At 46.9% G+C, this 72,089-nt stretch overlaps 1 long non-coding RNA gene across 4 annotated transcripts; it reads right to left on the reverse strand.

The window, feature by feature from the left end:
* Positions 1–23,474: 23,474 nt before the first annotated feature.
* Positions 23,475–36,476, reverse strand: LOC144134666 (uncharacterized). Of its 4 annotated transcripts, none has more exons than XR_013315202.1 (5): positions 36,304–36,476; positions 35,288–35,367; positions 31,385–31,462; positions 24,120–24,221; positions 23,475–23,598 (listed from the first exon to the last, which is right to left on the reverse strand). It is a non-coding gene; the product is annotated as an uncharacterized LOC144134666 (long non-coding RNA). The 4 variants fall into 4 exon arrangements; XR_013315203.1 differs by having other exon boundaries at positions 23,493–23,598; positions 24,109–24,221; XR_013315204.1 differs by lacking the exon at positions 24,120–24,221.
* Between the last annotated feature and the right edge of the window lie 35,613 nt (positions 36,477–72,089).

Consider the following 72,089-nt stretch of genomic DNA (forward strand, 5'->3'; position numbering starts at 1 on the left):
GAGTTCCGGATGGGACCTGCAGTCAATGATAAGGAGCTGCAAAAGCAGCTCCCGGTTTACGCATGCTCTACTGTTACATAGCAGTATCTACATATCCGAGTCCTAACATCCTTCGTACGATTGAACCTGCTACTACGCGTATGCAATGACACCTGCAACCTTTTCTGGTGACAGCAGCCGAGTAGATGAGGTCCTATTGTTTGCACTTATATATTTGGCTGACAGTGAAGCCATAGAGTATGCCTAGCGGCGCAGCTGTTTGCTTGATCCGAGTCAACCCCGCTAATTTTTCCAGACATTTCAACAACGCGTAGCTATATTTGGGCAAGGCGTAAATTACGCTTCTTAAAACGCGTTATAATCGTCACAATAACTTACTCCACTCTGTAGAACGTAACGAGAGGTGTTATAAAGCATACGCAATGTACAGAAGCTTTGCAAACATGAGCATATTACTCACCTTGGTCGGGGACCGCCGCAGAAGAAGCTGTGAAAATAAAAACTCAGTTAAGCGAAAGCAGCGGATCGTTATACACAATATAACTTTTGCTTATAAATGAATGAATGAGCTGTTTATTCAGAAAGGGAGGCTCAAGGTGGTTTCTTGGGGAATTGGGTTGTTAAAAAGGAAAAAGTAGGGGTCTATTCGTACATGAAGGGACGGCATGCGTCGTCTAGCCACGCTTTAGTCTGGTTTGTAGAGGCCACTTATCTTGGCATATTTGCCAATATCTTCCCGGACACCGTCCGCTCCGGCTCTAGTCAATGCAAGAAATTCCTCGTCATCGGTGGGAAAACAATGCTTGGCGACGAGGTCGTCACTTTGCTTGCGGAACTCCGAACAATGCCAAACTAGGTGATACAGATCAGAATGACAAGTACAGCCACAGTACGGGCACTTCATGACGTCTATATTGCCCCCTTGATGCGAGCAAGGGCCGGTAAGCCATTTACGGATGATGTTTGACGTTCAGGCGGCATCGGCGATGGCCTTATTAATGAAGATCTGCTGATTCCGTGCTTGAGTAGCTGAAGCAGCAAGGTGAACAGGAGATGTAACGGGCGTAATTCGAGCACGGCTCCTCTGTTTGGCACGCTCTAGTCTGCCCGTTAGGAAGGCAAAGTTGTTGGACATATCAGCAGTGTCTTCGGTAACGCCAGGGCATGCCAGCGGAGCAAGGAACAAGATGCTCTCCAGAAGCGCGTTGTGAGCGGACTGGTTCCCGTCGTCATCGCTCGTGTGTCCAGGGACCCACGCGAGGCGGATGCGTACGTTGCGTGTCAAGAGGGCTCTGATTACACAAGTAAAGCACTGTGCAATTGGATGGGTCGAGAATGGTTTGTGGAGCTCATGCACAGCTTCATATGAATCAACGATTATTCGGATTTTGCGCGACATGTCACTTTGTAGCATTGGATTGCCTACCAGGACGTTTTGCACCTGCAGTAGAGCGCCATATTGTCACGTGGTGGTGACGTTGAAGAACACAGTAGCAATACTGTGAAGGACAAAACTAACTTTTATAGGGCGAACCTGTGCCCACAAAAGAGGCTACACTTACAGCACAACGGTAGCGGCGAGCACGGTCGGCGATCGTCGAAAATCTGATCCGCGGGTCAAGCGCGTCGGCTGTTATATAGCAGTCGTCGAATGTTCCAGACTAATCGTTGGGACCCGCGTGCCTTCCACAAAGTTCTACACCATTCGCGTCAGGCGATGAACTCAGATAACATAAGGTTCGGCTACAACAGACAGCGAATAGAAGCATCGATGACTTGCCAGAAACTTCGGATAGATGCAGGCGCGTCCCGCGCTGTGCGATCACACTTGTTAGGCGGCGAAACGTGGTCGTTCGATAAAGATAAATGACACGTGTCAATATATAGCGAGCAACTCCCCTTCCTTTATGCACCCATCGGGTGCACGAATAGTACGGCAGCCATTGTAATTGAGATTTTCACGGCTGCGCCAACGCATTGATAAGGCGCCATCTTTCAGGGATGCATCTACGTATATGTCCTCGTGATTTTGTTTTCTATCAGCGGCCGTGTGCCGAGTTAGGTAGAGCCGTACCGCCGTATGCGCTCTGGATGGAGCTTACGTCTGTAGCGGTCGAGGTGATGATGATTATGATGATGATGATGATGGATTTTTATGGCGCAAGGGCATCTATGGCCAAAGAGCGCCATGGCACAAGGTATTTTTCAAATTCTCAAGGTGGGGTCGAAGACCCATTTCCCAAGTATTTCACCCTAAATAAGCCGAGCACCAGACCAGGGGAAAGCTTGTACCCATTGTATCACCGGTGGGTACCCGGCGGCACTGGGGATCGAACCCCGCACCTCCCGCATGCGAGGCGGTCGAGGTGTGGACGAAGCCAGGGCGGTGCCGGCCGGCCTTCATAATCAACCGGTGCGGATAGTTGGTGGTCCCAGCGTTCCAAAGCTCATTCCTGTTTGGTGCAAGTTCTGCGTGTGTCGAGCCGAGTTACAGTTACTTCAATGATTTTGTATGTAGGAGGAAGTGCCACCGCTTCGTCTAGAGCCGTTGCGTGTCGTGGTAGACCGGTTATGGTGAGTAACATGGAACTGTGCAGATGAGTTAGGTCTTCATGGATTTTGTGGTCAGTTCGTACGCCGGGGAGCCGTACAAAATCTTGCCAACTGCTACAACGCGAGTCAGCGTCTGACAAGGTTCCTGCCTTGCACCACCGTACTTGTTTAACATAAGAGCAATGAGATGTATGGTACTCTTATAGGTGCTATTGAGGCGTTTGATTCAAGTACGAGGAGCGTTCCAGCTGCTGACGGGCAGACCGAGAGGCTTGAATGATCCGTTAGGAGATGTGAGCACCTCGCCTGCCATGAGAAGATGCATCTGCTGGGACGGGTTAGTACGTGTCCTGCCATCAATGCTGAGAAATTCAGTCTTGTCAGGTGCTAGTTCGAGGCCCAGCTCTGCTAGTGAGGTCTCCAGGTTATGCACCGCTGCCTGCAGCTCGGCTTGCATGTGATCGGCGGGCTCAAAATCATTGGCTCTGACCCACATTGTTCCGTCATCCGCGTAGATCACAAATTTTGCTGCACTGCTTCTTCTAGGCATCTTGCTGCCTTCGCCATTGCCTAGTTAAACAGGAAATGACCGAGGATTGAGGCCCGAGGAACTCCCCTGTTGAGGTAATATGTGCGTCGGGTTCATTCTTGGCTTCGACAGTTGTGACGTACGGGTCTCCTTTCGAGAAAGTGCCGTATTCAGTTCAGCGCCCGTTGACTGGGGTAGGCCTGTGCAAGCTCCGCAAGGACGACGTTCTGATCGACGTTGTCCAAAGGTTTTTTCATGTCGACTGCGAGGATGTAACCAGGCTAGAGGTGTCGGGAAGTTCGATTAATGACTCGCCGAAGCTGCCATAAGCAATTATGTGCACTAAAATTGTGTTCAAAGCTGGTTTGCGCAGGAAGGTATCAAGTCGTGGCGTTTTCCAGGTAATATTGAATCCTGTTGTTGATTGATCGCTCAATCAATTTACAGACGGTGGAAGTGAGAGAAATAGGTCTGAGGTTGGAAATGATATAGGGATCTTATCCAGGCTTTGGTATGGGGTTAAACAGTGTTAGCTTGAACTGCCCTGGCACATGCCATCTCCCATAAGCGGTTTACTGTTTCCAGGAGCTGCGCTTAAGCGTCCATTGCTAACATTCCTATGCCTCGGCCAGGTGATGCTGTCGTGCGCTGGGGTCGAGTGGCTCTTTCATTGAGCGAGCTCCGCCGAAAAGTTCCCCTATTGTGAACGGCTGTCAAGTTCGTGATTTAGCGTCGACACAGTAACGGGAAGGTTATCAGGAGGTTGGCCTGCAGCGTGCAGAAAAAAGGTCCGGATGAGTTGCTCCTCTACCTAGGGCATCAGTTGTTGTAAAGAGACCTCTGCGAAAATGGAAGTCCGCTTTTTCCCTTTTCCAGCCATGGTTCTGTAAATAGCCCATAGTTTACGGAACCGTTTCTCCTGCCCTATCTAAGCGCAGATGTGATGCCAATTTTCTCCGTCTAAACGAAGTGTGCAGTCGCGTATGGTTTTGTAGTGGCGACGGAGTTTTAGAAGATCCCTGCAACGATTGTCGCGTGTACGGTAGCGGTTCGTGAGAACAGTGGCACGTTTCCCCACCTTGACTGAGTGATGGTCGAGAAGAGTGATTGTGTAGCTACATTCTATTTCTCTTGTCGCCATTTCTTTGGCTGTGGTAAACTCATGGACAAATTGTTGAAAGGTATGGCATTTAAGATGTTACGACAATTGAAGAAAGCGCTGAAAGTCAAGTGAGGGCAACGTATTTTTGGCTCGAACCCGTTAGTTGTTGACACGATTAGCAATGGGCAAGTGATCACTGTCCCACGTAGTAAATAAAATTTTCTAATGTTTCACCGCACCAGAGGTTGCGAGAGTAAGGTCCGGTGTAGTTTCTGTTTATCTAGCGAGTAGGCCGACACGGATGGGAACATGTGTGGCTCGTTTGCAAAGGCATAAGTTAGAAATCTTCATGGTTTCTTCGAGATGACGCCCCCTGCAGTCGATCGTGGAGTGAACCCTTTTGTTTTATATGTGACGATAACTCTCAGAGACAGCACTCTGTTCCTTAGGATGAATGTGACGGCAGTCAAGTGTGATAGACACTATCCCTTTGGCGCCGATTGAGTTTTCGGTACAGAACGAAAACGTCTAACAGAGAAACCTTTCAGAATTTGGTTGCAAGTTTCAGGGCCTTAAAACGTACGAGTGGCAAACTGAGGAACTGCGGAAAGCATTCTCGCTGAAAGTTAGTTTTTAGAAAACTCAAAACAGCCAGGAAGCGAGAGTATGCCAACCAGGGTGACACAGGGCAGGCCAACCCTCCCCATTGTTGTATGGTATTCGCAAATGAAGGCCCGCTACCAACTTTGCGCTGTCAACTGTTAAGAGGAAAATGAGGCTACCATAAAAATGAAAATTTCACCTTAAAAATAGACATAGAAATAGCCTTATAGTTGCGTAGATGTGCTTGCGTCACAACTTTTGGCACTAGCCCAACAAAAATGCAGCATTCCGAGTAGCTCTTTGTATTCTGTTCTATGCATTGCAGTAGTAGTAGGCAGCACCGAATAGTGAATTAATTTTCAGAGCTGGAGCTTCTTGTGGCTTTGTCTCGAGGTAATAACTATTTTGTGCAGTGTGGTGATTATTTTCCAGTGTCTGAATTTTCAAGATTCATGCCCCCTAGTAACCAATCTACTTTCTTTCTTGAGGCCGTTAGCGAAGAACAAGTTCGGTCTGTTTTTATGTCTCTTCAAAAAGCTCTAGTTGTGACGTTGAAGGTATGCAAATTCGACCGCTTAAACATATTATGGATCTTATCGCACCGACTCTTACCCATATATTTAATCTTTGTTTTTCAAGTGCCGTTTTCCCACAAAGAATGCAGGTGGCTAAGGTTACGGTATTGTTCAAGAAAGGTGATCGAAATGACATCAAGAATTATCGCCCTATCTCAGTGTTGCCAATATTTTCAAAGGGTTTAGAAAAGATTATTCATGAGCACCTTTCAATTTTTTTTTCAGAAATATGACCTTTTAACCCCAGCTCAATTTGGATTTAGAATGCATAGGTCCACGGAACTAGCCTTGATAGAACAAAAAGAGTTTATTTTATCACAGTTTTCAAGTAAGATGGTTGTACTGGGCCTGTACATTGATTTCACGAAAGCATTTGACTGCGTTGTTCATTCCATTTTACTCAAAAAACTTGAATTGTATGGAGTGCGTGGCCATTGCTGGAATATTATAAAATCTTACCTTGGTTATCGGCGGCAGTATGTTCAAATAGGTGAGCACTGTTCCGACCAAAAATCGATTGCAAGAGGAGTGCCTCAAGGCAGCATTCTTGGACCTTTTCTTTTTAATATCTACATAAATGATCTGGTAAATACATGCGCTGAAGCCAAATATATATTGTACGCCGACGATGCCAGCATATTTTTTTCCGCTACAGACAGTGAGCAAATCAGCTATATAGCAAACTCCGCCCTTGTAAAACTTCTGGAATGGTCTGTAGCAAATCAGAAGTTAACACCAACAAAACTAAGGCTGTGCTATTTAGACCGAAATCAAAGCAGGTAAATATGAACGTAGATCTTATCTATGGCACCAGAAAAATAGAAATAGTAAGTAGTATTAAAATTCTTGGGGTCACGTTTTCGCAAAATATGCTGTGGGATATTCATGTAGATTCTGTTTGCACTAAATTGTCAAGTGTCGTTGGTATTTTATCCAGATGTAGGTCTATATTACCTTTCAGCGTAAAAAAGCTGATATATAATTCTCTTTTTTACTCTCACCTCTCTTACTGCTTTTTGGTATGGGGATCTACCACAGTAACAAACTTAACAAAGGTGTACGTCCTACAAAAAAAGATAATTAGGCTTATTTTTGATGTCCCCTACAATTCTCATACACATGCTCTGTTCATTAAAGCAGATATAATGCCTGTCTGGAAATTGTTTAGCTATAGACTAATTGTTGCCTTTAAGTACGAATTAAAAGAAAATCGAAATTTCTTTCGCAACCTAGCCAAGCTAGAAATAAAGCCTACATCCTACACTGTACGTCAGTCTGAATACTGGAGGGTGGTCACTCCCCGTGCTATTCTATGGGTACACTATCGTACATTTTGCCTAAACTTCTTAATGATCTGAATAAATGGGGAATTGATTTAGGTCGCACTACAGTTCGTGAACTGCGCCACGTGATACGTGATGTTTTTGAACAATTCTAATATTGATTTCCTTGTGATACATTAAATCGAATCAATTTTGCGTTTCTGTATGTTTGTATTCCTGTATGTTTCATGTATGCTCCTGTACTGCCTTGTAGAGGGGACCGTGGGCTCTAGTCAAGCTGTTCAGCAGCTTTTACCCACGGCCCCTCCATCGTTTTGATGGAAATAAAGATATTATTATTATTATTATTATTATTATTATTATTATTATTATTATTATTATTATTATTATTATTATTATTATTATTATTAACGCTGACATCATCGGTCGTTGAGGTTGCTAATCCTTGAATAAAAGCAAAAAAAGAATAGTAAAGATTGGTTTGAGGTATGGGGGTTTAACATCCGAAAGCGACTCAGGCTGTGAGGGACGCCGTAGTGAAGGGCTCCAGAAAGTTCGACCACCTGGGGTTCTTTAACGTGCATCAACATCACGCAGTACACGGACCTCTAGAATTTCGCCTCCATCAAAATCAACCGCCACGGCGGGGATCAAACCGGCGTTTTTAGGGACAGCAGCCGAGCGCCATAACCACTGAGCCACCACGGCGTCAAAAAGAAAATTAACACCATAAAAGTTGAAAGCTGGACTATTTTTTTAATGAGCTCGTAAAAGCTGCAAGGTGGAGAAAATGTACCTGAGTAGGCACACGCCAAGTATCAAAAATAACACCGCGGAAGGCTCAACTAATTAGGTGGAGTCAGTTAAGGTATTTGGGGCTCGATTCGTACTCTCTTCAGGGAGAAAAAATTGTCAAGTCTATTGATGTTTCAAATTTAGACACGATATGGGTTCGCTATAGAAGTACTGCGGACGAAAAGCATGCGCGGAGCAACATGCAAGCCATTAGGAATGAAAGACTTGTTAGGCCTGGCGTAGAAGCTCTAGCCAGTTAGGGCAATTTATGTGCGACAGTTGACAAAGAGTACAAATTAATGACAGAAAAGAAATTATTACAACCCCGGTAAATTCGCCGTACTGTACGCTTCTACAAACCCATTGCGAGGCACTGGTCCTCCTGGAGCCAATTTTACAAGCACATAATTTCTACTAGCCGGAGGCGGGCGCACGAACTGCGCTCACGCCGCAGAAAAACAAGGCCAGATTGCTCAAGAAGCCGTTTTGAACTATGCGGAAACCCATTGTGAAGCTACTGAAGCTGACCCATATTCCCTACGCCCCCCTTCCCGCAACCTATATGGATTCCACCGCGGACTAACAGCTGACGCCCCAGAGCGAGCGCTGTCGAATCAACGATTCGGTCTTTGTGCAGTCGGCTGAGTGGGCTGGTGGTGGTCTCGCTACTCAGACTCGCGTAGATAAATGAACATGAATCGCAGAACTCACTCATGGTAGAAGCGGCTTCTGGGAGACAGCTCAAGACGAAACGCAGTAGAGCAGGGAGCAGAACAGGCGGCATGCGCGTTCCTTCCCGTGAAAGTCCTCTTTTTCTTCTGGCGCGTGTGGTAGTAAACGTTTTCGTCTTCTTAGTCTGCTGCCGCTGGTCTTCGCCATTTTCTGAGCCACGAGATGGCGAGGGAGAAGACCGAGCAGATCAAGAACTCTAGAAGCAGATATGGTTGTTCAGCAGTATGTGAATGCTGGGACCACAAAGACGAGGTGCAGCTTTACGCCGCTCAAAGAACTCACTCTTAGTAATGTCCTCGTTAATGTCGTGGATATAAGAAGCACTCCCCGGAGGGCAGCTTAAAGTCGTGCTTAGAAGCCGCTACGAGCGAAAAACTAAGTGCACCAACGCAGCGCTGCCTAACGCTCGTCCTGTAAACGGCCCTTCTGTCGACCACGGCGTGGTTGCGCAAGCCCTGGGTTTGTCGGCGCTATGTTCTCCTTGGGCTGCGTAGAGGAGAAGGAGGCAAGGCACCACACTCTTCCCTTCCTCCTCTCCTTCGGTGCAACCGTCAAAGGGCATGCCATTAGGCAGGTGTGTCAGCTTCTTCACAAGTATATTATTGAAACCGGAAGATTTTTGCGTTGACTTCTCGATGCCTTTAATTTTCTCCCAAAATTATTTACTTTTAGATTAATTCTTTAAAATTTAGTTATTCCACCCACACAGCTTTGTTTCCTGGATTTTAATTCCGGTTTCCTCACAATATCTCAAAAAACCGGATTTTTTCTCTGAGATTCCTCTATATTTATGAGCCGCTAGAGATAAACCTGGATGAGTTTTTTCCTCTTTGAATCTGCACCAAACCCTGGCCAGCCCCCCATCGTGGGTATGTGCCATCGTTTTTGAGGCAACAACAACAACTACAACTGGTGGCCAGAGATCTGTGGATGTGCGCTCGGCGTCGACGCTCTTTCCCTCTCTCTGTTGTGATCAGCACACCGACAGACTTTTTTTTGTGTACGCACAAGGATAATACACTTGGCTCAGTGGTTAGGGCGCTCGTCTACTGAGCTCAAATGTCCGGGTTCGAACCTAACCGCGGCGGCCGCGTTTCGATGGAGCCGGAACGGAAAAGGAACCCGCATTCTGTGCAGTGTCAGTGGACGTTAAAGGTCGCCAAGTAGTCGAAATGATTGTGGAGCCCTGCACTACGGGACCTCATTCTCTTCTTCCATTCTCAAGTAGTACAATTCCAAGAAAAAAATGAGACATGGAGAAGCTTTCGAACCGTTCTAGTGTTGGCCGACAAAAGTGCGCGTAGAGTGAATAGCCCTCTTCACACAGACACTGCTGAGTGCTTTCTTCATGCATTCAAATTTACTCACCAGCACGTAGTTGTATATTTGCGAGAGCCAAAGCCGTACATAGAAAATTGCCTCCGAAAGTCACACACGTTAGTGAAATTACAGCAATATCACGCTTTTATTTCGCAGAAAGTCGGATACAGTTTTCGTAATCTGCCCGGATGGCCCATTGCCTTCCATTATCTGTGCGACAATGGCAGAGCGCCCTGAAAGCAAGTACACAGGGAACGTGTTACTGAACATAAATAGAGCGCCATGAGAGCGCCGGGAAACCGCAGCGCATGCTAACATTCAAACTGCGTTCCCCTCTAAAGAAAACTGGAAGTTTCGCGCCCAGACACCTGGTGCGCTACCGTCAGTTTGGCCGCTTGGCGGCAGGCGATGCCATGTTCATTCCAAAAATTCTCATGACCAAGTAAAGAAGACAGTATAAAAGCCAGTAAAAAATTACTTAATTATCAGCAGTGCGCATGGTGAGAGAATCTCGTAATTGTAGTCTAAATTAAATAATTTTTTTGTAGAAATTACACTGTTCTTGTTTGACCGCTTGAAAAGTAGCCGTAAACTTCCATGTGTACGCACTAATGTAGCAACCAGAAGTGCCGATGAAAACGGCATCATTCGCAACTAGTATGTAGTATAAAGTGCTCCACTAATAAAAAGTTTTGTATAAACACTATCTGTTTTGATAGGAAGCTGATTCTGACGACGTTGCATGTCTTTCACCGTGAGGAATTGGGATGTGATTGCGCATTTCTCGAATGAGTACTGCCAAAAGGCAGTAAAGTGAAGGCCATTAAGCCGGCGCATTCATACTTAAGACAGTCAACATCTAATGCATTAAATTTGGCTTTGTGTCAGGGGTATTAAACAAGGTCTCTGAGTTAATGGTAGCTTTCAATACTAATTGCCTTGCTGCCTGAAGTTCTTGTCCGTCTCGCCTGCAACTGCTTAAAAAGCAAGGGGACGGCTTAACTTTAGACAATATACGCCCCATTTCCTTAACATCGAACCTAGTGAAATTGGTGGAAAGGGTCCTTTTCAGCCGTGTCATGTCAATCATTTCAGAAAATGCTATATTGAATCCATGTCAAATTGGTTTCAGGCCGGGTTGTTCAATTTGGTGTGCTCATACTGACCTAGAGAGTCGTATTAAATTAGCTCGCAATAGAAAACAGTTTGCTGCGCTTGTCACATTGGATGTCAGTAAAGCATACGACAGCGTTGAGCACTCGACTCTATTACTAAGATTACAGGAACTGAACTTCCCAAGCTATATTGTAGCCTGGATTTCTGCTTTTTTGCAAAATAGAGAACTTTACTGCTGCCAAAATGTTTCCTCAAGGAGATTTCCACAGACAAGAGGTGTACCGCAAGGATCAGTTCTCTCACCTGTTCTTTTTAACATTTCTCTAAGCTCAATTCCATGCATCCAAAATGTGAAAACTTATGTGTACGCCGACGATATTGCATTTTTTGCAACAGCAGGTGACATTCACGCTCTGTATCGAACCCTGCAAAATTACCTCAATGTCCTTGATAACTGGTTAGAAAGAATTCATCTGTCCCTTAATGTGATGAAATGCGCATTGTTAGTATTTCCATTTTCTTTCCCTGTAAATATCTGCCTGGTCTATAGAAATAACATAATACCTCAAGTTCAGACGGTGAAGTATCTCGGAGTAATATACGACTCCATCCTGGGGGCCACACATTGAGCAAGTTTCTGGAAAAGGAGTTCGGGCCATTGGCATCCTATGCAGGCTTTGTAGTGCTAGCTCAGGCATGAGAAGGCATACACTTCTGATGATTTTTAAAATGTACGTCCGCCCAATTTTGGAGTTCGGGTGTGTCTTATTCTCAGGAGCTCCTGCCTATAAACTTCGACCTCTTGTGCTGTTGGAGCGTGAGGCGTTGCGCCTTTGTCTTGGCCTTCCTAAATATGTCGCCAATGCTGTTCTGCACCTTGAGGCGCGAATGCCATCGTTATCAGCTAGGTTTCGCCTTTTAACAGCTCAAACATTTTTAAAATTGTGCGACTCACCTCTTCACGCTTCCAGTATAATATTTCTTAGTCAACCTTCCGCCTTTTTTAGTGCTGCCTGGTCTCGATTTCATACCACGCAGATATGTTACGTGCAGTCCCTCCTTGATCGCATAAATATTCATTTCACAGATGTCTGCCAATTGTATAACAACTCATCATCTGTCCAGATTGAATTCGATGACATTTTCCCATCGAATTCAAAGCTGCAGGCCTTCCCGCTTCTTCAGGGTCTGTTGCAGGACCACCTAAGGTCCTTTCCCTCTCATGTTCTTATTGCTACCGATGCCTCGCAGGATCGCGAGAAGGCAGGTGTGAGAATTTTTTCGTCTTCACTGCATTGGTCTTTTTCTCTCCGTCTTCCTGACTTCACTCCCATTTTTCAGGCTGAATTATTAGCAGTAATCTTAGCCTTACGAAAATTAGAAACTACCGTTTCCCATGTTGTGGTTATGAAAGACTCTGTGTCCATTCGCTCTTCCTTATCCTCACCCACTGCGTCTCGGGCATTACGCCTCTTTAAGTTTCTGATTCCGCTCCATCTAAATTCGGTAAGCTTGCTTTGGGTATCAGGTCACATGGGTTTTCATTTAAATGAGGTTGCAGATTCCTTAGCAAGAGCCTCTCTGCGGCCCAATTGTTGCTATCCTGCCAAAGTGTGCATATACAGCTGCGGTGAGGTTTCGCAGCTACACAATATTTCTGGAATTTGCTGCCTCGTCTCTTACATCATCTCCCGAATATCAGCATCTTCTGCATCCTTGGAGTAGCAAAGACTGGCGTTCACGCAGACTAGAGGTCTCTTTCACGCGCTTGCGTTGCCGGGTTCCCCTTCTAAAATTCTACCTTCACGGATCTGGCCTAGCGGCTTCCCCATTGTGCCCTTTCTGTGCCGAACCTGAGACAATAGATTACTTCCTGCTGTTCTGCCGCCGCTTCTCTCATTTGAGGAAGCGTCTTTTGCAAATTCCATTTCATCAACTGGGCTTGCCTGTGTCCTCCGAGGTTGTTATTTCCATTGGCGCTTCTTTGCTTGGACGAAGCGACAGGAGTGTGCGCTCTGCTGTGCAAAATTTTCTTCAAGAAACGCAGCGCCTTCCATTCTAATTTCTTCTTCCCGCTCTCAGTCAGTACGACATTGAAACATTACAGGCATTGCAAACTATTATGCACATTAAGCCATTGCCCCGTCTTCGATCTCCAAGTTAACAGGACCCCTGTCCTTCCGTCTTCCAATCTATCAGACTACATCCTATTGAAAGAGTGGCAGATCGGGCTAGTTGGTAATTTTCCATAATGCGATACAGCGCGAATAAAGACGGGGGCGAAGCGAGACAGCGCTGTGGTGTCTTGTCTCGCTTCGTCCCCGTCTTCATTCGCGCTGTGTCGCATTATACATCCTATTATCACTCCTTTTCCTGTCAAAAAATTCCTGTATCCAGCAATTAACCGCCTGTGTCTTGGCCACTCCACCGTAGTGGGTATGTGCCAGCAACGTCTGAGGCCTTCCTTCCCTCCTTTGCCTGCAACGAAGCTGACATCGTGACCGCCGCACATCAACTACCTGCCAGCGATCTGCCCCTTGGGTTGGAGTACGTGCGTGCGGTCATCCACGACCATCTCCGAAAGCAGAACCCCGACCCATGCATCACAGCAGGTGAGCGCATCGACAGCATCACCGGCTGTCGCGCATTTGCGCGGTCACAACGTGTTATGGTCCTCCGCGCGCGCATTGGGTGCGTGTGGCCCAGTGAACGACGGGAGCGTCGCGGAATCGCGACGAGTGATGTGTGTGAGGATTGCGGTGCAGTGGTAACACTAGAGCACCTGCTCCTTCACTGTGCTGTGTTTGCCGATGCTCGTCGCGATATGCTTGCGACCTATAGGGCGCTTGGCATACTACGGTATTGCGGCCGCAGGGCAATGCGCGCATCCGTCAGCGGACCTTGGTGAGCCTCGTATTCCTCCTGCATTCCTCGAACAGACGAGATTGACGTCCCGTCTGTTCTCCGCCAGGTAGTTGTTACACGCAGTGACCGAACGTTGCGCGTGTTCTACCTTGCAGGATTAACAACTGGACGCCCTACTCCAGATGTAGTCAGCATAGTGCTGTGCGCGTGTATCTTTTATTGCTCCATCTTGAACTAATCACGAACGCAACCTGGACATATTGAATACTTTGTGTATATTACCTCTCCCCCTATCCTCTCTTCCTGTCCCCTCAACTCTTACGTTTCATTTCTCCATTCTGCCTGGTATCCTTTAATTCCGCTGCCCCAGCTCAGGTGCTTCAGTATCGACGGCAGATGCTGGGGCTAGGAAAAAAAAAATTCCCTTTCTCTTCATTATTAACTTAATAAAAACCACTTACTACTACTACTACTTTACCGTCAACTGACATCGCACAGCACACAGGCGCCCTCTGCTCCTCGGCCCCATCTAAACGCTGCCGCCGTGGTCGGGTTCGAGCCCGGGAACTCCGGATCAGTAGCCGACCGCCCTAACCGCTGAGCCACCGCTCCGGGTATATTCGGGAACACTGAAACCACATTGAGGCCAACCAGTGATCCCATCGCTGGGATTTCGAATGTCCCTGCGATATATTTCTAAAACCAGCCTCGTCGCTTCGGCGCACGCGCTTTTTCCCGCCGCGCGTCTTTTTCAATCATTCCTCCTGTCTTGTATCCGGGTAGCAGAGATTGTCTGACCGGTTGTAGTTCTGGACACGAATCCAGACCATTGACTTTGTAGAAAAACTTACGAACGGCTGAATATGAGCTTTTTTTGCATAGGTCAATGAATATCGGTGGATTAATAAATGAATACAAAGAGCGGACACTTAAGCTCCGCCTTAAGGGTAGGAGGCGATAGCGTAATTATTTCCCATGTATGCAGAAGGGCATTCCTTCTTTACGTTCCCTGGGAGTCTTCATACCCCTCCTGACCAAGCGCGGTGCAGCGCTTAAGCGATACGCCACTGGCAGGTGCTCCCAGCTGTGGGTCTTGTGCTCCCGAGGTTGCTCTTCCCGAGCCACCAGTCGTTAACTACCATCTGCCCCGATGAACAGTTTGAACAATATCCGGTGAGCAGGTTGTGACGACTCCGTAAGGTCACGCGACCTAGGTGGCCCACCTGCCTCCATTATTAAACATTAAACATTATTAACATTAACATTAAAATGTTTTATTCAACACCATTAAACAACATTTAACATAATAGAATTGACATAAACCACGCTCTCATCTCTGAAATGTGAGCAAGCGTCGGGCAGATGAAAGTGAGTCACACTGCCTGCAAAACAATTTCCTAGTTTCTTATGAAAACAATTGACCATATTGTCACCGAAAAAAGGTTAACGTACGCAGGACAGGGTTACTCAAACCTGCTGGTATGCGCCAGACAGCAGGGAGCTCTAGAGCGTGCTCTAGAGAGGAAGACAACAAAGCTCAAGCCCCTAAAAAGCCCGAGGTTTGCCAAGTGCCAGACAATACTTTTCGGCCGCGATACGGCCCCACTAGATTTGTTAGTAGTGCGGAATTACTCCCCCTCTCTGAAGCAGAACGACTCGGGGCCGCAGCAATGGGAAGCAGGATGACAAGGGACGTCGAAAGTGTCTCTGTTTACCGCACTTAGTTTGCGGAGCACCTCGTAGGGGCTAAAGAATCGGCTAAAGAAGAAAGGAAGAGAGAGGTGCCGTAGTGGAGGGCTCCGGTATAATTTAGACCACCTGGGGATCTTTAACGTGCACTGACATCGAACACTACATGGGCGCCTTAGCGTTTCTCCTCCATAAAAACGCAGCCGCCGCGGTCGGATTCGAAGCCGTGATCTCCGGATCAGTAGTCGAGCGCCATAACCTCTCAGCCACCGCGGCGGTTTGCTTGCCGGTGGCGGATCCGCTGTGGAGCGAGTTGGCATGCGGCCTCGATGTGACGAACAAATTGTTCAGCATCCGCTACAGAGAAACTAGCACAATCTGGAAGCAGCATAGCGTTCAGCATGGTTGTGGCTTGGCGTCTGTATTGCCTCCTGCAGCCTTCCCAACACAAAAGTTCAGTGGCAATTCAAGTTCTGCCATTATGGTCGTCCCACCCTTCCCCCTTCCAGTGCTGAGCTACTTACTTCCTTTAAACATAGTGTCTAGTGCGCTGCTTTGAAATTGGCTATGCTTTTATTGTTATCGAAATATATTTTATTCTGAAAAAGGCTTGTCAAAACAACGGCGAATAAGACGCTAGCAGCCAGCTTTGGCCGGCCTCTGCAAGTTTGGTCAACTCGTGGACTGCATTGCGTGCGGCTTCTCGCCATTCATCAGTGTTAATTTCAGGTGCTAGGCCACTTTTGGTTCAAAAGTTTCGTTCTCTTCGACTAATTCTGCGCATTTTGTTTCCCACAGCAGCCGCACTTATAGTCGTTGGTGTTGGCGTTGGTGTCCTGTGGAGGACGATGTGGTTTGATATGAAGATCTCAGCTCACATGAAGAACTGAGAACTGCTTCGTTGGAATCACAGTGCGACGGTATGGTAATAGGGCGACTTTCGCACAGTGGTCTACAGTTCTCACTGGATGCCTTAATAACACCTTTGAGAGAGTTGTCACATTTGGCTTTCAGATGCTTACTTGGTTGTTTTGCGTGACGGGGCGTGTTCCATTGTGAGTTCAATACATATACTGGAACCTAGAATAAGACTGAATGATTATGCGTTGTGTTAATTGTGCGGAGTAATATACAACTTGAGGAATGTTTGAGTTCACGGTGTAGAAACGCAACCATGAACGTGCGTTTGGAAATGCTTTAATGAGTAAAACTTACTGCACAGGTGTCGCGAGGCACAGCAATTCGGTGCTTTGATGTTCTAAATATGCTTTATATGAATCAAAGTATTGAAAAGCGGTTTGAAGAAACCTATGGCCCTGAGCGCGCAAACGCGAAGGGGACTCTGTCTTGAACGTCCATGCTACTTAGGTGCCCCTGAGCTCTGGAAATAACAGACTCAAAAAGGTTTTGCTCACGACGAGTTTTGTACTGATCTCATTGTCGTTTTACTGCCGTTTCCACTGCTTTATTGTCTTGGAATACAGAAGAGCGTATTTTGTGTGACGTTCATGGTCTCCTCCAGTGCGACGTTTTCGATGCAGAGTTGCTGTCTTTACCTGTGCGTTAAGATTAGAGTCTTTAAGTACAACACCTCTTTCGACGAAATCTTACTGGATAATCTAATGAAGGAAGATCTTCCTTGAATGTTCCCTATTATTGCAAGCTCACGATTCTTAATTGCTTATTGTCCCTCACCTTCTCTTACTTCCTCATTGTGTGAGCGCTTGGTTGCAGGATTCATATTATCTGCATAGCTTTTTATCTTGTTAATGTTGAGGTTGGTCCTTTATACTTCTAACACGCAAGCCCAATTATTTATAGAAAAGTTGCGTAATATATGCACCGCACGCATTTAGCTCTTCATATTACGTGACGGCCACCCGATGAAGAATGAACGTGATGGATGGCGATGGCATGATTTATTGGCTGCTGGCCTAGCTGGAGCGTTTCTGCCCACCCCGCTGCCCGCTTCGTCGAGTCCGTGACAATATTCTGCACCTTAAAGTTTCAAAACCTGTATCGTGGGTTAGTTCTGCAGCCTTCTTTTCCACCACTACTTTTAGGCTCAGTTGTGCATTCAGTTTGAGAGCTATAAGTCATTCTTCAAAAATATAGTTTTGCTTCTTTTTATCTCAGCAAGTCTCGATGAACAGAATTCTAACGCCGCTCATTGACCTCGAGTGCTCGAAATCAGCCCCCAACTAGGTAGTCATTCTTCTAGAAGTGTACCCCTTGGCGATTAAGACAAATAGCCGAAGCAGTTGGTTCTTTATTAACTTCAAATGGGAGCAATGTAGAGCTACAAACGCTTCCGAGCTCAGACATGGAGGATCAGCGAATGCTGATTATCGGGGCCCTCGAAGGAAGGCAAGCTACCGGCTTCTTTAATTGAGGATGCCGAACACCTGTCTCCGGCAGAAATACAGAGAGAACTTCAGACGTCTCTCTTGCGTGGTTTTTATTTACATTAGTTTTTCACTTTTTCTTCTTTCCCAACCACACATCTAATAATTAGCATACAGTCGGAAGACAACGCGTACACTAGGTTCACCTTTGTTCGCAAAAGAAGGAACGTGGTTTTGTGGCGTGGGTGTTGCGAGCTCGCCACTGATTCTGAAGATCCTTGGTTAATTGCTTCGCACCTTCAGAAGAGACGTTACTTTTTTAATACCGCCGTGACGTCATCTGGCATTCTTTCCTTGAGACCACGGCTGCTGGCCAACGCCGGCGCCGGGTTTCGGTGCCAATGAGCCAGGTGATGCCTTCGCATTGAAAAGGAGAAATCGCTATTAATTTGCGACACAAACGCCAGTGCAGTGAAAAAGACCTATTAGTATATTGTCACAAGCGAAAGAGGGAGCTCGCAGTTCGTTCACAAGAAAACAGCGGCGGGCTTCGGTGACCGTCTTGACCACAGCTCCAGATCGCTGTCACTTTCACTTCCTCTTTTTGAGGAGGCGCGTGCTTCACGTCAGCGCTAAGGGAACATGCGGAAAGCACTGTGTCACTGGCTCCCCGGGGAGAAAGAGCATCGTCCTGATGCGTAGCCTGTGTGTTCTAGCGCTGGTATTATGGCTTGAGAAGAACAACGTGGATCGCCTCAGGGTGCAGGGATCGCCGGGACTTCTGAAAGTCATCAGGAACGACCTCATAGTTGAGGTCTCCAAATGGTCTGATCTCTTTGTAGGGTCCAATATACCGACAGAGGAGCTTTTCGCTAATGCCGCATCAGCGAATGGGAAACCAGATCCACACACGATCTCCTGATGAGTACCGAGCACCACGGCGTCGCAGGTTACGTTGGGTATCTCGGCATTGTTTGTCGACAATCCGCGCTCTGGTCAGCAGACGAGTCTCTTCAGCGAGATGCAGGAAGGTGTGAAGATCCGCATTCGGGTTCATGTCGTCCGCATGCGGTAACATGGAGTCCAGCATCGTGATCACGTCACGGCCGTAAACGAAACGGAATGGTGGCATGTTTGTCGTTTCGTGTACGGCCGTATTGTACGCGAAAGGGACGTATGGGAACACTTCGTTCGAAGTTCAGTGCTGAACGTCGGCATACATTGAGAACATGTCATCTCGCGTTTTGTTTATTGTTCCGTTAAACAGTTCGTTTGTTGGTGGTAGGATGTCGTCTTTCGTTGGTTTGCATGACTGTGGCGTAAAATCTGCTGTAACAGGTCAGCCATGATTGCTGTATCCCTGTCTGCGATTAGGATCTCCTCTGCACCGTAACGCAAAACGATCTGGTGGATGAAAAATTTTGTCACATCGAGGGCTCTGGCACTTGGCAGAGCTGATGTTTCCGCGTATCGTGTCAGGTAGTCAGTTGGCACGATGACCCATTTGTTTCCCGAATGAGAAAGAGGGAATGGCCCTAGCGTGTCCATCCCGATCTGCTGGAAAGGCCGCGATGGTGGTACTATAGGCTTCAAGAATACAGCTGGCTTTGTTGAGAGCACTTTGGCACTTTGTAACGCTGAGAGCCTTGGCACGTTCTGAAGGTGTGTGCAAGGTCTGACTGAAGACGGGGCAAGTAATACTTCTCTTTGATCCTTGCAAGTGTGCGGGCTACTCCAAAATGTTCAGAAGTCGGTTCTTCGTGTGAAGCATGAAGAATATACTTATTTTTTATTATTATTTCTCACATACCATGCACCAAATACGGTTCAAGAAGGAGAGGCACAGTACAAGACAGTGGAGTACAAAACTTCGACCTTGAAAGAAAAAAACATACATGACGAAGAATCAAATACTAAAAAAGGCCAGCCAACACTTATAAAATGCTACATAGGCGCAGGATTAAGGAAGCAATACGCAGTGTCAACAACACAGCACGTCAAAGGCAGCGCCAACCGGCGGTTGAAATTACTCAGGGCAGGCAAGCAATGAATCGTGAGGCAGTGCGTTCCAATAAGTAATTGTATTAGGAAAAAAATGAATACTTATAGGCATTCGTGCGGGAAAAATTGGGTCCAGTGTAATGTTTATGCTTATGACGAGATTTCTTAGATCACTGTTATTTAATCCTGGGGGTCTATGCCTAGTTTTGAAAAATGCAAACGACCAAGAAATTTAATTAAAGCCGTCTTTTTCGTTCTCTTAAGCATTCAAGCTTTGCTTCATGCAACATAGCAGATGTGGAGCCCGTGCAGCAGTTGTATATAAGACGCGCGGCTAGCCTCTGAATTTTTTCAATTTTTCTACACCTAGCTTTGTGTGAGTGTAACATATATTAAGGAGCCTAAATTAAATTTTAAAGAAAATAGGTGTGAAGAAGACGAAGTGGATTAATCGAGGAATAAAGAGGAAGAAGCATTCGGTGAGGTGGAGAGAGATGATTGGCGGAGAAGCATTCGGTGAGGTGGAGAGAGATGATTGGTGGAGAAGAGAAGACGACGACGACAAGGCTTACGTGGACTAACACCGAGGCTATAAAAGGGCGAGTGAGAGCGAGGCGGGGAGGAACAGCAGAGAAGCGGAGGCTCCGGCGGGTCAGGGACACTTTGGCTGGAAGAGAGCGACGCCGGATACTGCTCCGGTGAGCTCGAGTTCTACGGCATCGCATCGTGGACTCCTGCCGTGCCTGAGCCCGTTCCGGCGAGTCAACGGAGGACGCTACCACCTGCTACGGCCAGGGGTGTCTCCAGCGCTGTTGCCACCCATCCGGGTGGTGCCCCCAACGCCAACAACTCCGGCATCACCTCCACGGGCCCTTGGACCTGGAGCGTACACGACGCAGCCAGCGACGCCAGCCCAAGCGCGTCGAACGCCACCTCGACGCCGGATACGGGATCCATACAACGCCGCAGCCGCACCGAACCAACCGTGAGCACGAACGCCGACCGCTAATAGTAGAACGCTAGTAGTAGACGCTGGTAGCAGTGTGCCCGGGTCGTGTGTATTTATAGTCCCTGTGTTTTCTGTTATTTTGTTAGTTTTGTTTTCTAGTGTGTGTGTCACGTAGGGCGTATTAAATGTGCGTTTGTGTGGGTACACCTGTCGCCTAGTCCATTCTTTCGGCCCGAGTGTTGTCCGCGGAGATCCGTGACAAAGATAAGTGGCGAGCTTGTGCCAGGATTCATTTCCTTTTTTCTTTTTGCTTTGTCTCAAATCTTTCCGATCTCTTGATGGCAGAAAGTATGGATTTGGCAAAAACGTTCGAACTGGCGCTCAAGCTGGGGTTAAGCAACGAGGCGATGTGTCTCTATGACGAGGAGGCAAAGAGCAGAGAGAGGAGGCAGATATGCAGAGAGGAGAAAGGGCGCTAGCACGCGCAGACGCTCGCGAAACAGAAGAGCGCAAGGCGAAAAGAGCTCGCGAGGTAGAAGCGCGAGAAGAGAAAAGAGCTCGCGAGGCAGAAGAGCGAGAAGCTAGAAGAGCCGGCGAGCCAGAACGACAGGAGAAAAAAAGGATAGAACGGGAGAAGGAGTCTATTTTGTGGAAACAGGCGCATGTCGCGGGAGTATATGACGACATCACGGACAATAATCAGCGTTCCTTAGCGGGTACAGAATCTCCTAGACCGGGCAGAGTTTGCCCAAGAAAGCTGATGGCCTCTTTCGATGACAAGATAGATGATTTGTATGCATATCTGCAACGATTCGAGCGGATAGTTTTGTGGCAATGCTGGGAGCGCAGTGAATGGGCCACGGCATTGAGCATGTGTTTAGTCGGAGAGGCTCTGAATGTTTTTGGAACGATGCCTGCTGATGATTCCATCGACTACGAGAAAGTCAAAAAGGCACTCCTTCAAAGATTCAGGCGCCTGGATATGTCAAACACAGAAAAGAGTTTTGAAAGTGTGCGTGACTAGCTGGTCACAGAGCAATATTTAGCGTGTTGCAGCTCGAATTTGTGGCTATTCCTTGAAGAACGAAAGTTGCGTTCGTTGGAAGAGTTTGCCGACACTGCAGAACAATTCCTCGAGGCTCAAGGGCTAAGAAATTTGAGTAAGGCAAAGGAGGAAACCCAAAAGAGCCTAGAGAGAGATGCGGCAAAACCAAGACCATATGGCGGTGCTTCTAATGCGCCCGTAAGGTGTTTTCTCACCGGCAAGGTGGGACACCGTGCAGCTGACATTCGAACTAGTAGCACTGCTCAAAAAACACAGGTTGTGTGTCAAGGTTGTAAGAATAGAGGTCATACTCTGGATAAGTGCCGATACAGAACTCAGGACTGAGCTGCATGCGTTGTCGAGTCTAGAGTAGAACTTGTCAAGCCACCCGAAGTTGCACTACTGAAAGGAGAACAAACACCGCTGGAAAATGAGGCAGTGAGTGGAAGACCCAAGTCGAAAAGCAGCAATGCCGGTGGTGCTTGGGCAAACAGGGAACCTTCCTATATTGGTGCTTAGAGACAGCGGAGCCAACAGTCTTGGTTCGGAGAAGCCTGGTGAAGGATGAGGATCTTACAGGGGAAGCGTCGGCCGTCACTCTTGTAGATAGCACAGTTAGGTACCTTCATTAAGCCAGGATTGTAGTGTCCACGCCATATTATACTGGGCAGGTAGTGGCAAAATGCGTAGACCAACCCATCTACGATCTCATCTTGGGAAACATTACGGGTGCAAGAAGTGTCGAAGACCCCGATCCCGAGTGGAGAATGCTCTACGTAGAAGAACATCCAAGGAGGAAGGGCCCGCGACAGGTCAGACGGGTACAGTCAGTTTCTCGTCGGCAGTGGAGACAAGAGCTCAAGCGACAGCCCGAGCAACGCAGCGTCCGCTCTCTACTCCTGTTACGATGTGCCTGAGCGTAATACCGGGCGAAATTGCAATTACGCAAAAAGAAGACCCAAGCTTGAATGCTTGCTTCGAAAGAGTCGGGGAAAGAGTGAAAAGAAAGAAGAGTCGGACGTCATTCGAGTATCAATTGGTAAATGGTCTTCTGCACAGGGATTGCATATTTAGTTCAGGAAGCCGGGTCCAACAGCTGGTGTTACCGAGAGATATGCGAGAGACAGTGCTACGCTTAGGACATGACGCCATTATGGCCGGACACAAGGGTGTTCAAAAACGGTGTCTAGGATCAACGAGTTCTTTTGGCCTGGTGTTCACCCTATCGGAAAAATACACTCTACTGGGCAAGTTGGAACCCGGCACCCGACATGATGGTGGATTATGGTGATGGGCAATGGCGGGTGCCCACCATACTGTTGGGAAGTGGGTGCCCACCATATTGCTGGGTGTTGGGTATCATCGTGGGTGCCCAGCATAGTGTTGGGTACTGGTGGGTGCCCGGTAACGCACTGTTGACTGCCCAGCATAGTGGCGGGTGCTCGTGTATGGCGGGTAACATGTCGGGCACTGTTGAGTGGCCAGCATAGTGCCAGGTACTGGTAGGTGCCAGGTATTGTGGTGGTCATTGCTGAGTGCCTGGCATAGCACAATGTATAATGCCGTGCATTGCTCAGGTGCAGCTAATATGCCAGGCATAAACAAAATTTTGAGTGATGGCCATAATGAGCAGGCTGGGTAGCAGCATGACTGGCATATGCATGGTACACCTGCTTTATACTGTGGTTCGGCATGCTCGACGTCAGAAATTTTATGAAACAGCATGTGGAATGGGACTCAGTAAAATATTACAGATACCGGATGTGATTATAATGAGAGACACTGTCAAAACTATATATGATGCATTAAACTAAGATTAAGGAGCACATTCACTGCATGATAAACAATAAACTGATGCACTGCAACCTGCAGAGCATAAGTTATGGTGATGTAAAAGGAAAAATATGGCTGTCGGCTTGGCCTGTTTGCAAACAGAGAAATACAACCTGCTACCATCACAGGTTTATTTGTCTGGAGAGCTTGTACAGCACAGCCGCTGGCTTACATAGAGCTGCTCAACAATACTTGTGCACTCATGCACAGCAACGCTCCTGGGACAGCATGGTGTGGAAAGGTAATCGATGTCTTGCCCAAGTCTGTAAAAAGGAATGAGGATGATGACATACAGGAATGGCAGCAGTACAAAAGTATTCTTGCCCCGTTATGAATCCTGGCTGCAATTAAGTAAACTACACCAAGAAGTCATTCCCTCATACAGCCTCCGCAGTTAAGATGGGCATGTACTAATTAAGGACGCACTGAGAACACCGTCTAATTTTTGTTCCATGCAAAAACTGAGTCATGGACTTTGTGGCGCTTTCTGTCTATGTTAATCGCGTTTATTTCACAGACAACTGAATTTAAAAATGGGACAGGAGGCACAGTGCGCTGACAGCGCACTGTGAGCTTGTGAGCATGCCAGCGTAACAAGATAAAAATTTTCTTCCTGCTGCCCGCTGAAACCATGGCATCTGACTGATATAATACTGACCACACAACATTAGCACCTATGGCAACAACAATGGCAGGTCGCCTGTCTTGTACCTGACACAGAACTCAAGTGGTATGCAATCTTCCTTAGTGTGAGAAACCACACATACTTTTACCTCAGACTCACATTGCCAAGGCCATGAGATAGCTTATTAAGGTAGTATGACAGCAACCTTGTGCCCTGCTGGTCTACCCTGAGCTGGTGTCTTCACTTGGCCTTGTATCAAACCTGCACACACATATACAACCAAACCTTGTGAATAGCTGGCTATTGCTAATATTTTAGACTGAATGGCAATACCATATGATGGTGGCAAACTCTACTGAGCATTGACTTGAAGTACAAGACATCACTCTTCACCAACTTTGAATATGTCAACAAGAAACTCAGGATAGGCACTTTTGTTCTTGGGTAGTAAGCCTACCAAACATACTATGCTTTCCCCTCCTAAGAGCATCAAGGAACTGCAGTCTCTTCGTCTGGCACTTTTAACACTGAACTCCAATCCCATGCTTTCCTTTTTGAAGGCCTTACAAACATGAAGTAGTTGTAACTAAACACTTGTAAGGCAAGGCCTTGCAACCTGCACTAAATGTTTTAGTCCACACACACAAAGAAAATATTACTCAGGATAGTAGCCACACCTGAGCCTGCCCAAACTTCTTTCTTCCACACATAAAGGCCCTTCTGTTCCCTACAAACAATGAATCAAGGTGAAATTGCAAAACCTTGGAGACTGCATCAACAAAAATACCACAGTTGTGGACAGACGAGCTTTTGCACGAAGAAAAAGAAAAAAAGGAGCTTGCATGTGTTCAAGAGTGGTTCCTATCGCGAGTGATATTTCCCTTGCTTGTGTAGACGAAAACATTGAGCATAGTTTTAAAGGCTTCACGTTGCAGGTTTTTAGGTACACTTACTTCGTGTTTGTAAGTTCTTGTTTGTAAGTTCTGCCAGCTAGCCTAGAGCCACAGTTGCAATGCTGCAGGTTATCAATGAGCAAGGTTGGAGTTAGATTTCAGTGCTGAAGCACCACATGAAGGGATTCTGTAGTTCCTTGATGTATGGCCTTTGTCAAAAATTACAGCCTAAAGAGTTTGCTTCCAAGCTGCATAACGAGGCCCTTGTAACAACCTGGGAAGCATTAGATTACAGTGGTGTGATGAGAGCTCCTCTTACCTTCATGAGGTCCAGAAAGCTGGTGATAGGTAACAAGACACACACCATGGCCGAGAAGCAAACTTCTTGGACTCAAAATTTTTGACAAAGGGTGCATGTATGCAGGTGACACCAAAACACATTTGCTGGGTGTATCACCTAAGGTCAAACAAAAAGCAAACTTGTTTTGAGCTTCGTGGCAGCATATTCAAAGGAGGTAAAGAGGGGTATGGTAGTCTCATGCTTGAAGTCAGTGCCCATGAGGCCTTGCCACTGTCAGACTGCCTCTAGCTTTGGCCTTCAGCCTTTTCGGTCTCTTTATGATGAAGCCGGCAAGCTCGCAACTGTTACCGCGTTGTGCCATGTGTGGACAGCAGAGGGAAAAGGATGAAAGTAAAAAAAACAGCTTAAGTCTTTGTTCCATAGCGCTAAGATTTTAATCTTTCATCTGGACCAGTAACGTGGGATGTGTGGACAATGTTTCATATAAGCAGAGATGGGGATGACTGCATCAGCTTTGTCTCTGTTTACTTGTATGATAAAGGAATCTGCATGTCTGACTTGTAATGTCAGTGAACACATGTCCAGTAGTGGCCTTTTGGTTTGCGTGCGTGTTTTTTCCACAGCCTGTTTTCTGGCACAGTGATTTCTACAAAAAAGCACAATTCTGAAATGTTGTAGGGAGCAGAAAACATCAACTTGAGATATTTTGCCACCATGTATTCTAGAATCTTGCCAATACTCTCCTAATGGGCACAAACATGGAGGGTAACGAAAAATGTTCAGCTTAAGTTTAGGACAATGCAGTGAGCTATGGAAAGAAAAACGATGGGTGTAACATTTAAGAGACCTGAAGCAGGCAGAACGGTGAGGGAACAAATGCGGGTTATTGACAAACTACCAAAATCAAGAGGAAGAAATGGGCTTGGGCAGGGCTTGTAATGTGAAATCAAGATAACTGCTGTTCCTTAATGTTAATGAAGTGGATTCCAAGGGAAGGCAAGCATAGCAGGGGATGCCAGAAAGGTAGGCAGATGAGAATAAGAAGTTTTCTGGGATACCGTGGCCACAGCTGGCAAAGGCGATATATGGGAGAGGCCTTTACCCTGCAGTGGGCATAGTCAGGCTGATGGCGATGATTCAAGTTATGAGAGAATTTGCGTAATTATGGTTGTAGTATGCACTTTGATCCAGTTCTCTGTTCAGTTTTTCTCACACTGTTGGTCACACTGTAAAATTGCTTTTACACTGTTTCTACTACTGCTCGCAAAAGGGGAAAAGAAAGAATACTGTTTTCTGTCTCGACTTGTATTTTACTCAGCTCTGCCTTTAGAGGGTATGAGCTTACGACACGGTCGTTTAACTAGATAAGACTGCGAAAAATAAATCGCCATGACTTCTTCCAATATTCTAGAAATATGAGCTCAACATATGGTCCTGTTTAAAGGAGCACTAAAGAGGATTCTGAGCTCACCTTTTTATGATGGGAACTCGATCTACACGGTGCAAGCTTTCTTAGAAACTTTGAATTGTCCTGTGGAACCGATCTTCATATTACATCGGATGAAACGTCCCATTTCCCACCTTTTTTGTTTCTTTAATTGGCCAAGAGTAGGAGTCAACCAATTTGAGGACAGCCTTACAGTCAGTCACATGGCAGCTTGCCACTTGCCATCGGCGGTGTGATATGTAGTAATAAGTGGAATGATTTGTGAAAACAAACAGTCCACGGAGATTTTTATTTCTGTGGGCCTAATTGGCAGCTATACTGTCTGCAACTAAAACTATTCGTAGAAACCTGAAAGCAAAGCAAAAGCAAGATCCGCCACATGACTGGCTCACGGCACTCCCCGCACTACTTGACTCCTCCTACTCTCAGAGGTCAGTTAAAGAAATGGTGGGAGCTAGGACATCTAATCCAATTTAACAGAGAAATCGGCTGCACAAGACAATAATTCGAAGTTTCCAAGAATGCTCGGAGCATGTAGACAGAGTTTTCATGTCGGAGCATGTAGACAGAGTTTTCATGGTAAAAATACGAGCCCAGAATCCTCTTTACTACACCTTTAAAGAACTGTGTTGCATCTAAACATTTCAGACACTTTCCTTGCGGCGCTTCCAAAGCACAGTGAACGTGAATAAATACTGAGACTTCAGGAACAATCAAGCGAAGTTGGCATCATTTAATTTAACAAACCATAAAACCAGTAAAAAGATCATTTACATATCTCACCATTGTTAAAATCTGGACATCAACATAAGGCAATTGCTAGCTCTTTTGTGAATGCTGGTATAGTCGGATACATATCAAGAAAGAAGCAGCAGATAGGATTCAAAGGAGGCCCTCCAGCCGATGACATCGAACGATTTTTCTTAAGCCATGGTTAATTTGCTTTCCTCTGGCTCCCCCTACAATGCCACCCTAGGAGGACTAAGGGGATTAACCACATTTTGAGAGTAAGTCCTTGCCATTGTCTGGGTGCAATCATTTGAGGGGAATTGCCACTTTGTTTTTGAATTTTACCCAACTATATAAAAGTTTCACGAAAGTTGTTACACTCGACCAAAAATCAAAACGTCAACCTTGCACAACCACAGGCTTGGAAATCTCATCATTTTTTCACATTCACTATGCACCACTTTGGAAATTCCACAAGACGAGTGTCACAGGGGTTTGGATTCAAGCTAGTCACTTGAATGCAATGTGTTACACTAATACGCCTAGAATAGCGACAGAAGTTGCGCGTATTTATTTTCCGCATCTTTAACCTGCTGTACGGGTAAAGAACCTTCCTCCTGTAATTCTGCTCTCATCAGCACCTAACAACTTCAGACAGAGCCGAGTAACATACAAGTCGAGAGCCTTCAAAAAGGAGGCTTCCCTTACCACCTTTGCAGGCAGTGGCAAAAACAGAGCTGAAGGAGTGGTAGAAAGTTCCCGACAATGTGAAAGAGGCTGAACACATAACTAGACCAAGTATGTGGCACTACCAAAAATAGTACACAAAATTTCTATTAGCCCCCAAAAAAGTGGTGGCAAAATATGTCGAGCTAGTGTTTTCTTCAGAACCCTCCTCCACCCATATACTTATTAAAGGTCAATTTAAATGTTTTTAATTCTGTCACTCCCCTTGCATTTTAGTTAAGGTTGTGATTACTTAAGGTGGAGATGCACATTTATGTCATTGCTTGCCAATTTACAGACTTAAGCGTTCAACCATCTTCGAATTCCTCAAAACAGTCACAGTTTATTACATTACTAAGGCAAATCTTATGCCAGCTTGTTTTTTACGAAAAAAAATTTCCATGCCAAAGCCGCCGTCTCAAGTTTCGAAACTCGTGTAACAATAAACAAATAATAAACTCAAAAAAGGTAAAAAACTGCGATTTTTCAATTTTTGATGTAATTTTATGTTGTCACAATAATCATTACAACCGCTTTCTAAGTTGCCTGGCAGACAAAGAAGCCAAAAAAATGTTTCAGCGATTAGAAACCGTAAGCAGAGTCGGAAAAAAAATTTCTTAATTTCAGTAAAGCAGCTTTTTGTGCCATATTCAGCTGTGAATTCATTGTGATGTGATACTAGTAAAAATATGAAAGGTAGTAAGCTGCACATTACCATTGAATGCAATTTATTCTGGAGAGTGATTGAAGTAATTTTTGTATTATGCGAGAAAACAGTGTTGAAAGCTGAGCACCGATGCCAAACCTCAACGCTGCTCTGTGCCTGCTCTTTACTGCAATGCTCACTAGAGCCGGTTGCAAACCATATCTAAGCAGTGCTGCAAGGTGCTCCAAATGGATGTTCCTATGTTTGTGGGTTGAAAGGCCTGGTGGCGTGTTCATCCATGTTTCAACACTTGAAACAATTGGGTCACTGATTACGATGTAATTCTAGCATGCACAGTTGAAGTACCACTGGCTGTTTCACACGTAGAGAGAAACTGGGAGTGCGACACCACCACGCTTTGAGAACCGCTGCTGCCAAGAGCCGGCTGGAATGGGTGCATATTTATTGTTCATGTACCTTTGCCATCAATTCTCCCCAGCTGTCGGCAGCTGTGCTTTGCAAAGCACGGCAGCCACCCACTCCCAGTTTTCCCTTAAGTGTGAAAGAGCCTGCACATGATGACGATGTTATGAAACACTACTGTTCTTTCCAAGGTGCTCTTCTAAACCACTTAGTGAGTTCAATTTGTTTTTCTTGAATGACTTCAAGGAAGCAGAAGACAGCCATCATTTCATAGCACTTCTTGCATCCGCGCAATGAGGAGCGTGGCTGCAGTGGTCTTTGGTCCGCATCTCCAGTTACCACGAGGGTTGACTTGATGCTTCTGCTATGTGGCCATTTAATTTTTATTTTTTGTGACCGTGCCCTTGAGTAGACCTCTGTACTCCAGAAGCTGAAAGCATTCACGCCCAGCACACCACCTGCAGCACTGCTTAAACCTACACTTGCAGCTGGCTCCAGCTTGCACTGTACTGAGGAGCAGGCAGGGAGCAATACCACAGCAGGACATTGATGCTGAACTTGCAAAATGATGCTTTTTTAGAACAAAAATTACTCGAAATAAACTTGTGATAATAAATGCGACTGAATGTTAATGTGCAGCTTACTACCTTTCTTATGCTTACCAGGACCATATCACTATGCAACTGACAGCTGAATATGCCGCAGAAAGCGACTTTTCTTCAATTTAGAATTTTTTCTGGCACGGCTTAGGTTTTCTCATCGCTGAAACGTTTTATAGGCTGCTTTGCCATTCATACAACTTCTGTGAGACCATAAAATTTGGTAAATAAATTCGAAAACGAATAGCTTTCCACCTTTTTCAGTTTAAAAATAAAGAAATATGAAACAAATTAATTTCAAATTTTTGTAAGTGAAAGCATAATGTCTAGTCTAAAAAAATTGATTGTTATGCATTCTTTATTCAGCCAAATGAAAATTGATAGTGCAGGCATGTGGTACTTCAGATATCTTTGGCACATTTTCCTTTCCACTGTGCAGAAAACATAACATCACGCACCTGCATAGTGCTTCACATGTTTATTATGTGCATGAGTGCACGTCTGTGCGAGTGCATACTAAAAATAAAAAAACACTGCAATTTCATAATGCCCGCTGCCAGCCCAAAGTAGCTGATTCAATGGTTGAATTGAGAAAGAAGCTGCTTCACCAGCCGCATAGCAAGCATATGCACCATGAATGCAGTTCTGAGCTTTGCAGTTCTGATCTTGCTGTGTACAATGGCTACACACAGCCAGAGTGCACAGAATGCACAGCGAAAGCTGCAGTGCTGATGTTTGCTGCTAACCTTTCTTTCAGTTATCGCTGTTGCGCTCTTTTAACGAGACCCTTCGCACTGTTGGCTATGCTCGCCATGCTGCCTTCTTCGCATTTCGACGGTAATGGCCCCATATGGCGATATAGCGTTCCTCCAGAAAGCTCACGAGTACGCCACTTGCTATCTCGGCTCAAATCTACAATGGGCGTTACCACGTGTTTCTCGCTTTTCTTACACGTATATCTATAAGTGTTGTTTTCTGGTTAAAATGACATAAGTGCTTTCACGTGATTTTACCTTACCAGTCTAGCCTGACTTAGTACTTCCCTTTAGTGCCCCTTTAAGATGGGGCCACAGCACAATTTTTTTGGCAAAAACAAGCTGGGATAATGATTCTTATAGTAATAGAATAAACTATATGCATTTTTTAAAGGAAATTGAAGATGCTCGAACAAAATCTGGGTCAGATGGCTTGGAATTACCCAATTTCACATTTAAAAACTAAAATACACCATCACAAAGTTATTCAGTCTAGTCACATGTCAGCTGCACAAAAAACATGCACTGATGTCTCATCAACCGGTGTCTGCTGAAATTGCTATTTTTGTGTTGTGCACCCAGATATCTCATCCAATCCACTACATACATCATGATACTTATGTGAGCACACTTTTCAGTTGAGTTATAGGCAGCACCTTTCCCACGGAATGATGTATGAAGTCTTCAGCATACTTTTCTGTGAATACATCACAGTGAAGAGATAAGTAAAGGCAGCTGCTCTACTAACACAAGAATACATAAATGATCATGTTCCACAGGTCTTTTCTCCTCCAACTGCACCAACAACCCAAAGTGTCATTAAAAACTTAAGGTGCTCTTTGAACGACACGAGAATGTTTTACTGGCTGAAATGAAACAAAGTTAGGGTATTAGTGAGGCCACACCTGGATGTGCAGGTAAAACAGTCAGACCCCATGACACGGCACAGCTGTGCAACAAGCAGGCAATGATGTTCTTGCTCTCTGCAGTAAAAAAATGCGATGAGAACATCATCATAAGAATCAGAAGCATTCAAGGCAAATAAGAAAAACTATAGACACTATACCACATACAAGATGGTTTTGGGACGGTTGGTTCAGCATTTTCCCAAACAGCGCTCGAAGAGACAGACAGAAGGATGAGAAGCACTACACACATTGCGCTGAATTAACAGAAGAATTTTATTCATTAAGCATTACAATATGCACAGTGCAGAAAAAAGAGCCAACAATCAGTCCCGTCACATGCTCCATCATTATTCTCATCTTTCCCCTTCCAGAAATACTTTTTGTTTCACTAGAAGCGATAGCAATGCACTGCTCATGCATGTGTCTTTATAATCAAAGATTATATGCAATACAGTGATAGTTGACTGAAACCGAGATGGAAAAGCACAGAAAATTACTGAGCGTAAAACAATGCTTGATTATAAAGACACATGCATAAGTAGCACCTCCCTATCACTACTAGCAGATGAGGCATTTTTGGAAGAGGGATGATGAGGATAACGATGGAACGCGACAGGACTGATTGTTGACTGTTTTATCTGCATTGAATATATAGAATTGCTTCATGAATAAAATTTAGTGGTCAGTTCAACAGCGTGTGCGTCATCATTCTGCCCACATCTTCCAGCACTGCTCAGAATAATATATACAAAAGCTGAAGTACATCCAGCACATGTGGTTTTCCTCTTGGGTTGGCCCATACAAAAACTGCAGCTTTTTTTTGCTTTTCATCACAACATTCAACACACTGACCACTCTCACTATGCCAGGTAGCCTGCAGACAGCCTTTAACCTTTTATAAGGTGCAAGCTGCATTCATCTCACCATGGCTGGTCTCGAGGGGAACGTGTGCTCTATTTCTTACGGCCCTTGCAAAGGGTCTGTTTCTGCATCTTGCCAGATCACGGAGGGGTTGCCACTGCCCCACCGTTGCATCCGCCATTCACGCGGGAGGAGAAGGCGCGTTCGCTCCCAGTTTCGTCCGCGTCATTGGTAACCATCAGGCCCTTATGTTTCATCCTTTGCACTGTATGCAATTACTGTGAATCGGACCCCTTTCCTTTGTTTTGCCATGTGAGAAATCTGAAACGAATTAATGTTTGTGCATGCTTGCCTTCAGTCCGACTGCGCATGATAGCATGTATTCTTCAAGCACAAATGTCAACCGTTCTACCCTTTACATTTCACAAAAAGTCAAGACTCTCAGCCTTTGTATTTCGTCTTCTGGCAGGTCTGCATCAGAGTGCAGAATGATGTGCCATGTGGAGCATTAGCATGGCAATTTTCTAAGTGTAAAGAATTCTGCAGCATTAATATAGCTCCTGAAATTTTAAGCACAGCTTCTTTAGCTTTGCACGACAGTGGCATTAGCAAGAATTCATGCTGCACCCCAGCAAAGTGCATCATATAATTCGTGAATGGAATGGGCACTGAAAAACCCCAACACTGGCCACAGGAGCGCAGTGCGATGACAGCACGTTGCACACACGTAACGTCCAAGAGGCATAGATCTGCTCCTCTTGGAAAGGCATTTTGAAGTTTGCCGGTGTCTCACGACTGTCCATTCCCCCAGATGACAATGCATAAATTAGTTGTTGAAAATAACTGCCAGCAATTCAAAGTTCGGAACTGCGCTTTGAATAAATCAGCCTGCACTAGCGAACAGACTTATCTCAGAGGCAATGACAGCCAGTGTGACACAGTGTATTCTCGCATTTGTACAGCCTCCTCATCGCTTTTCATAAACCTCCCAAGAACATTAACTTTCCTCATATCATTAAGGAAACGAAGATACACCCAAAAAGCTTATTCTTCTCAACCTAGCGCAGGTAACTTAAAGCACACTGCAATGTTTTATGTTAGCTGGCTTAGCTTAAGATGTAAGGAGCTGAAATTTAGGTTTGTGATGCTGAAATGTTAATAAGCTCCTGAATTTAAAAAAAAATAGAGGGCAGTGAACATTCAACCGCACGCATGGCTGGCCATAATCTCAGCCCTTCTTTTATAAAAATGTTTAAATGAAATATTTTATTGGTAGCTTCTTCAGGGTATGCTGCAAGTTAAATGTATACCTCGACAGCAAAATAGGGTGCTCTTTATTATAGCTAAACAAATCATCGGACATAATTTCTGAAATTGCAATACTCAGTACGCATCACTATCTGTGCCAGCACACACAACTTGTACTGTTGCTTTCTGGTGATGTTAGGCAGACAATAATGCCTACAAGCAAACTTGTGCTCAACCTGAAAACTGCTCATTGGGAAAACTCATGTCCTCAAACATCTAGCAGTTCGGCGGCAGCAATAACACCAACATTACAATTTTTCCTGATACTTGCTAACACATTAGTCATTAGTATTCCTTCGAGGTATCGATACAGGTCTCTCGTTTAAGGAAGTTTGGAAGTATATGGGGGGCAAAATAATTCAGGACACGTGAAAAGTGATATCAGCGTAATTAAGTATTATATACATTGCCCCGCAATATTTATTTGACAGTCAAATGTTAGTGTATGTGAGTCTGACTACACTCTACAAGTATCGTCTCAAGCCAGCAGCCAATAATGGCGGTACAGGATTTACCACTCGCACGTAGCGGACACTTTTGCCCCCGATGGTACATTTTTATGAGGTGAGCTCAAAACTTTCACTATCTGAGTTTTCCTTCTCTTTCCCTTAGCATTAAGCATCATTTAATCATGGACCATGAGACATGCAAGAAAATCATCAGAGTACTTCCTTCTGGATGAGGAATGAGAGAGTGATTTCTGCTTTTAAATATTTTCACCGAGCACATTTTGTGATGAATCTGTGCGCATGTGGGCTGCACTGAAGACGTGCACGCTCAGCATTCTTTGTTGTTTTTTTAATTTCGGTGCTGCACTCATCCTGAGTCAGCGGCCGACAGCGCAGATGCAGGCAGGGACCAAGCAGTCGGGTCTTCACGCCCCTATCAACAGCAGACGGAGTAACGTCTGGAGAAAAACTCCCATTGCTTCTGCGGTAATTGTAGGGGCCGCAGGAAAGAGTGAAGCAGTCCCCTTGACACCAGCTTGGCCTGATATGCATACAAATGGTAAAAGTGCATTCAGAATGGTTCTGGAAATGCAATGACATCATTTTAAAGCCGTTTTGACCCCACGCTTTGTAGAAGAATGGTGAACACATTTGCACCAATGACTTCGTTTTTTTAAAAACCTCAAATGCGGTGCCTATGTTTTATCTACCTATAAGAACACTTGTAATATATTTGAAGATTGCTTTGAGGCAGTTTACTGATGGAAAAGGCTGAAATGGTCAACAATGTTTCCAAATTTATTTTCCCACCAGTGAGGGCTACATCAAACTGAACACCTGTAACCCTTAGTGCCGTACTTCATGTCCACTCCTCATGTAATAGTACCCTGTAATGGGGCCTTCGAGTATCAATATATAAATAACTAAGTAAATACCGATGCTTGAAAATACACACAGAACACCAGGGGGACCATTACCAAAAAAGAAAAACATTCTGAGTGGTTTGTTTTCTTAGGTAGTAATGAGTATGTAAAATATGTTATGTACATGTATCATATTCGTTTGCCGGCACTTGAAGCAAAAGGAACGCGAATCCCCAAATCCTAGAAAGGGTTCAACATTTTTCACATACTGTAATGGCTGAAATGCAATTCGTTTAAACCAGAATGATTTTCTAATGTGTACTGAAATCCAAAAGCTTATTTAAATGCTGTCCTGAAACAAGCCATAAAATAACACTATGATGGAATTCACACGCTCCTTATCATTCCATACAACTCACAAAGTTTACTTTTACGAGGAGGCAAGATCCGTGCTGTAGGCCCCAAACTGGATGCAGACGAGCCACATGCAGACATCCACCTGCGAAAACTCGTTATTAGAGAGCATAGTGATATAAGAAATGAAAGCATGTGTCACAACATTTATTCCCGCCAGTTATGAATAAAGAAAAAGAGAAGACTAGGATATTTAACGCAATCAGCTCCCCTAAAATTGCAGTCTGTCAACACAAGTACTTCTGTTATCATGACAACTGCCAAAACCTGTTAAAGCACCAAGTAAACCCCAGAATAATAAAGGCAGCACATACAAAATGCGAGTATGTGTGAAAGGATTCAGCAGGCATTAATTATGCATTGTAGCATGCAACAGACATGACGCCCTTTATATTCCAACCATGATGAAAATTTACAGGAGCAAAAAGACGCAGAAACACAAAAAGCTTAGCAAATGAGTGTTCAATTTTTAACAGTGATTAGCAAATGGTAGACAGACTTGCACTGAAGCTTCTCCACATACTAAAAGCCAGTAAATAGAAGCCCTGTATTTTATGGCTTTCTTTTGGTGAAAAGAACCACACAGGCGAACTGGATGGACATGCTCTGAATGGTAATGGATCTTTTAAGCTAATGATAAGGATTGCAAGCGAATAACTCGCCGAGTTGCACAATCGCAGCATTTGAAAGCTGGCCTGCAAGTACTCTCGTTGCCGCTTACTTTTGCACTAACTGAGAAATTCTACATTGTGCTAAATAGGCGCACTAAATTTTCCGTTCAACGGATTCGCAACAGGCACGTAGCATATATTATAATCGGCGACAGCTTTCTGTGGCTGCGAAGCAGAAAATACGAGCGCGAAACGTCGGCTCTCACAAGCGCGCTTCACGCACGCGCTCACGAACAAACGACGCAAGCTTGTGAGCCGGCGGTGAGAGCTCGTAGCTTCCGCTTCATAGTCACTCCTTCAGAGGCAACTTCACAGAAAGCTGCGTCCGAGTCTAGACAGAACATTCTTACCTTGAAAACTCCGTTCGTGACGAAGTCACCGGCACCGAACCATTGGCGCAGACATCGGCACAAGACCTGCTACACAATGAGCACATTCTATCACATAAGAAGCACAGTAACAACGTCCATGCACTGCGATTTCAAAACTGAGACTGCGCACGTACTTCTTTGCGACGACCTAGAACAAAAGAGACACGTCGGCTGCCACTGACCCTGTTTGACACGTACGGCGCGTTTACAGCGGTACGCGAACCTACACTCTTCTGTGGTTACATACGTGCACGAGTCACACTACAATGCAGGACGGTACTGCACAAAACACTGAAAACCCGTCCTCGCTACACCTGGGCAAATCGCGGCGCACGCAATAATAGACGGGAAAATAACATCGACGGTATAGTGACGGAGGTGAAGAAAGACAAGCGATTGCTGAAGCGTTTGCGAGTCGGTAGGCTGGAAACGCCGATTGGTCGGTGTGATGCGTGTCTGCGTGACGTTTTTTTTCGGTTCGCCCTCGTTCTCAACCGGATGTGGGGTCGCCAGCGCCTCTCTCGGCCTGTCCCTAGAGAGCCTAGGGAATCGCTAGGGCCGGCCGGCCGTCCGCCGGGCGTCGTGGTAGTCGTGGTCCGCGGGCATTCTCTTCGTGAGCCTAGGCGGTGCCGCTCGCGTTTCGGGAGCTGTCCAGGTATGGCTTTTTTGCGTGGTGCGCTCGTCGGCGACAGCCAGCTGAAATTTCTGTACAGTTCTTGCTTCCACGACATTGCGATGACCCCCAAAAGGCGCTGACCCGCGAGAAATCGCCAGCGACATAAAGGTATGCATTTTATCTCAAATTTCGCTTCATGAAGTGCTGTACCGCTTACCTACATGCCTTGCGCATTCCAGGACCTCGTTTTCTCTGCAGCACTCACCAAAATTGCGGCGCTTGTAACGTAACTTTTTTTTTTCAGCATCGTTTCCTGGATGCTTCTGGCAAGCCGATGCTGTCCTTATTTGCCGCGGACCGATACCACGTGGCGAGAGGCCGGGGCATCGACCCCAGTGCGCCTTTGTTCCTTTGCAGTGGCAAGTCCAGGGTAAAAGTGGCCACGATAATTCTGCCACTACAATCTGCCCTTTAGGATCGCTATCAGCTGCAACGGTAAGTCCAGAAGTTCCTACTCGCGCATTGCGGAAATCGCGCCTGTCCTAAGTATCCAGCATTCAACCAGTGCAGTGCAGCTTTGTTTACTTCCTTAGAGACTTCTCGCGCTTTGTCGAAATCGACGGCAGCCGTGAAAATTTACATATTAGACCTCGCTACAGGATTATCCCAGCGCAGCGCGCCTTTGTTTCTTTTCGTTGGCAAAGGTTAGAAGCGCGCGCCTTCTCGCGCTTTGTCCAAGTCGGCTCTAAAATTCGCGCTAGGCCTCGTTGCCTGGTTGACAAAGTGCATGGCTTTGTTACTTTCAATGGCAAGCCTCTGTCACTACAGTCGGCGGCCTTAATTTTTATGATCGCTGTCAGCTTCAACAGCAAGTCCAAGAAAAGTTATGACGATCGCGCGGTGTGGAAATCGGCGGTAGAGACAAAAAACTCGTGCTTGTAGCTGCTGACTTACCCAGCTCCAGTGTGCCTTTGTTTATTTCCGTAGCGACTACTCGCGCTTTGTAGAAATCGACGCCAGCCGTGAAAATTTACATATTAGACCTCGCTACAGCATTAGCCAAGCGCAGCGCGCCTTCGTTTCTTTGCGTTCTAAGTTGTTTGCTCGTTACTTTTGTTCTTTTCAGTCGTTTCCTGAATCTGTCCAAAGAGCCGGGCGAGGTGGATGATTGTTCGGCGTCAGTGGAACCACATGGCGATCACACTGCATACAGCACGACTTTGGTCCCTGTGTTTTTTAAATAAAAACATCAGATGTGGAAGGTCATGGTCGTGTCCGAGGATTGCTTCGACAGCTGAGGCAAAACCATGGGGACTGCACACGCTGTGTCGTCGCTGCCAAGTGAAGAGGCATAAAACGGCTGTCATCCTTAACAAAGGCCCTTCTTGGGGCCGCCTCAGTGTTTCCTGGCAGATCGCACGCTTTCCACCCTGTGCACGTGTTCTCCTCATTTCCAATTAAATAGGTCCTTCAAACCCTGCAGAAGGCTTGAATTAGGAACTGCTAATATCAAGATGGTACTTGAGAAACAATAGCGGCTTCAATGACAAAGATGAAGGGCTGGAGATAAACGCATGTAAAAAAAGGCTGGAGGTACCCAGATAACAAGCTGAAATTGTTTTGGGCGGGGCTCCTAGTTATTCGATATAAAATACTCAAATAATGCATTATCAGCGTTTATAAAGGTTTTTGTTGAAATATACTCTAAGCACTTTCCCTTCAAGAACATTAAGCAGTCTAAACAAATAAGAAAACCATGGATCACGCCAGAGCTCAGAAGAATGATAAAGCGCAAAAACAAGTTGTACCATGCCTTTTTAAATAATCGCTCTAGAATCTCTAATCTTATTAAAAAAAAACAAGAAATAATCTAAATGCTGAGCTTAGGCGTGCTAAGATTGTGTATCATAAAAAACTGTTCTCTGATGTTAGAATGAAAAATTCAGACGCTGTGTGGAAAGTTGTAAATAACTTGTTACGTCGCAATACAAAAAATGCGCCAGCTCAACGAATAATCTATAAGGGCTCTGAATTATCCGGTGAGGCTCTTGCTGGCCATTTAAACAGCAATTTTTTAACTACCCATTTACCTATGCTGCATCTACGTGAAGTTCCGTCATCTTGTAGCCTTTTCCTTGAGCCCACCAATGAGACCGAAGTATGTACAACCTTTATGAATTTGAATAATCGCAAAACCTTAGATGTTGACAATATTCAGAAAAAACCAGACAAATATGTACTATCTTTTATTGCACCTGTGCTTGCACACATCTTCAATTTGGTAATTGAAACGGGAGTTTACCCGGAAGAAATGAAGAAAGCAAGGGTGACAGTTGTGTTTAAAGGGGGAGATAAAGATGTAGTGTCCAATTATTGACCATTATCTGTGATTCCAGTCTTTTCAAAGGGGTTGGAAAAAGTAATCTTTTCCCGTCTAGTGAACTTTTTTAATGGAAAACAAATCCTGTTTGAGGCTCAATTTGGCTTCCGAAGGGGCAAGTCGACGGAAACAGCTTTGTTATCACTTCAGGAATGTATCCTGCAAAACATTGAAGCAGGTATTCTCACTGTCGGAATCTTCATTGATTTTAGTAAGGCTTTCGATTCCCTAAACCATCAAATTTTAACTCATAAACTTTCTCAAAACAGAGTTCGTGGAACACCTTTAGACCTCATGAAATCATACCTCCAAAATCGAAAACAATCTATTTATATCCACAACCATCAGTGTTCTTTTCTGGCGGTACGAAATGGTGTGCCTCAAGGCAGCAGTCTGGGCCGGATGCTTTTTAACATCTATATAAATGACATTGTGCATATTTATGACAAAGCGAAATTTATGATAAACGCCGATGATAGAAGTATACTAATCTCTGGTCACGACATAAACAAGTTAATTGAAGATTGCAACGTAATCCTTACGAAACTAGAGACCTGGTCCTCTTCTAATTGCCTCCAAATAAACCCTACAAAGACTAAGGTAATAATTTTCCGTGCAAGGAACAAGCCAGTCGTACTACAACGCGCTCCTAAATACGCAGGTCAAGAAATTCAAATTGTAGACAGCCACAAATAATAATAATAATAATTGGTTTTTGGGGAAAGGAAATGGCGCAGTATCTGTCTCATATATCTTTGGACACCTGAACCGCGCCGTAAGGGAAGGGATAAAGGAGGGAGTGAAAGAAAGTAAGAATAGGTGCCGTAGTGGAGGGCTCCGGAATAATCTCGACCACCTGGGGATCTTTAACGTGCACTGACATCGCACAGCACACTGGCGCCTTAGCGTTTTTCCTCCATAAAAACGCAGCCGCCGCGGTCGGGTTCGAACCCGGGAACTCCGGATCAGTAGTCGAGCGCCCTAACCACTGAGCCACCGCGGCGGGGTAGGAAAATATTTGCGGGATCTTTCCTCTGCTTCAGAAGGGGAGGGGGAAGGGAAGGGGGGTTGATGGCCTCCCCTTTGTTGGGTTCGCCGCGACACGCGACGCACGACGGACAAGACGACGAAAGGAAGCAGGCAAAGCTGCCTTTCCAAAATTAACCGTCACTTGCAGGTGCCTATAGCTGTGTTTGGATTCCAGGGAAGTAGCAGCCGACCTCTGAATCCTCCTCGCCCATTCCCACGGGGCTCCGCGTGCCATATTGCCATGTACGGTGAAAAGAGCAGTGTGCAGAGTTTAAATGAAACAAGTATGAAGCTATACAATGAAGCCTATTACAGACAGCTAGAGGAATTTCAAGAGCATACTGTGTGTTGTTAGTTATCTCAGTGAAAACTAATGCAGCCAACTATTATTTCGTATTTTTTTGACCCAACAGACATGAAAGGTCTGAAGATGAATTAGTACCAAACACATCGGTGCATCAGTTCTGATGCCTGAAGAAAGTTGTACCAACATATAAATGCCCATGTCGTGATAACCAGGAATACTGAAGAATTAAGGAAAATTAAAACATTTTTTTGTTCGGTACACACACCTGCTACAAACATCTTTATACGTAGCAATTTGAATGACTCTGTAGGAAGCTTTTTGGGTAAAAAGTACAGTATTGCAGAAAGGAGTCTTTAGGAAATACACTGTGTAGAAATAGACATAGCAATTCCATCTCATCGTTCGATAAATGTAACAAATACCGTGCAAAGAAGATTGCTGCATAGTATAGTTGCAAGTTACTGGTTGCAGACCGCTCTGCAGTCACTGGACTGTGATTGTGTATGTACTGCATGACAGTGCGTGGATTGCAGAGCAGTTAACCAACAAAGAGCTGCTTGTTCATATCGTTTACCAAACATATAAACATCATCAATGAAACAGGATGCTATGTGTAACTTTTTGACATGTTCCTTTTTGGCAGCCTCTAAAAATGTTTCCGCATAAATGAGCTGGCTTGTTTTGCAACAATATAACCACGGGACTGCTGTAACTTCCCACATTTTCAAATTGTATGAAAATCATTGCATGTGAGGGGTCACAAACCTATCCTGTTTCTTGAAGGTCACGTTGCTTTGTCGGCAATGCTTGGACAACCATGGCCAGCTTTCCGCATTCATGTGCACAGGGTATGCCCATTACGTGCATGCCTTTCCACCTAGTAATGGCTTACTTTGCAGACAGACAAAAAAAACACACACAGAGCACAAGTACAGATAGTGTTTGTAGTCCACACTTTTCTTCTTCTTCACCTCAGTAAATATGGCACATACCCACGCGGGGGGACTGGCCAAGGTACAGTGGAGATTTGCCAATGAAGTATTTGCACGGGAAAAAAAGAGACGTGAGGTGGCGGCGTAGAAGACTGAATCAAGATAAAGATAGGAAAATTCAATTAAATTTAAGAGATATGAATTACCAGGAATAGAATAAAGCATTTTGGGCATGAGACAGAATTTTTTATACAGCTAACAAGGTAACCGATCAGTCGCACTTATGTAATCATGAAGGTAGCCACAAACACTGCTTAACGTGAACTCCTTTGCGCTCGCACCGAACGAGAGAACTGGAAGAGACAGCGGGAGTCCTAGCCTCGAAAGAGGGACCTCCAAATACTGCTTTCCTTGAACAACCGCCGGCAAGAGAGGAGAAAATGGTCTAATGTTTCAACTTGCCCACATGAGACACAAAGCATTGTCCCAGGGAACACGTATCTGCGTAAGTACAAATTTAAGTGAGGGATTCTGCATCGCAGAAGCGTCATTGACACGTCAAAACGCCTTGATTTACACCACCGGACATCACAGGGGTACTTTAAGTGGTGAAAATCCACGGTATTGAGCAACGGATCACTCAAGCTGGCTGAAATAAGTTGGAACCACTGGAAACGTGAAGTTTCCAACAGAATGAGGTGAGGGACGGGATAGATTAAGATTACAGGAGCGCTGAGAGCTGACCTTGCCAATAAATCAGCCACCTCGTTAAAATAGACACCCGAATGCCTGCAGGTACCCGGACAAAGCGGATCTCACGCACTGTGCACGGAACAAAAAACCTAAGCGGCCGATTCAATAAAGATTTTCCGGAGTTTTGAAGAGAGCCTAAAACTGAAAGGCAGTCTGCAAGAATAAGAACCCGTGCTACATGTCTGGGAATTTTGAGAAGAACCAAACCAATAGCCAAAAACTCTATACGAAGAATTTAGAAGTATAATCAGGGATACGAACGGAATAGCTCCAAGCCAGATCCTGCGAATTTATCCCAATCGCCGCCTTCTCACAGCTGCCGGAGGCATCAGTGGAGAGAACAGTATGATGAGGAAAATTGTGTAGGTGTTCAGAAAGAAGACCATTTAGGATATTTGCGGGCATATGTTTCGCATGGAACGGGTAAATATGGTCGTAATAGAAGACGGGGTCAGCCTGCGTATCAGCAACTCGTTGCAAGGAGATCAGAACAACCTGAAGCAGAGCTTGCGTGAACCTAACTTGCGGAAGCTGATAGCCTGGCCAATGTTGCTGTTGTAGTTAGCCTATCAAAAGATCGCACATACCCACACTGGGCGATAGGCGAAGAATCCGGTGGCTATTCATTTGTACTCAATTAACAAAAAGAAAACCACGCGGGAACGCAACACTGGCGGATGTGCTGAATTTCAGGAACAAACTATGCAACAAGTAACAAAATATTCCTAAATCAGATTTTACATTGCATAATGAACCATGACTGTACCAAAGCAATGAGACATAAGTGAAGCATTTCATTCCTTTCGTGACATAAATGAGTTATGAGGTTTGTTGCACAATTAAAAAAGTAATTTTTCATGGCAGCCAGCATGGGTCATTTCAAGTTATAGCTCAAGATTACAATCACAGCTGATATAGATGACACGCATGCTATGAAAGCAAGATAATTTTTTTCCTTTGTTTATGAGAAATGCACAGGCAGTTTCAAGACTTGCTTCACAACCTAATTTCTGGCGTATACACAAAGGCATGTCTATAAATAATTCGTGCGTTACACCAGAACCATCACTACTTAAGTTGGTAAATCATGTTCATTACCTTGGTGTCATTAATAGCAAACATATGCTAATGCTGCTAATGTTATAGACGAACAAACAGTGGTTTTATGAAGACGTTAAATAATACGTGATACTGTTGTGTCCATCAGGTAATGAACTGTGCGGCAGTTTCAGTTTCTCTTCTCTTATTTTCAAATTCAATTCTCTTACTTTCACTTTCTCTTCTTCAGAGTTTCAGTGTCAGTCACATGCATGTTGCTTGACACCGCGTATACGTGACGCAGGAAAAGTAGAGGGGGGGGGGGGGGGGGTCGGAGGAAACTTGGCGTCAGCATGACATCGCTCGCTCCGGTGTGTCGTTCGATCTTGCATCTACAATACAACAACGTGCCGACGAGGTAAACCTTTACTATGAGTCTCACGGGATCTTACGCCCCCTCGTACATTCCTGAAAACCCCGGATCAGCCACCAATACCATGAAACCAGTTGAAGGCACTGTTTTCTACCTACTTAGAGGCGTCTGGCGCCTGAGTTTCCTGCATCCCGGCGCAAAGCTATAGATGCTTCTGCAGTCGCGCGGCGTCGAAAGTACAGCGTCGTTCCGGAACGCCTCCCGTCACGAGCGCAATTTTAAAACGAAGGAGACCTCAATTAAGTGAAGTTACGAAACGCGAAGATGCGTCGAAGGTGCCTCCGCCCGCGTTCCGTCGCGGAGACAAAAAGAGGGCTCCTTCCTAATAACTGAGAGAGAGGGGAGAGTAACAGAAAGAAAATGGGGAACGAAGGCGCGAAATCGCCCAAGTGTGCGTTATTGCAATGGGTTACTGCCCTATATGGAGCATCACGCTCTATTATCTGCAAAGCAGGAGAAAAGAAATAAATAAAATATATAAAACATATAAAAAGTTGAGGGGGGAATAGGCAATATGCTTTGCTCTCAGAACTGTTTTCTCTGGTCATGAGCAAGAAAGAATGGCAGGGGGAGGAGAAAGGCGGTATGTGGAAGCAAGCACGTAAATTGGCATGACCTCAGGCGATGCAGTCGGGGCGCTGTGAATTTCAGTAGGGCTAGGACTATGATCTCTGAAGTGTGGAGAGAGTACCAGGGTTTTCATTTATACCGGCCTGCACAGTATTAAACTGATATATAAAGTATGACTCTCGTTGCTCACGCTCACGGGTATTTTGGAAGCCGCTCTGTAGCAGCGTAACTTTTAGTTTGTGGAAATCGTAACCTTCCTGGGAGAGATGTTTCGACAGGGGGAGGAGAGAAAGAGATCTGGTGTGCGCACGGTGGTTGCTGAATCTAATTATGAAGGAATTCTCTGTTTGGCCAATGTATTGCATCTGACAATCGCCACAAACGAGCATGTATACTATGTTACTACTGTCACAGTTCAAGTTTTCACGGATGGAGTGTTTGAATTTAGAGTGTGTGCTTTGAGCTAGTGTTGTTGTCCGCATGTGCTGGCAAACTTGACAGCGATTCTTCCTGCAAGGTAGGCAAACCACAGGCTTTTACTTATTGACAGTAGAGTGAACTACATAATTCTGAATGTTTTTTGGTAGTCTGAAGGTAACCTGTAGAACTGTTGGAAAAATTTTTGACAGTCGATCGTTTTGTTAGAATATGTCGAAATGTTTTTTTTTAGAGTTTTGTTGACATTAGGAAGGTTGTTTGCGAAGGTTAAGACGAGATTAGAGCGGTGTTCATTTGTGGTTGCTGATGGGGGATCCCCAAACATTTCATTACGATCTGTTGCTTCCGCTTTCGAACGGCATCATCAATAATGGAGGCCGGATAGCATTGGTCCCTCAGAACCTCCCGCATACGGCTAGAATTTTCTTCGAAGTCTTCCGGTCGTGAGCAGATCCGTTTGAATCTGATGGCTTGGGAATATGGAATTGAAGTTTTGCAGTGGCGTGGGTGGCAGCTCTTCTAATGAAGGTACTGTTGCCTATCCGTGGGCTTTCTATAGACACTGGTGATTAAGGTACCCTTCTCCATTCGAATTGAGACGTCCAAGAAATTAATTTGACTGGTGGAGTTAGGGTGTGTGAAACAGATGTTTGGATGTACGTTGTTAAATGCTGAAATAAACTGGATGAATTGGTCCTCTCTTTTTGTCCATACCATGAATATGTTGTCTAGGAAGCGTTTGTAAAAAGCCGTTTTTGTTGGGTATGAGCGGATAAACTCCGATTCAATGCTATGCATATATATGTTGGCATAGTTTGACGCCATTTTCGTTCCCATAGCGGTACCACTCGTTTGTAGGTAAAAGGAATTGTTGAATTAAAAAAGTGGAGCTCGAGGACCAGATCAGTAAGTGCAGCGATGGTACTTTGGCTAGGAGCATCAGCGTTTTTGTGTTTTCCATAGGGTGCGACCAGAGCTCGGATGCCATCATCATGTGGTATGTTTGTGTACAGAGACACAGCATCAAAGGTACCTAAATATATATATGCAAAGTTAAGAGACGCTTCATTTAGACAAATTTATTTTGAGTCGACGTTTCGGACAGAGCCTGTCCTTTCTCAAGACTGAAGTTACAGCGATCTTCCTCCCGTTGTTGAGGAGTTGTAATTGGCACACATGTCCGCCACATGAAAATAGCAACAAGCAATCGGGTGCTGGAAAGAAGATGGACAGAAAAGAAAAATACTAGAAAAGAGAGAAAGAGTAATAAATAGAAAAAGAAAATGCGCTGTCGCACCCTGTACACCGAAAAGACGCTGGGAGCGTGCAGAAAAAAAAAGAGAAAGAAAAAAAGGAAAACGAGGAGCGGGAGGGGAGAATGGTCGCCCCTCAAGGCAGAGCGGCGGCGAGTACAGAAACAGACGGTGGCGGATTCGCGGAGATGCGTGTACTCGCGTGCCCCTGTCCAAAACGAGTAAAAAAAACAGAATAAAGCGCAGACATGGCAGGACACTTCCCTGGAGCCTTTTCGGCAGGAATAGTCAATGTGGAATCAGCGGCGCAGTTTGTTTAAGTAGAGACATGTGCACTGTGCATGCAAACACAAACACACAAAATAAAAAAAGGGCGACAAAACATCCGAGTTCGGGAAAGTGTCGTGGGAGGGGGAGGCGGGGGGTAAACGTGAATGGCGGGAGCATTTAGGCAACGGTTCTTCAACTGCACCCCGCTCGGCAAAGTGGTCGAACTGGGTGGGGTGGAGGTAAAGATTCGCTTCTTTATCCCGCGCACGCTGTCACAAACGTGGGGAATTCCGAGAAAACACTAGAGAAAATGTGTCTGTCCCCAACCGGACATGACGTCATTAAAAATCACGTAATCATGACGTTCTAGGCGTGACGTCACTTTTTTGGCCCAATCAGCGTTTCCAGCATACCGACCCGCAATCGCTTGTCTCTCTGGCTGGCCTAGCCCCCTGCCGGGCAAAAATGCGATGCTGAGTTTCAGTTTCGGGGTTTTGCGAAACGACTGGTATTTCTTCACGACGGGCACAGGAAAAGTTTACGCAAACTTTTGTTGGTATTCTACCGCTTTGGAGGGCGCAGAATTGCCAGCAGCTACTAATATCGCGCGGAAAAGCTAACGATGGAACCATATTTTTATGCTTGGATGGCGGTTCAGAATTAATGCTTGAGGAAACAGTGTCTTGATAGATCCGCAACGCGCATTCACGCGGTCGAATTCTGTCCACTATTTCGTTTACCCTGCGGCTGTCTCCGTCTTCTCTCTCTTTGTTTTTTTTGAGAGGGGAGGGGTCTGCGGTGCATCTATTGGGATGTTTAGTGCATTCCACAGTTTCTTAGCTGCGGTCCCTACGTTATAAAGACGAGCCGTCGTTCGAAATTATTTTTTCGTCAGCCGCAAGTAGAGAGAGTGTATTAGTCAGCGTCGAAGGGGTAGTATAAACACCGCAATTCCTCGTATGCGGTCAACGCTTGCGTGCTATGCAGATATCCAGCTCGCGCGCAGCATCTTCAGATTTGATGGCGTTGCCAATTACACGATCGCTAGCTGCCCTGGCTCAGTGTGTGCCGGCTTACCTGCCAGTCGGAATTTAACACGACACATCACCGCTATGGGTTCCCGCATGCCCAGTATCGTTTGTTCTGTGCCCACCTAACCTCCCAACATTTTCAGCTCCCAGCATCAAATGCGATCACATGGCCACCATCGTGTCCGACATGCCCGGTTAGCTTCCCAACAAATGTCCGACATTGCCAGCACGTTCCAGTATGAAAGTCTTTCTTCCCGGCATGCCCGGTACTTTCGCGACCATGTCCATTATGAATGCCAGCATAAATCATGCTGGGTTTTCCGATAGGGCTGCAGAGTGACGTTAAACGCTTTGTTCGCTCATGTGACGTGTGCCAGCGCACAGTTTTGAAGGGAAGAGTTGGTCCCGTACCTCTGGGTAAGATGCCAGCCATCGACCTACCGTTTCAGCGAGTGGCGATTGACATTGTGGGGCCAATCTCTCCAGTATCCGCCAAAGGCAATAGATATGTGCTTACTCTAGTTGACGTGGCCACTCGTTATTCTGACGCTATTCCACTGAGAACTATTGAGAGTATCCAAGTGGCGGAGGGTCTTGTGGAAATGTTTTCGCGTTATGGATTCCCGAGGGAAGTTTTGAGTGACCGGGGCTCGAACTTCACAACGGAGCTAATAAAAGAGGTTAACCGCCTTTTGTCAGTAAGATAGTTACTGACGACGCCTTACCATCCCATGTGTAATGTGCTTGTAGAGCGGTTCAACGGCCCCTCAAAAACATGATCAAGAAAATGTGCCAGGAGAGACCTACTGATTGGGATAGATATCTCCAAGCTCTTTTGTTCGCTTACCGCGAAGTACCACAAACGAGTCTTGGCTTCTCGCCCTCCGAGATGTTGCATGGGCGAACCGTTAGAGGTCCACTTACAATACTCAGATAGCTGTGGGCTAATAAGGAGATTGCAACGGATCTCAAGACAACACACATACGTTCTTGAGTTGTTGCACAAGTTGGAAGAAACATGCAGGCTAGCGCATCAAGGCCTGGAAAGGGCGCGCGAAAGCTATAAGGGCTACTCTGACAAGAGAGGCACTCACGGGAATTTGAATCCGGGGGACAAGGTTCTCATCCTGCTACCCACGGATCACAATAATTTACTGATGCAGTGGAATGGCCCTTACCTTGTGACGCAGAAGAAAAATCACATGGATTATGATGTTTGATAAATAACACCAAGAAGGTGTTCCATGCAAAAATGTTGAAAAAGTATGAAGAAAGAGTTCCCCTACAGTGCGCCCCAAGGTAGTATGCTCGGTAGTAGCCGAGGAGGCAGGTGATGTTGTCGAGATGCCGACATGCAGTGGGAAGAAAACTGTAGGTTGGGATAAGGTGCTAACAAACCCCAATTTGAATGAAGACCGAAGCTCACCGATAAAGGTCCTTCTCCAAAGCAAAGAGGATGTGTTTTCAGATGTGCCGGGCAAAACGGGTGTCATATGTTGCAGACTAGATCTCTCTACAGATAGACCAATCAGCGTGAAGCAATACCCACTACCTTTAGCAGTTCAAGAATCAATAGAGAAGGAGGTGCGGGATATGTTGGAGCGTGGTGTAATTGAGAGGTCGTGGTCAGCATACAATGCGCCTCTCGTGGTTGTCAAAAAACCCGATGGTACTAAACGATTGTGTGTAGATTTTCGTCGGCTAAATGACATAATAGTACCCGATGCAGAACCGATACCAAGAGCGGACGTGGTGTTCGGTAAAGTGGCTCACAAAAGGGTTTTTTTTCTAAATTTGACTTAGCTAAAGGGTATTGGCAAATACAAATGGAAGATTCTTCTAAATAGAAGACTGCCTTTTCTTGCTCTGTGGGTTTATTCCAGTTTAAATTCATGCCTTTTGGTTTGAAGACAGCGTCTGCAATATTCACGAAGCTGATGAGGAAAGTTTTGGATGGCCTCCAAAATGTAGAACACTATATTGATGACATCCTTGTGGCAATAGATACGTGAGAAGAGCATGTAATTACGCTGGAAAAACTATTTGATAGAATTCAGCAAGCCAGGTTGACCATTAAACCGGCAAAGTGTGAGGTGGGCTTTGAAGCCATTTCGTTTCTCGGACACAAGCTGGGGACGGGCCGTATCGCGACGAAAGACGATATCTTGGACAAAACGCAGCAGGCCCAGACACCGATGACGAAGAAAGAGGTACAGTCGTTCCTGGGTCTAACGGGATACTACAGGGACTTAATTCCCGATTATGCCCACATAGCCGACCCGCTTGTCGAACTCACTAAGAAGGGGGCAAGCAATAAGCTGAATTGGACTGCTGCACATGAAAATGCATTCGTGATGTTAAAAAGGCATATGGCAAGACCGCCCGTTCTGCTTGCTCCGAATTTAGATAAAGAGTTTGTGCTTCGCACTGATGCGTCAGACCGAGCTTTAGGAGCCGTACTCTTGCAAGAGAATCGCGTGCTACATCCGGTATTTTTTGCAAGTAAGAGATTATCGGCTACTGAACGCAACTACTCCAGTGTTGAAAAGGAATGTTTGGCGGTGGTTTAGGCGGTAAAAAAATTCTACATTTATCTTTATAGGAGACATTTCAAGATTCATACAGATCATCAGCCTCTTGAATACTTAACCAAGGCCAAAATGAACAATAGTAAAGTTATGAGATGGAATTTGGCCTTACAAGAATACTCATTTCAGGTGGAATATATTAAAGGCAGAGACAACGTTGGAGCGGACCTCAGGAGTAGAGCCAACTGAACACCTCTACGTATCTCTGGGATGTATCTTGTTGTTGTTGCTGTGTTAATGTATCTCTCAGATTTATCTTGTTGTTGCTGCTGCTGTTGGTGTTATGTGATCATACCAGGGAGTGTGTGGTGGACGCGAACATGTTTATTAAGGACTGTACGGACAGCGGCAGTGGTGTGTTAGTGTTCTAAAAACACAATTTGGTGTGCTGTGTTAGTGGTGTGCGTTTGGTGTGTGCTGCACCTCTGCCGTGTGTTTTGTGCTGGGTCTAGAATCGCCACAGAAGATAGTCGGTTGGCTGGATGGCTTGAAGATGAGTATGACGTGAGAAGTTTTTTATGAAAATAATCTTGAGAGAGCGAGCCCTTGTCACATATATTAAGGAGCCTAAATTAAATTTTAAGGGAAGGAGGTGTGAAGAAGGCGAAGTGGATTACTCGAAGAATAAAGAAGAGGAAGAAGGAGCATTCGGTGAGGTGGAGAGAGATGATTGGTGGAGAAGAGAAGACGGCTTACGTGACTTACGTCACGTAAGTGAAGAGAAGGCTTACGTGGACTAACACCGAGGCTATAAAAGGGCGAGTGAGAGCGAGGCGGGGAGGAACAGCAGAGAAGCGGACGGTACGGCGGGTCAGGGACACATTGGCTGGAAGAGAGCGACGCCGGCTACTGCTCCGGTCGGCTCGAGTTCTACGGCATCGCGTCGTGGACTTCCGGCCGTGCCTAAGCCCGTTCCGGGGAGTCAGTGGAAGACGCTACCACCTCCTACGGCCAGGGGTGTCTCCAGCGCTATTGCCACCGATCTGGATGGTGCCCCCAACGCCAACAACACCGGCATCACCTCCACGGGCGCTTGGACCTGAAGCTTTTACGACGCAGCCAGCGACGCCAGCCCAATCACGTCGAACGCCGCCTCGACGCCGGGTACGGTATTCATACAACGCCGCAGCCGCACCGAACCAACCGTGAGCACGAACGCCGACTGCTAATAGTAGAACGCTAGTAGTAGACGCTGGTAGCAGTGTGCCCGGGTCATGTGTATTTATAGTATTTGTATTTTGTGTTAGTTTTGTGTTATAGTGTGTGTGTCACGTAGGGTGTATTAAAGGTGCGTTTGTGTGGGTGCACCTATCGCCTCATCCATTCTTTCGGCCCGAGTGTTCTCCGGGGAGATTCGTGACAGTGAGGGCTGTAGGCTGTCGTCACTTAGGCTCCTCGGTATGACAATAAGGTACTGCTGATTGTTTGCGGCGAAATGTTTCTTCATGAGGACACTATGGCGAACGCAGATTGACGCTACCGAGCGCTAAAGTCTTCGGGACAGTCGTGCGGGTACCGTCAAGAAACTCCATGAGGTTCCGCAGTTCTGGGTCGGTGTGTTGTTTTTCAGCGAGGCTCGTTGAACTCATCGCATTTAAGGTGATGTCGTCATCGTAGTTAGTCCTTCGTTGGGGAATCAACCGGGGTGCGCGAGAGGCAATCGGCGTCCGAGAGTTTCCGGCCGGACTTGTACGCCAAGGTCATGTCGTATTGTTGGACGTGCAGACTTCATCTGACAAGGCGGGCTGACGGATCTTTGAGGGTCGCGAGCCAACACGAGGTATGATGGTCCGTAACCACAGTAAAACGTTTTCCATAAAGGTAGGGTCGAAATTTCCACGTCGCCCACACTATCGCGAGACACTCTCAGTTGCTGAGTAGTTAGCTTTAGCGTGAGACAAAGAGCGGCTTGCGTAACCGATGACTCGTTCGTGATTGGTGTGGATATTAACCATCACGGCACCCAGGCCTACGTTGTTTGCGTCAGTATGGAGCTCCATATCTGCGCTTTCGTCGAAGTGAGCCAGAATTGGAGGTGCTTGCAGATGGCGTTGAAGATTTTATAATGCTTGTTCTTGAGGGATGTCCTACGTGAAAGGCGTGTCTGTCCCTGTCAAACGTGTCAGGGGCTCGGCGATTCCATCGAAATCTTTCACAAAGCGACGGTAGTAGGAACGTAATCGTAGAAAGCGGCGGTGTGCTTTTTATCCTGCTGTGTAGCGAAATTGGCAATCGCTTTGGTTTTGTCTGGGTCCGGCCGGACTCCCTCATAACTTACTACATGACCTCAAACCTTGAGCTCAGTATAAGCAAAGTTTCATTTCTCATTTTTAACGTAAGCCCAGAAGACTTTAAGGTTTGCAGCACAACTTCGAGGCTCCGAAGGTGCTCCTCGAACGTTGGGGTGAACACCATAGCGTCATCAAGGTAGACGTGGCATGTTTGCCACTTGAAGTGTGCCACAACTGTGTTCATTAGCCATTGGAACGTTGCGTGATCAGAGCACAAACCAAATGCACTGCTTTAAACTCATACAGCCCGTCCGGAGTAGTAAATGCGGTTTTTTCTCGGTCTCGTTCACCTACCTCAATTCGCCAATATCCTGATTTTAGGTCCATGGATGAAACATAATTTGCGTAGCAGAGGCGATCAAGAGCATCGTCGATTCGAGGAAGGGGATAAATATCTTTGTTTAGTTAGTTTGTTGAGGCGATGGTTATGAACACTTTTTTCACCAGGACGACAGGTGCCGCCCAGGGACTACGGGAGGGTTGAATTATGTCGTCTCGAAGCATACGCATAATTTGACGGCTGCTACACGATAACGTGACTGTCGGAGAGAGTTCACAGCGTCATCCGTAATAATTCGATGCTTGGCGAAGTGTGTTCTTCCGACGCGGGAAGAAGTCGAGAAGGTAATGCCGTAGCGCTGGAGGAGATTTCCAACTTCGCGAAAGCGCGGGGTTAATGTCGCACTCGAAGTCGGAAATACCGGTGTTAATCTCTGTTGGCGACACCATGGCAAGGCTTGGCGCTCGTCGAATGTCGGCGATACTATGAATGTGGGCCACAGTGTTACCAAGGCTGACATGTTGGTGCTCACTTCCAAAATTCGTAAGCAGCACTTCGGTTTCTCTTTTGTCGAGGAAAATGACCCCTCCGGCGACAGCAAGGCAACGGTCAAAAAGCATAATTTCTTTGCTTTCGATGACACGTTCAAACTTCCGCAGCGTCTTCGTGCCGACGGATATCACAAATCTCGAATGGGGTGGAATGGTGACGTTATCAAGGATTCCAAGACCCGCAGGACGTTCGGAAGCATTCTGGATTGCGTTCTCTGTTGATAAGGTCACTGATTTTGATTAAGGTTAATTACCACGCCATTTTCTGTCAAGAAATCCATTCCGAGGATTACGTCCCGGGAACATTGGTCGAGTACGACGAAGGTGGCCAGGACGTGCCCTCATCGATGGTCACTCGTGACGTGCACTTGCCAGCTGGGGTGATCAAGTGGTCCCCGGCAGTACGAAGCTGTGGGCCCGTCCAAGGTGTGGTCACCTTCTTCAGAGTCGCGGCAAAGGGTCCAATGATTACCGAGAAGTCGGCGCCGGTGTCCACAAGTGTGGTGACGTCGGTATCGTGGATTGAAATATTCAGATCAGCAGTTGTAGCCGATTGTTTAGAGGAACGTTGAGGAGTGCGCACACGGCTGCAGTGCGCACTCCGCGACGCTGCGGTGCGGCGCGAGGCGGTTTCGTTGCGGCGGAGAATTGATGAGCAACCTTCCCTTCAAAGGTTGCCGCGTCTAGTTTTCCCGAAGGGGACTAGGATACTTTCGGCGCGAAACGTCTGCAGAAGAACGTCGCGGAGACTAGAAACGATGTCGGGACGGCGACCGGGTCTAGTAGTGGGGTGCTTCGGGTGCCACGGCCAGGTAATCGCTTATCTCCAGAGGCCATTGACTACGCTGTGGTCGGGTCGCATCGGCACTGTACCCCTGCAGACCCATACGTCGGTAACGACAGTGGCGGTAGACATGGCTGGGCCCGCCGCAGGGATAGCACAGAGGGCGATGATCGGCAGTACGCCAGACGTCGCTCTTCCGAGGGGGAACCTGAGAAGGGTGAGGAAGGAATGGTTGGCGGTGAATGTAGGTGTATCTAAGCGACTTGGAGGCGGCGGAGGACGGCGAACGGCTGCGGCGTATGTCATCATCTGGGGTTTTGTGTTCGCTTGAACAGGAACTGGCGGCGTGAGCGCCTGTTGGACCTCTTCACGAATAATATCCGAAATTGAATAAAACTGTGGCGGCTGCTGAGCTGGAAAGAGCTTTTGAAGCTCTTCGCGTACAACAGTCCGGATGGTCTCCCGAAGGATGTCGCGGCTAGAAGCATCGACACCGCTTCTAGCCATCAGCGATGGCGGACACTCGTACTGTCTGGATCGCATGTCGAACATCTTCTCCATCGCATTGGCCTCGGAAACAAATTCGGTGACAGTCCTGGGTGGGCTTAGAACTAAGCCAGCGAAGATCTGTTACTTGATGCCCCTCATAAGATAACGCAGGTTCCTCTCTTCGAACATGTTGGGGCCAGCCCGGCGGATGAGCTTTGCCATGTTATAGGAGTAAAGGAGGACAGTCACATTAGGTAGTTGGACGCGCGCCTGGAGGAGCAGCTCGGAACGTTCTTTCCGGAGGACGGTGGTAAAAGCCTGCAAAAAATGCGTCTTGAAAGAACCCCACGTTGTTAATGTGGCATCTCGGTTCTCAAACCAAGTAAGAGCTGCACCCTCCAGCGACAAAACACGTGCTGCAGCTTCGAGTCGTCAGCCCACCCTCTGTATTGGGCTACGCGCTCGAACTTCTCGAGCCAGTCATCCGGTCCCCGCCTGGAAAACCTTGAAAGGTGGGTGGGTCGCGTGGCTGCTGCAGCACGACGGACGGTGAAGGGATGACATCAGGCATGCTGACGTGAGTTTGTGTGGACACTCATGGTCGCGTTGAATCGGAGGTCAATGTCCTCATGGTCGAAGTAGACTCCAAGAGCCCGAACTCTGGTTGCTGTCCTTGCAGCCGCCACTACCTTGGTGGATGGGCGTAAGTTCGACTTTACAGCATTCAAGCCGGCTGGAGTCCCGGCTTCCTGGAGGGGTCCAGGGCATCGGGTGCGCTACCCAGCAAATCTCCACCAAGATGTCATGCATGAATCGGAGAGATCGCAGTTCGCTCACAAGAAAACAGCGGCGGGCTTCGGCGAACATCTTCACCACAGCTCCTGATCGCTGTCACTTTCACTTCCTCTTTTTGAGGCGGCGCCTGGTTCAGGTCTGCGCTAAGGGAACACGCGGAAAGCACTGTGTCAATATTTAAAGGTTTCGAATAAACAGTGCTCATCGCAGGATGACGATAATTTACAGTCTGAAGTTAATAAAACAAATGATCACGGCATCTGAAATTGGCTTGACACAATTAATAGCATTAAACAGCTATCCCTACATGCGCTTGCAGAAGTGCGTAATAAATTTTAGGGCGGTTTTCGCCGTCGAGCTGAATCATGGCAGCAGTTTCTACATTAGCTGAAGCTGGTCACCTTCCACATATCTTGACTGATCATGTTGTGAGCCGCTATGGAAGAGCCGATAGTAACACAGACCAATCGATTCGGAAAGCCTTTGGATAACGCTCAAATTGCAAGTTCCTTTCACCTCTACGCCAAGTTCGTCGTGTCCATTCGGATGTATGGCCTTCACTTGAATTTTTTGCTCGAATGGTCACTGAACATAATCATCCACATCACCTATGTGTAACTGAATTGCTGTATGAAACGCTAAAGTGTCAGTGATTTTCATCACACACACTCGAGGGGTCACGCAGATTGCCCATATTGGTACACTAGATAACTATCATAGGAGTCAAGGCAATCCTTGCGAGCACTCTCTCATAGGGAGTTCACACCTATTACGAAATACTTGAGAAAGGACAAATTTCATTCAGGAAGTCTGCGATTGGTGGGAACTGTGCAAGGTTTTCTCAGTATGTTCTTTGGTTTCCTTCTCGCTGCCTCAGTGGAGAATGAAATTCGTGAGGACGTCTCGCAGTTCTCGCTTGCGATATTTGACCTCCCGAGATTCCATTTAATAGCTTAAGCTCTGAAAGTAGACTTTCTTCCCATTCTTCAGTAGCCGCAACTAATTCCCGTATGCATTTCTTAAAACTTTCGTGGATATTAAAAGTCTCTGCCAAGTATATCCTCAGTGGTTTCTTTAACGCGCGGATTTCGTCAGCGGGACATTCACCCACTGCTTCCTGATTAATATCTCTATTGTTGGTTGCAGCCTGAAGTTTTTTTTCAAAAACACCCGCTACCAGACTATGTTGTTCTTCCAAGATTTTTGCGAAGTTATTTACGCTTTGAGACAGTTAGACGAGTCTATCACATTGAACTCCGGCATTGCTACTTAAACGTCAGAAAAATGTCTCCAGTTCTGCAGCTTCGATCTAGAACTTCCTTTTCAATGACGCCAAATTCACTCTCTCGTCTATGCAACGCGCCTCTCCATCCAGTTGCGATGCAGGAGACGTCGTCGCTGTGCCACGGCCGGAGTTGATATAGTCACTGAGGTTTTTGCAAAGTACTGTGTTCGAGCACACCGGGGCAACAGGTTAAGTGGTGTAGTGTCCACATTCAAGCTGGCCGTGCGTCCATATCAATGTAGTTGTCATCACGTGCCTGCAACCACGTTCTTTGTTCCAGCCCTTCACCTGTATGAACAAAAACAGTTATTTTTGAAGAGAGTCCCCTTCTGAAAAAACTTCTTAGACTCTTTCGCTAAGAATGACGAATGAAATCAGTGATATGTGGCAAAAGATGCAGCTGTGCTTCGATGACAACTATGATTACACTATGCAGGCAACTGTAAGGAAAATTTAAACATCACGAGAAAGATATTGTAGCAGCTTTTACAAACTTGACCGTCAGGATTTTTTGCTCGCCCGGTCTACACATGACAAAAATCCCAGCTGTAAAGGTGAGAAAGAGTCTTTGGAACGTTACCCTGTGCCGCTCCATGAAACACGCATAGAAAACAACGAGAATGGCGCCGCTGCTGCCATGTGTCAGAAATGCAGTGCACTGGCTCTATTATGATTGTGTAAATATCTTTACTACAGCAAATTGTGCGTGTGTTCCGTGGGTGGAGGCAAAAAGCCCATGGCCCCATGCTTCCGCAAATACCGCATGTCGATGAGTCGACGCGATAGACATAGTCACCGCGAACCGCACCCTTCGCTCAGCATAAGCGACGCCGGAAGAGCGCCGTCGCCACGGCAACAGACGGCGCGATAGGTAAGCGGGACACAGGTTTTCCATTCCATCTTGCGTCTGGTCTCTTTTTGCCGCACAAACAAAACAGTTTATTTGGGCTGATTGCGCCCGCAATGGACTGAATCACTCGGCGGCGGCGCAGCAATAAGCGTGCGTGGCGTTGTCGAACAGAATGTCTGCCGCTGCCGGCCCTGCTGAATTTAAAGCTGATAGCAAACTTCCGAGAAAAGCGTCTAAAGCTACTAGAACATTCCGGAACAATGCAGGATCAGCTCTAACTGGATGCGATCAATCGACATAAATCTGGTCGCTTATTGCATCGCATACAAAGGAATGCTAGAAGCAAAACAAAATAATGCGACTAGTAACAAATAAAACGAATTGTGGTGAAATGAACAGAGTCTGGAAATGCAGCGTCTTTTAGCGCTTATAATAAGGCTTCAGAGGGAAGACAAAGAGAACTTCTGGTCGTACGCGGCGTCACTGGGATGCAGTCATAGCGTCAGGAATGACTTCATAATCCAGTTCACACAGCCGACGAAGAACCTTGTACGGGATGAAATAGCGGCGCAAAAGATTTACACTCAATCCACGGCGGCGAATTGGCGTCCAAACCCAGACTTGGTCTCCTGGCATGTATTCCGCGTTGCGTCTTCGTAGGTTGTATCGTCTGGCGTCGGTTCGCTGCTGGTCTTTGATCCGTAATCGGGCGAGCCTTCAAGGTTCGTCTGCGCATTGAAGGTAGGCGGCGATATCAACGTTATCTTCTTCGGTAACGTTGGCCAGCATTGCGTCCAGCATGGTCGTGGCCTCCCTATCATGGACGAGCCTAAAAGGCGCCATCTGGGTTGTCTCCTGCACTACTGTAGGTGAAGACATACATGGTGAGCATATCGGCGATGGTTTTGTTTAGGCGCTCGGTCAGTCCGTTGGTATGCGGATGGTATGCAGTTGTCCTACGGTGGCTGGTTTGGCTGTAACGCAGTATGGCTTGCGTTAGTTCCGCCCTGAATGCTGTTCCTCTGTCATAGATGAGCACATCGGGGGCGCCGTGTCGGAGAAAAATGCACTCCACGAAAAATTTGGCGACCTCTGCTGCTGTTCCGTTCGGTAGGTCTTTTGCCTCGGCGCAGCGGGTCAGCTAGTCGGTCACTATGATGATACACTTATTTCCAGACGTTGGCTTTGGCAAAGCGCCATGCGATTGCATGCCTATCTGCTGAAACGGCCTTGAGGGGGGTTCAATGGGGTTCAGAAATCCTGCTGGTCTGTTGAAAAGGTCTTTCGTCGCTGGCAATTTCGGCAAGTTTTCACATAATGTGCGACATCGTTAGACATTCGGGGCCAGTAATGCTTGCCTTCAATGCGGCAGAGGGTGCGAGTAAACCAGAGATGTTCAGCCGCCGGATCGTCGTGTGAAGCCTGTAGAAATTCTTCGCAGAGGCAAGCAGGTACAACAAGGAGGTAGGCTGTTTTATTCGCTGCAAAGTTCTTCTTCATGAGGACATCATTCTGTACACAGAAGGAAGACAGTCCCCGCTTGAATGGGGCGGGGGTAAAGAAACTTTGCCTTTCAAGCACTCGATGAGGAGATTTAGGTCGGGATCCGACCCTTGCTAATATGCAAAAGAGCTTGTGCTGATGGGTCCCAGGAAGGCGTCCTCATCGTCGTCCGGCGGCGGCGCATATGCAGAGGAACTCGTGAGAGGCAATCGGCGTCAGTGTGCTTGTGTCCTGGACTTGTAAACGGTGGTGACGTCAAACTCCATGGAGACGCAGACTGCCTCGAGCGAGGTGGCCAGAGGGGCCTTGAAATTGGTAAGCCAGAAGGGCGCGTGGTGATCGCTGACCACCACGAACGGTCGTCTGTGCAGGTGCGGGCGGAATTTCGACGTAGCCCAAATGATGGCAATGCACTCCTCATTTGTTCAATAGTTAGCCTCGGCCTTGGAAACGGAACGGCAAGCGTATGCGATGACTTTCACCAGCCCGTCGCTTTTTTGAATGAGGACGGCGCCTAGGCCCAAACTGCTTGCGTCGTGATGAACTTCAGTAACGGCGTTTTCATCAAAATGCGCAAGGATCGGTGGGGACAAAAAACGACGCTGAAGTTCTTTGAAGGCTTCTGCTTGCGGCGCTTCCCATTTAAATGGCACGTCTGTTTTCGTCAGTTGGGTCAGGGTCTGTGCGATGCGCGAAAAGTTTTTCACAACTCGTCGGTAATACGCGCAGAGTCCGAGAAATCTGCGCTCTGCTTTCTTATCGGCCGGCGGTGAGGACTGTTCAATAGCAGCTGTTTTCTGCGTGTCTGGGCGCACTCTCTCTTTGCAAACGATTTGGCCTAGAAACAGCAGGTTTTCATAGGCAAAGTGGCACTTCTCTGTTTTCAAGGTTAGGCAAGACGACTTGATGGCTCTGAGTACTGTTAGAAGTCTTTTGATGTGCTCATCAAAGTTCAAGGCGAAGACAGCGACGTCATCAAATTATACCAGAAACATTTTCCACTTTAGGCCTGTCCGCACTGTATCCATTACTCGCTGAAACGTCGCTGGTGTGGAACAGAAAACAAATGGCATCACCCTGAACTCAAAGAGCCCATCTGAAATGCCGTCTTCTCGTTATATCTTTCATCGACCTCAATTTGCCAGGATCGTCTTGACGTCCATCGATAAGAAGTACTTGGCATTGAAGAGCCGGTCCAGTGTGTATTCGATGCGGGGGAGGGGGTAGACGTCCTTCTTTGTTATATTGTTCAAGCGGCGGTAATCAGCGCAAAATAGAAGTGCGCCCTCTTTCTTTCTCACTAGAACAACCGGTGCCGCCCATGGGCTGTTTGAAGGATGAATGACGTCGTCGCGAACCATTCCTTCCAATTGGTTCCGGGTGGCTGGTCGTTCTCGCGGCGACGCACGGTAGGGGCTTTGACGGAGAGGTCGTGCGTGCTGGTCGGTTATAATGCGATGCTTGGCAATTGGCGTTTGCTGGACCTTCGGTGATGGCGAAAAACACTCGCTGTAGCGTCGAAACAGATTGCGAATCTAGTCTTGTCTGTTCCGGGGCAGGGATGGGTTGATGTCGAAAGTAGACGGATTCTCTTGTTCAGGCGAATCTTCTGCGGATAGTTCGGAGAGGGCGAAGGAATCTCGTACATTAGATATTTCGTCTTAGAAAGCAACCGTGGTTCCTCTGTTAATGTGCCGGTATTCTTCGCTGAAGTTAGTAAGCAGTACTTTGGCCTGGCCATTTCGGAAATCTGCGATGCGCCTTGCGATGATTCCTCGGTCTAGAAGCAACTTCATGTTCCCTTCGATAATGGCTTCAGCGTTAATGACTTTCATGGCACCTACGGTCATGATAGCGCTTGAACGGGGTGGGACGCTCACGTCGTCCTGCAGGACACTGAGGGTAACGTGATTTTCCAGCGTTCTCATCGAAAGGATGGCCTTATGCTCATTAAAGACATACTCAGGCAGTTTACGAATCTGCTAACCTTCTAGGGTTCTGAAGCAGACTCGTTGCTAATCATGTCTGTGGAGTTATGTTTCCTAGTTTGACTAAGACACAGGCGCAATCACCAATTAAAAGCGCACCGTTCAAACCTTCCGCGTCCCTCGCAAGCGAAGGGGAGGAGGACAACGGAGTGGGAAATCTCGTCCATATCGGCCTACTTGACGTCAAATTGAGGAGCGGGGGATACTTCGAGCCACCGGAGTGAGCTTTCGGCGAGCTTATTTCATGCGCTGTGTGCGTTGTTGCTCGTGCTGCGTGCGTTGCGGACGTACGAAATGTGCCATCTGAGTTCATGCGCAAAGTTAAACACACAGCTATAGTTCTGCGTTCGGATGCACGAACAACTACTGCCGCGACTGTGTCGTCTCCTATTTTCTCCCGCAAGATGAAAAGCTCGCAGCGCAGTGGGTCGCTGCTCTTTTGTCAGAGCGGCTGCATTGCAGAGCTTGTCCCCAAAGCGATCTCAAAGGCTTTCTGTCAAGGAAGCACGGCTGAACCACGACACAGTTCCTTCGATTTTCTCGCATATGAGATGCGTGTCACCATCGGCAAGAAGCGCCTCTGCTAAAAAAGGAAAAGGAAGGTAAAGGCTGCTACTTGCAATTTTAATTTCGTTGCTTTATGAGAGTTCAGCTCTCATTGTGTGTGCAGCTTTGCGTGAAGCGTTGACAGCGATCAGTCTTTGGAGAGTGACCCTGCGATGGGATGACAGGCAGCTTCAGCGCGTGGGTGCATTTGCGTGTGTCCTTTTTTTACACAAGGGGGGACCCACTACATGGCTCTCCGCTGATCGCTGCTCAAATCATTAGCGGCACAATTATTCGTGTGCGGATCGGCTATTTAAAGAGCCGACCGATGTGGCGGGCACTCTGAGGTACTGGTGGCTCTGAGAGATGCTTTCCCGCATGGCACGTGCCTGACATGCTCTTGGAGCCCATGTAGAAGTTTTATAAATGCTCAGGGTTGTGTCGCTCTCCTCAGCACAGGTGCGGCTATACGTCATGGGGCGTGCTCAGCAATATTCGGTTAGACGCGTCCAAGCACGCAAGCAAGCATCGAACTTTTTTATATGCAGCATCTTTTTCACCCTTGATGCCTCGTCACTGATAACAGCTACGCGATTAAAATCAAAACGTTCGACAGAGGTCTTTCTGGTTTCGGATGCCAGCTTAAGAGAAAAATGAACACCAATCAAGCTATTGTAAGAAAACACGACGTTTCGAAGCCTTACTCGGTTTATTCGTCAAGGTTTTGTGGACGAGTTGCAGCTTTGCTTTTAAACACACATACAGTTGAACACCAGATCACTGAACTGAGGCTGCACATCTAAAAAGAGGGAGTGGTTCCGGGGAAGCAATTAATATTTCCGACGTCTGCTGAACATGCCTTGACTCAAGCAAAACCCTTGTGCGTAAATTTGGCTTGGTCTCCAGCGCAATAGTTCCGTCTATCCTGTGGTCACATACCTCGCAGTGCTTGGCTACCGCGCCTCGCTCACGTCGACGTCACTATTATGCTGCTTAATTCTTTCCGTGAAATAACAACGCTGGACACCCAGAACAGGGTATTTTGTATACAACGCCTTGGGCATTTCCTTTAGAAGACGCTCTTTCGGGAGAGCCAAGAGACATCCGGTGGTGGTAACTGGCTTGAGGATTGTTTGAACCGCTTCTCTTCGGAGAATAAAAGCTGAGGTTTCCCTGACGCCTCTAACGTGTGGAATGCATACGCGTCTTTCCTGCTTCGCGTGCTTGGGCTAGGCGTAGAATATTTTTCGTTGCGTCTTTTTTCAGTTCAAATGATACGTGGGATGAACGAACTGAGGTATCCTTTTCTTTGGACATCAGCGAAAAAATAATCGCCATATCCGCTTTTACAACACCGCGGAAAGCTGCTGTCTGCTCGGAAGGCATCGCCGTACCCATGCCGGCAGCTTCTCCTGTCCTCAACGTGACTTCATGACCTCATGACCAATCAGAGACGGCAGCGCGACCCACGGTGTGCCCCGAGGCGCCAGCCGCATATTGCTGCAAAAAAAGACAATTCTAGCTTGTTTTTGCTAAATTTGGGTTCGATATTCGAGTACGCAGCATGAAAAACTGTAGGACGGCCCTGCAAGCTCGATTTTCACAAAAAGTGATTCAGTGTCCCTTTAAGGAAATCAATGCCCATGCTCACTTTTCGAAGGAAGGAAAGAAGGAAAACGTTTATTGAGCTCTAGAGAGTAGGTGAGGAATTTGGCGGAGTCGGATGGTGTCTTCCATCTTAGCAGTGGTCGTCTGCCCCTAGTCCTGGGCTCCGCTGGATGCCGCTGCCAGCTGTGCTCGCCAGATCAGCCCAAGATGGACGTCCTGACGGTCGCTGGAGAGCATTCCTTCTTATTCCTCCGCACTCAGGTTTGGATTTTTGGTGCCACCTCTATTTTCTCCCAGGCCTACGTTATGTAATAGAGCGTGGGTGTATCATGGCACCATGGACATTTGTCTGCGTATTGTGTGCGTTGTAATTTGTTGAGTGTATTTAGATTCGGTAGAACATTGCCGTAGGACAACGAAGGTCGCAGGCTATGTGTGCTTTGACAGTCACTCGCGCTGTGCATAGTCCTGACTGCGCAATGATGTGGCCCCTGCGGTGCGAATTTATGGGCGGTCCCAAGCGGTCGTGACTTTCCTCAGCTGCGCAACGAATGTTCTATTCATCACCGAGTATTCGGCTCCTGCGTCGACTACAGCGGTAACTTTCCTGCCTTCGATAGTCACTTCTACGTTGGATGTCATGGCTCTTGCATTCCATGTCGCTCTCGGCGTCGGGTCACGGCTTCGTCGCGTATGCGAGTCGAGGTTGGGGCGTGTCTTCGATGCTTTTCTGGGTGGCGGCGTCGTTTTGAAGGCAGTTCGCGTCGTGGTCGGGATTGTCATTTTGTGCGGGTCGGTGCAGCGAGTGTAACACCTTCATGCGGCGTAGCGTGTGCAGTGCCTTCATGGGCGTGGTTGGCGGAGGATCTCCGTCGTTTCGCTCGTGAGCAAACTCACCTCCATGGGTTGCTGTCTACAGTTTCCCCTAGGAGGCTGGGATACCTTCCTCGAACTACGCCTGCGTAGCTGCAGCGTGGCGACGCAAAGCGCGAGGTTGGCGGAGATGGTGAGCGCGAAAGGCGGTTTGATGTGTACCCCTCTCTACGCAAGTACTCGTCGATTCCCTCCGGAAGTTGGCCGAAGCGTTGTCGTGGGGCATCAGCGGCAAATCCTAGAAAAGCGATACGTTGGTACGGGCAGCGACGAAGAATATGGCCGGCCTCACTGCAATGGAAGCACAACGGCCGGTTGTCGGAAGTCCTCCAGGCGTCGCATTTCCTGGGGCTCGAGCGTCGCTCATAGGCTTGGCGGCTGGGCGCAGGAAGGCGGCGTTCGGGAAAAAGTTGTTCATGTCAGAGAGGATGTAGGGTTTTTCGTTACGGCTGAGGAGTGTGTACTGAAGCGGCGTAGGTCATGGCCTGGGGTTCTGTGGCTTTCGGGGTGGCAAGTGCCGTTGCACTTCTTTCCGTACCACATCCATGAGAGTCGCTGATTGCGGTTGTGGGGAGAATGGCAGTAATCGGCGTACCTCCTCGTAGACGATTTCGAGGATCACTTGCCGCAAGCATACGCTGGTGCTGGTCGTCGTGTCCGGAGGGCTTGCACAGACATAGCAAGGGCGGTTTTACTGCCCAGCCCGGACGTCGAGGGTCTTCTCGATCGCGCAGGATTCTTGCGTGAATTCAACGTCTGTTTTGGCGGCTGGCGGACGAGGCTGCCAGAGTTGTTCTTTCACGCCACGCATTAAAAACTGAACTTTCTTTTCCTCGGCGCTAAAACGACCTGGATCTTCATGATGAGTTCCAGAAGACCACTTCATTGAATGATAGCCTGCGCTAGGGCAGATGAATGAAATGCAACGCTTTTACCAGATATGCGATGGAAACTTAGAGGGTGGTTTAAAAGACGTGACGTGCGGTTTGGTTGTACAAGAGGCAGCGTTGAAGAGTAGGCAATGCATACTATTCTCAGAAATAGGCAGATTAGTGCGATTAATCTCCGTGATTACAATTTCGAGAGAGAGAGAGAGAGAGAGAGAGAGAGAGAGAGAGAGAGAGAGAGAGATCGATGGTTTGATGCTTCTTAGGCTCGAGTGACAGTTGTAGTTTCTGGAAATGAAATGTGCAGCACGATTCGGAACCGATTCAAGAGAATTAATTATTAAGCCGGATGAGGTGACCAGATTGGCGATGCGTATTCGAGCTGTGTACGAACTAGTGTTTGATAGGCGAGCTTACGGGTAGTGGCAGTTCCACGAAGAGTACGTTTTAGATACCCTAATGTAGTGGCAGTTCCACGAAGCGTAGGTTTTAGATACCCTAATGTGCGAGATTCTTTAGGTGTTACTTTCTAAAGAAAAAGGAATGCGGTCACTGACCATGTCATGAAATTCAAAGACGTTTCGGAACCTCGTACGGGTTAATTGATCACTGAGCGGTACAAGAAATTGTCGTGACTTATATACGTAACACGTGGCGCAAGGAGCGTGCGTAGATGGGTGGCATGGTTCCTTGCACCCGGTTCATGGTAGCTGGTGTCGATTGTATGATTAGAGATTCCATCAGCCGCCGAGATGACACGTTCCTTTCCTTCGCGATGACAGTGGCGTGGTCCCAGTCAATCGTATGAGTATGCTCTTGCACATGCTCGGCAATGGCGTTCGTCGTGTGATGATTATTTCTGACGTCACGTTTGTGGTCGTTAAGCCTTCTGGAGAACTTTCCTGTTTCGCCAACGTAAACCTGGGGGCAATCGGCACATGCGATCTGGTAGATGACACCTGGAAATGCTTCAATCGGCAGTTTATCTTTCACGTTCACGAGCTGGTTACGGAGCTTGCTGGTCGGGATGTGGGCAATGCGCATGTCATATTTTTCAAACACGCGGGATAGTGCTTCGTTGATTCCCTGCACGTAAGGAATGGCAGCACGCGCCTGGAATGTCTTGTTGCTTTGTGTTTCCGGCTGCAAGATCCGCTTCTGAATATTGTGGACAAAGCGACTAGGGTAACCGTTATTAGTCAGTTCTCGATGAATCGTCCTCAGCTCGTTTTGCAATGAATTTTCATCAGAGCATATGCGTACGGCACGTGTTAATAAAGACGATACCACCGACGTCTTGTGGCCAGCCGGATGACACGACATAAAATTGAGGTAGCGACCTGTATGCGCAGGCTTCCTATAGATAGAGAAGGTGAGGGCGCCCTCATCCCTGCGAACCAGTACATCCAGGAATGGCAAAGAGCCGTCTTTCTCAAGTTCAACGGTGAACTGTATATGCGCATTCTGGGCATTTAGGCTGTCCAGGAAGCGTGTGACGTCTTGTTTCTTCAAAATGCAGAAGCAGTCGTCTACGTAGCGGTAGAATACTTAGGGTGCAGGAATGAAGGTGGCTAGCACTTTTCTTCCAGGGCTTCCATTACTAAATTGGCCGTTGTAACTGATATTGACGCCCCCATTGCCGTGCCTTGTGTCTGCTGATAGAAACTGCCGCCGTAGGAAAAATAAGTGTTGCCAAGGAAAAATCTCAGCAGCTCGCAAAGTTCCTGAACGTCGAAGGGTGTGCGGCCAGGGAGACCAGTGTCAGCTTCCAGGGCTTTTTCACATGTAGCTACTGCTAAATCCACTGGTACGCTAGTAATAAGCGATGTCACGTCAAACGAAACCATAATGTCGTCTTCACTCAGCGAGATGCCATGTACCTTAGAAACTAACGTGGACGAATTTCCGACATGCGTTGATGTCTTGCCGGCTAGAGGAGTCAACACCTGGTGAAGATAGCCTGATAGCCTATAAAGTGGCGATCTGGTGAAGTCGACAATAGGTCGAAGCGGTACCCCAGGCTTGTGGACTTTATGCAGGCCGTAAATTGCAGGAGCTGAACCGTTTGTGCACAGCAGCCGGTAATAAAGGCTGTTCTGGTGCGGAGGAACCAAACTGAACAGTCTGGCCAGCAGTTGTTGCAGCTTGGTCTGTAGTCTGCTTGTTGGGTCACGGGCTAGAGGAGTGTAAGTCCGATGGCCTCCGAGAAGGGCCAACAATTTCTTGTTGTAGTCGCTCCTGTCAAGCAAAACTGTGGTGTTGCCTTTGTCGGAAGGAAGGATGGCGATGCTACTGTTATTCCGCAGGCTGCGAATGGCTTTCTTTTCTGCTAACCACGACCGCGTTCTTGCACTGTGCTTCCGCAAACCTGAGAGCACACCAATGGCACGGGTGCGTGCCTCTTCTCGAACGGCAGAGGGAAGTTGACTAACCGCTCTTTCGACCGCGCACACAACTTCGCTTGGCCTCGGTGATGCTTGTGTGTTGAAATTGAAACCGCGGGACAGCACCACAGCCGCCTTCTCTGTCGGCGTATAGGAGGAAAGGTTGATGACGTCTTGTGCGCCTTGGGACACTTCTGGTCGGAGTGCCTGCAGTTTCCTCTCTTGTGACGTTCTGTGGCGACGTTCCCTCATAGCAGCGGTAAAGTTCGCGTGCAACTGCACTTCTGGAAATTCCTCCGGCATCAGATGCTCCAGATGCCGACGAGCAAAGAACGTTTGTGTTTCCAAAGTCCGTAGCTTCTGACGGCACTCCAGAACATGCGCCTGCAGTAGCTTCCGCTCGGCCTGTCGAATAATCTGGTGGCCCCAAGACGTGGCAACCGGTCTTCCTAGCCGCAGAGTCTTCGGCGTTAAGTCCTCCCGTTTGCACGTGAGGTTGAAGTCCAGGTGCGTCTTGAACGCAGCTACCTTTGAACTCACCGAGACGAATCGGCGTATCTTCGTAACGACGTCTTGTCCATATGTGCTCCGGTAGTTAACATAATCAATGGTTCGACGAAAGTTCGTCTGGTCAGGCATTGTATTAAAGAAAAAGGAATGCGGTCACTGACCATGTCATGAAATTCAAAGACGTTTCGGAACCTCGTACGGGTTCCTTGATCACTGACCGTACAAGAAATTGTCGCGACTTATATACGTAACAGGTGGCGCAAGGAGCGTGCGTAGATGGGTGGCATGGCTCCTTGCACCCGGTTCATGGTAGCTGGTGTCGATTGTATGATTAGGGATTCCATCAGCCGCCGAGATGACACGTTCATTTCCTTCGCAATGACAGTGGCGTTGTCCCAGTCAGTCGTATGAGTATGCTCTTGCACATGCTCGGCAATGGCGTTCGTCGTGTGATTATTATTTCTGACGTCACGTTTGGAAACACAAACGTTCTTTGCTCGTCGGCATCTGGAGCATCTGATGCCGGATGACTTTCCAGAAGAGCAGTTGCACGCGAACTTTGCCGCTAATATGAGGGAACGTCGCCATTGAACGTCACAAGAGAGGAAACTGCAGGCACTCCGACCAGGAGTGTCCCAAGGCGCACAAGACGTCATCAACCTTTCCTCCTATACGCCGACGGAGAAGGAGGCTGTGGTGCTGTCCCGCGGTTTCAATTTCAACACACAAGCATCACCGAGGCCAAGCGAAGTTCTGTGCGCGGTCGAAAGAGCGGTTAGTCAACTTCCCTCTGCCGTTCGAGAAGAGGCACGCACCCGTGCCATTGGTGTGCTCTCCGGTTTGAGGAACACAGTGCAAGAACGCGGTCGTGGGTAGCAGAAAAGCAAGTGCCATTCGCAGCCTGCGGAATAACAGTAACATCGCCATCCATCCTTCCGACAAAGACAACACCACAGTCTTGCTTGACAGGAGCGACTACAACAAGAAATTGTTGGCCCTTCTCGGAGACCATCGGACTTACACTCCTCTAGCCCGTGACCCAACAAGCAGACTACAGACCAAGCTGCAACAACTGCTGGCCATACTGTTCAGTTTGGTTCCTCCGCACCAGAACAGCCTTTATTACCGGCTGCTGTGCACAAACGGTTCAGCTCCTGCAATTTACGGCCTGCCTAAAGTCCACAAGCCTGGGGTACCGCTTCGACCTATTGTCGACTTCACCAGATCGCCACTTCATAGGCTATCAGGCTATCTTCACCAGGTATTGAGTCCTCTAGCAGGCAAGACATCAACGCATGTCGGAAATTCGTCCACGTTTGCTTCTAAGTTACATTGCATCTCGCTGAGTGAAGACGACATTATGGTTTCGTTTGACGTGACGTCGCTTTTTACTAGCGTACCAGTGGATTTAGCAGTAGCTACATGTGAAAAAGCCCTGGAAGCTGACACTGGTCTCCCTGGCCGCACACACTTCGACGTTCCGGAACTTTGCGAGCTGCTGAGATTTTGCCTTGGCAACACTTTATTTTCCTACGGCGGCAGTTTCTATCAGCAGACACAAGGCACGGCAATGGGGGCGTCAATATCAGTTACAACGGCCAATTTAGTAATGGAAGCCCTGGAAGAAAAAGTGCTAGCCACCTTCATTCCTGCACCCAAAGTATTCTATCGCTACGTAGACGACTGCTTCTGCATTTTGAAGAAACAAGACGTCACACGCTTCCTGGACAGCCTAAATACCCAGAATGCGCATATACAGTTCACCGTTGAACTTGAGAAAGACGGTTCTTTGCTATTCCTGGATGTACTGGTTCGCAAGGATGAGGGCGCCCTCACCTTCTCGATCTATAGGAAGCCTACGCATACAGGTCGCTACCTCAATTTTATGTCGTGTCATCCGGCTGGCCACAAGACGTCGGTGGTATCGTTTTAATAACACGTGCCGTACGCATATGCTCAGATGAAAATTCATTGCAAAACGAGCTGAGGATGATTCACCGAGAACTGACTAATAACGGTTACCCTACTCGCTTTGTCCACAATATTCAGAAGCGGATCTTGCAGCCGGAAACACAAAGCAACAAGACATTCCAGGCGCGTGCTGCCATTCCTTACGTGCAGGGAATCAGCGAACCACTATCCCGCGTGTTTGAAAAATATGACATGCGCATTGCCCACATCCCAACCAGCAAGCTCCGTAACCAGCTCGTAAACGTGAAAGATAAACTGCCGATTGAAGCATTTCCAGGTGTCATCTACCAGATCCCTTGTGCTGATTGCCCCCAGGTTTACGTTGGCGAAACAGGAATGTTCTCCAGAAGGCTTAACGACCAAAAACGTGACGTCAGAAATAATAATCACATGACGAACGCCATTGCCGAGCATGTGCAAGAGCATACTCATACGATTGACTGGGACTACACCACTGTCATCGCGAAGGAAAGGAACGCGTCATCTCGGCGGCTGATGGAATCTCTAATCATACAATCGACACCAGCTACCATGAACCGGGTGCAAGGAACCATGCCACCCATCTACGCACGCTCCTTGCGCCACGTGTTACGTATATAAGTCGCGACAATTTCTTGTACGCTCAGTGATCAAGGAACCCGTACGAGGTTCCGAAACGTATTTGAACTTTATGACATGGTCAGTGACCGCGTTCCTTTTTCTTTAATACAATGCCTCATCAGACGAACTTTCGTCGAACCATTGATTGTGTTACTTTCTTTGTACGTGAAGGGGGCCAACACAGGTAACTCGAGAAATGTACCCGGAGGTATTTGTATGAACACGCGCAGGACACTGAAGTATTATTCAGAAAGTAATTAAAAGGTGAATTAGTATTTTCCGGCTGAATACCATTAACATGCATTTTTGGGTGTTAAGTAACATTCGCCATGATTTGCACCAAGCGGTTTTGCGATCGAGGTCTCCTTGAAGTGCAACGTGGTCGGCAGATGAGCGTATTTTGCGGTATATGATGCAGCCATCTGCGAACAAGAGAATAATAGAAATAATGTGTGATGGCGGGTCTTTCATGTAAATGAGAAAGAGCTATAGGCCCAGAATTCTAGCTTGAAGTACACCAGAGAATACGTCAATATATGTGGATTAGTGACCGATAGCAACTGTAAACTGCTTGCGAGATAAAATAGAAATTTCTTATCCTGAGGTCGTTAAGGGTTATAGATTAGAGCAGGCAATTTTCGCTATTAAAGGTGAATGCGCGACGAGCTCAAATGTTTTTGAGAAGTCTAAAAATATGCAGTCTGTTTGAGAATTCTCATCCATATAATACAGAAGTTCGTTTGTGAATTCCAATAGTTGAATTTCTCATGAGAAGCCTTTTCTGAACCAATGCTGCTTATTAAAAAGTTATAGCTATAGAGATGCTGCGCAATGCCTGATACGGTGTTGTGTTCGAGGATCTTGCAAGCTATTGATGTCAGTGAGATGGGGCGGTAATTACGTGAGCTTGTATTGTCACGTGATTTAAAGATGGGGATAATTTTGTTAATTTAGCCAGTCCTCTGGAATTTCCCTGGATGACAGTGACTGCCGAAAGATATGAAACAGAATAGTGCGTGAAGTATAACAATTTTTTTAGAATTTTCGTATTAATGGTATATACACCACCGGAAGTCTATATTTTGAGAGTGTCAATGATGCAGTAGCGGTGACATGTTTTAAGAGCGTTAGCTCTTACCCATCGCGTTTCGAGATTTCGTGGGGTCTGCTACCACCATTAGATTACAGCTCATCGCGTTTCGAGATTTTGTGGGGTTTCTCTACCACCGTGAGATCACAGCGCGACCTGTGGCAGCAACTAGAAAACAGCACAGCTCGCCATCAGACTTTTAGCGTAGTTTACAGTGCATACATTCGTTCCCCTATATATACTCCGACAACAAGGAGCACCTACCACCCGGAGATCACAGCGCGACCTGTGGCAGCGACTAGAAAACAGCAGATCTCGCCGTGAGACTTGCAGCGTAGCCTACAGCGCATACATTCGTTCAGCTATATATACTGCAACAAGGAGCACCCATCCGGGGACAGCTGTGTACCGAATTTGGCAGGCAAATAAAGCCCTACGGGCTGCGGTATAGAAACAGAACCACAAATAAATAATGGGTAAACATTGTACACATGCAATTACTAATTGAAGCTTTACCATATTGCACCGCAAACCGAATTCTAGGTCCATCTTGACCTTCGAAACCCAGCAAATTCTGTTTGAGGCGTATCCTTAGGGGGCACTACCTGGCGGCGCAACTTAACGAGTAGGCGTGCATCATAATTTGTCTGATAGATGAAGTTAGGCGTCCGTCGCTCCGTTAGGTGGAAGAGTTGGTTTACTTTTCCGAACCGCTATGGGTATTCTTCCCTGGCCCCGCTAGAAGCGGAAAGACTTTCCTTTTACGCACGGCCGATAAAGCTAACGCTCATTACTTATGGAACACGGTACCAGCGCAAGAAGAAAACAAGGGCGAAGGGAGA

The sequence above is a fragment of the Amblyomma americanum genome, chromosome 5 (assembly GCF_052857255.1).
Source record: "Amblyomma americanum isolate KBUSLIRL-KWMA chromosome 5, ASM5285725v1, whole genome shotgun sequence".
NCBI classification, from domain to species: Eukaryota; Metazoa; Arthropoda; class Arachnida; order Ixodida; family Ixodidae; genus Amblyomma; species Amblyomma americanum.